Source organism: Protopterus annectens, chromosome 7.part0 (genome assembly GCF_019279795.1).
Source record: "Protopterus annectens isolate FY-2018-M chromosome 7.part0, PAN1.0, whole genome shotgun sequence".
NCBI classification, from domain to species: Eukaryota; Metazoa; Chordata; order Ceratodontiformes; family Protopteridae; genus Protopterus; species Protopterus annectens.
The window spans coordinates 1,349,117,423-1,349,189,511 of NC_056739.1; positions in this window are offsets into that span (position 1 = coordinate 1,349,117,423).

A 72,089-nucleotide genomic window follows, 5' to 3' on the forward strand; every position below is an offset into this window, starting at 1 on the left:
TAAAAAAATGGAAAAGCAGAGTCTCTGCCCATGAAGGCTGTCTTGCATATGGCTTGGAAAATCTAAATATGCATCCTAACTATTGCTGTCTGCAAAACATCCTTCCTCTTATAGAGGTCTGCAGTGCAGCGAGTTAAACTGCCAGTCTCATTCCCTAAGATGGGTAAGTTGGAGTCGGTCTGTCATTCTTATCCTTCTCTGCATGAGCGAGTATTAACTTCTCCTCTTCCAGCAGCACACCAGTGATAACAGGTGTCTGGTATATAGTGTAGAGGATTAAAGAGATGTTAATGAGCTGCTTCCTGTGGTCCAGGGGTGGAGTCCTTCAGCCTGCATTTGTTTAACTGTGTGACTTTGAGTTGTGTCTTTCGGCTTTTTCCGGTTAGGGGTCGCCACAGCGGAACTCCGGTCCGCTCATGATTGGCAGTAGATTTTTACGTGCTGGCTTGCCAGGCCTAATGCGCAACCTTCAAAGAAGGAACGCCCATTCACGCATGTCGCCACACATAAGACGCTCTAACTGAGAATCGAACGGGCAAAGTCTAGCTGTCAGGCAATAACGCTACTGCAGCACCACCACCGCAGTACACTTAATCAGACAATGCTCCTGGGCTGAGTCTATAAAAGGTCTATGGAGCTCAGTCCTCTACCCCAGTTAACAAATATAAAATAATATGTTTGTTACCATCACATTACATCCCTGCTCTGTCAGTTTTTTTCTTTTTCTGGCAAACAAGAAGCAAAGCTAACAAACTCCACTAAACATCTAAACTGGCAGTGTGCATCACAAAATGGCAGGCTCTGAAAAGTAATGCAGTATCAATAAAAACCACTGGTAAAACACAAACCATGATCTATCAGTGTAATAAAATATTGAGTTGTTTTATTTAGTTTACCACACAAAACTAAGCACTTTCATCCCTGTAGTACATAGCAAGACTTCATCAGAGTGAAAAACAAAGCTTTCAGTTCACTTATATATATATATATATATATATATATATATATATATATATATATATATGGGTCTAGGACTAGTCAATGGAAGCACATTTCACTGAAACTCAAATGACTGTGCACAAATCACTGAAAGCACAATTCACTGAAAACTTAATTCACTGAAACACATTTCACTGAAAGTTATATATGGCCTTTTCCCCACTGTAGTGCGACCCTGGAGTTAGTATATATAGTAAGGGGGGCACCGCCCATAGCATGGTACATAGTTTGGATATACGTCTGGAGCATTTCTCCCCGGGCCTCCGCTGAAAACAGGACCTGTGGAACCTAGTTGGACTTTCCCGGTCAACAAATGTTAAATAAATAATAAATAAATAAATAAAATAAAATAAAATATTAAGTTTAGAAAAAAGTAATTTATTAAAATTGCAAGTATCCATGTGTATAGTTAAAAATATTTAAAATAGTTGGAGGGCTATGCCCCTGACACCCCCCCCCTTACTATACATTCTAACTCCAGGGTCACACTACAGTTGGGAAAAGGCCATATATAACTTTCAGTGAAATGTGTCTCAGTGAATTGTGTTTTTAGTGAATTGAGATTTCAGTGATTTGTGCACAGTGAAATGTGTTTCAGTGAAATGTGCTTTCAGTGAATAGTCCTAGACCCATATATATATATATATATATATATATATATATATATATATATATATATATATGTGTGTGTGTATATATATATATATATATATATATATATATATATATATATATATATATATATATATATATATTACTTAAATCTCCACCTCCACTAAAATCTAATTAACCAATGGTTGACCGTTATCCAACAACAATTAGTCAACCAAGTAAATTAACTGTTTGAAGCTAGAATACATAAACCAAAACATAGCAAATAAATAAAAACCTGCAAGGCTTGTATACATAAAATTTGCATTACAAAACATATTGCTATAAACATAATTAATTGCACTTTCAATAGTTTAAGGCTTTCATTTTTAAAAAACAAGACAAAGAAGTAAAATCTTTCAACCCACTGGGTCCTGTGTAGTTAGTTCTTAGTTGCCATTCAAATTCCTTGCATTCATGCCTAATCTTCCAAGGTCCCCCTTGGGTCTCAATCGACTATTTCTGCAATAAAAAAATCCAAACTCATAAACCCTCATTTTTTGAATGTGTCGCCAAAGAGCATTCCTATGGTCTTGTTTTTTGATATCTCTTATATGTTCATATGGATCCCCTACACTACACCGACACGCCACAAAGCCGACACCCAAAACACCGACACCAAAAGACCGACAACTCACAAAACCAACAACTCACAAAACCGAACACCATAACACCGGCACACAAAATGTAAACTACACATTACACACAGCTATATATGCACTAACCTTAACCCAAACCCTAACCCTAAGGTCCGACACTACCGCACACTTACCCTACCCACACCCTAACTCTAACTCACTTAACCCACTCCTAAACCTAAAGTCCATCACTATCGCACACTTACCTGACCCGCACTCTAATCCTAATGTCCGTCACTATCACACACTTACCTTACCCGCACCCTAACCCTAAGTCCGACACTACCGCACACTCACCTTTCCTGCACCCTAACCCTAAATCCCTCACTATCGCACACTTATCTGTCCACACCCTAACCCTAAATCCCTCACTATCGCACACTTACCAAGTCACGCTCACACGTCGCCCATGTCGGTGTTTCGGCTGTCGGGATTTCACCTTGCCGATCATCTGTGTCATCGGTCTTCTGGTGTCGGTCTTTTGGGCGTCGGCTTTGTGGCTTGTCGGTCTAGTGTAGGGGACCCATTCATATGGATCCCCTACACTACACCGACACTTCACAAAGCTGACACCCAAAATACCAACACCAAAAGACCGACAACTCACAAAACCGACAACTCATAAAACCGAACACCATAACACCGACACACAAAATGTAAACTACACATTACACACAACTATATATGCACTAACCTTAACCAAAACCCTAACCCTAAGTCCGACACTACCGCACACTCAGCTTTCCCACACCCTAACCCTAAATCTCTCACTATCGTACACTTACAGAGTTGTGCTCACACGTTGCTCATGTTGGTGTTTTGGCTGTCGGGATTTCACCTTGTCGATCATCTGTGTCGTCGGTCTTCTGGTGTCAGTCTTTCGGGCGTCGGCTTTGTGGCATGTTGGTCTAGTGTAGGGGAACCTTTCATATGGATCCCCTACACTACACCGACACGCCACAAAGTCGACACCAAAAGACCAACAACTCACAAAACCGAACACCATAACACCGACACACAAAACATAAACTACACATTACACACAACTATATATGCACTAACCTTAACCCAAACCCTAACCCTAAGGTCCGACATTACCGCACACTTACCCTACCTGTACCCTAACTCTAACTCACTTAACCCACCCCTAAACCTAAAGTCTGTCACTATCGCACACTTACCTTATATGCACTAACCTTAACCCAAACCCTAACCCTAAGGTCCAACACTACCGCACACTTACCCTACCTGTACCCTAACTCTAACTCACTTAACCCACCCCTAAACCTAAAGTCCATCACTATCACACACTTACCTTACTCGCACCCTAACCCTAAGTCCGACACTGCCGTACACGCACCTTTCCCGCACCCTAACCCTAAATCTCTCACTATCGCACACTTACCGAGTCGCACTCACACGTTGCCCATGTCGGTGTTTTGGCTGTCGGGATTTCACCTTGTCGATCATATGTGTCGTCGGTCTTCTGGTGACAGTCTTTTGGGCGTCGGCTTTGTGGTGTGTCGGTCTAGTGTAGGGGACCCGTTCATATATCCTATCTTTTAAAGACCTCTCTGTTTTTCCAATATAAAATGAGGTGCATTTCCTACATAAAGCAACATATACTACCTTCCTTGTATCACAATTGCATCTCCTGGGACATCTTATTTTTTGAAACCCACCAATGAAAATACTGTCCAATTCTATAATAAAGGGACACTGGGAACACCTGCCACTTTTTGCTATCCCATTTTAGGGAGATATTGTATTCTTGGGTGCATCTCCTTATTCCAAATACTTTTTTATACCCCAATAGCTCCTAAATATTACTATAATTGCTCTTCCTACTTTATCTGTATCCATTACACAAATGTCAAAAATGTTCCAGTTGTTCTTCATTATTTCTATAACCCTTGCATCACTGTTGTATGTAATTATCAACCCTCTACTAAATCCTATTGTTAATATTCATGTTATAGCTCCCACCAAACAATCAGTACCCAGAATAGGTTGATAAAACCCATTCTTCCTTTTTTCATATACACCCATGAAAATTATTTCAAGGAAGTTTTGCAGGTATTTCCCCGATTAATAACATCATCCTCAGTTTTTATCTTCCTGATAAAATAAGTCCAATCCAGAGACCATTCTTGCCAATTTAATTAGCTGTCCCTTGACAAGGATTCTTTTTTGATGTAAAGGGTGACAACTATCAAAATGTAAAAGCAAATTAGAATAAGTGGGTTTCCTATATAAATTTGATGTGAAACTCTTACTAGTATAATCTGTTTTGAGTTCTACATCCAAATAATAAACCTTGTCATAGGATTTGTTTAATGTAAATCTCAAAAAGTTGGTAGAATTGCTAATATAGTAAAAAAAAAATAATCCATTAAACTCAGTTCTGTATTCGTCCAAAAAATAATATAATCCAAAAACACCCCATATAGTGTCCACCCATCTTCAAAACCAGAGTTGAAAACTAAACATTGTTCCCAATAAGCTAAAACAATATTAGAAAAGATGGAGTCACACGCTGCCCCCATCACCACTTGAGTTTTTTGTTTAAAGATGCTCCCTTCAAACCAAATAAAGTTGTTTTCTAGGACAAGTTTCATAAGAGTTCTGAACACTACAATTGTGTTGTCAAATTTGTCTTTTTGGCTCAAATATTGAGTAAACCAGTCAACCCCACATTGGCGGGAAAAGCTAAAAACAAATCTGTCACATCAATACTCACCAAAATAATGTGTTCATTGAAAAAACAGTATTATGTATTATTGTTAAGAAATCCCATAAATCTTTAAAAATGTGTCTATCATTACATGACACATCTTTAAAGATTTATGGGATTTCTAAGAATATGTGGGTGGTCAGTTATCAGGTAGTTGTATTCAGTTTCTGAAATTTGCCCCTGCATTAATTTATCATAAATTATAGTATCTATTTTAGAATAGGCTATGTTTAGTTGGTTTCTAGAAATCACGTCATATTTTTCTGGAAATAATATTTCATCCTGGAGTAGTAGTCTGTGGTGTCCATTACTACCAGGCCACCTCCTTTGTCAGGTTTCATAAACCTTAAATCTTTGTTTTCACAGATATCTTTTAATAACCTCATTTCTTCGTGACTTAAATTAGTTTTATATTTAACTTTCGCAATGAGCAAATTTGTAATGTCAAGTTCACATAATTTTTCATACAATGTAATAGTAGGTTTTAGGGGAGGAGTCACTTGACTTCCCCACAATTGCTAGATTAAAGAAGGAAAGTATGTGCATAACTTCTTTGATGATTTTCTCAAAAACCTCACCAGAGGCCTTTAGCTCTTGTTTTTCAGCAATGCATATGACAGTAACATTAATACACTTATTCATGCCTTTGAACTCATTTAGTTTCTTTCTACTGTTTACACTGAATCCTCAGGCTAAGCTATTCTTCTTTTGCCTGAGTTTTTTTCACATGAGTTATCCATCCATCCACAACCCCCTTTTTTCTCATTTTTGTACATGGGGTCAATGTGTCACTTTAACAGTGACTGTTTTGCTGTAATTTGCTAACCAGTAAGGTTATTCACACTTCTGCATCAGGAAAGTACTCATGTGGCTTAAGGGTTTTACATGACAAGCCTTTGCCTATATGATGACCAGAGAGAACTTCACAAATAACAGTTCCATTTTCCTTCTTAAGAGACACCTCTTAATTTTTCAAATAAACAAATATTTTTGAGTGATTTTTATTAATATAAAGTATCTTTAACAAAGTGGATACCTCCTTGCCATGAGAGAGCATGAGACTTAAGCAGTTGTCATGGATCCAGACTAATCAGTTGTTGGTATTTCTTCTCTGACCATGCAAGTTGATTTAGCAAGCCCTTAGGACTGGATGCTTGTATGAAATAATTTATTTTTATTTTATTTTTATTTTACATTTGTTGATGGGGATTGTCCGACTGGATGCATGTCCATTTTCAGCAGAAGCCTGGGGAGAAAAGCTCCTGGTAAACAGAAACATTAAAAACATGTTACAATTATAATTTTGACAAAGAGTACATAAGTAAACAATAATAAACATGTTCCACAGGTTAGAGTTAAACCCTGGTGAAAGCCAGGGGTAAATTAGACAGTAGCTGATTAATAGATTTTACACAATCTAGAAGAGAGTTAGCCAGGCTTGATACAATGACATAGCCAGTTTAGTGACAGATGTTGTTTGAGTCTAGTTTTAAATTAACCTAGGAGGGATAGTAAAGTAATGTCAGCTGGACGTGAGTTCCAGGATCTGCCTACAGAGTTTGCAAAGAGAGAGTCACCAGCTGCATTGTTAATTTTGCTTGTCTAAATTAGTAGTCTGTTAGAGGATCTAACCAGTCGTGGATTATGATAGGGGTGATAAGATTTTTAAGTGCAGGAGTATTATCCAGATTATAAAGGATTTTATAAGCCATGATCAGCTGGTTATACTGAATTAGACTGGGTAGTTCAAGTCACCAAAGCTGGTTAAGATTGATGCAATGATGTGTCCTAAAAGGCAGCCCAATGGCAAACCTGGCGATGTGGTTATAGCAGGTTGAGAGTTTGTTAAGTATAGTCTTGTTTATATTAAAGAGTATAGAAGATGCATACAGAAGTGTTGAGAGAAGGTGAGAGTAAGCTATGGCAATTTTAGCTAGAGGGGTTAGGAAGGCTTTTATTCTGTAAAGTGATCCTAGTGTTTTATTGATGGTTTTGATCGATTGGTTTGCATGTAGGTCAAATTTTAGATTGTTATTTATAATGACACCTAGTAGTTTTGTAGAGGGTCAGGGGAGATTAATGTGCCATCATTTGCATTTATGGTAAAGGTAAAAGCAGGAGACCTTTGTGTTGGTGAGAATAACAGCATTTTAGTTTTTTTGGGATTTGGTATCAAACGACGTTCAGAAAGCCAGTTTTCTATAGTGTTAAAGTTGGACTGGGTAGCAGACCATAAGTCTGCTGGAGATGTGGCAGAGCAGATCAGGGTGGAGTCATCAGTATATTTGATTCAGCTGACTTTTGGGATGACAGTAAACAGGTCGTTAATGAAGATGGAAAACAGCAGGGGCCCTAGTATAGAGCCTTGTGGTACTCCAAGAGTGTTGGGTAGTAGGTTAGAGAGTTTGTTCTGACAAAGAACAGCCTGCTGTCTTCCATTCAGGTGAGATGTAAACCATTGAAGGACCTTAGTATCTAGACAAAATGTTTGCAGGGTGTGTATTAGAAGTTGGTGGTCAACCATGTCGAATGCCTTGAAAATATCCAAGAATAGGGCGGAGGATATGTGATTGTTGTTGCGATTATGGTTTATGGTGTTGGTGAAAGTTAGTAGGGCTGAAGTAGTGCTGTGGTGTGGATGGAAGCCATGTTGGGTATTTGCCGTGAGGTGATTCTGGATTAGGTGGCGCACGAGTTGTCCGTGAATACATTTTTCCATAATCTTTGCAAGTGGAGAGAGTATGGCTATTGGTCTATAATTGGAGAATTCAGAAGAGCTGCCTCCTTTATGAAGTGGGATTACACAGGATATTTTCCTGATGGTGGGAATTGTAGCTTCTGTTATGGTTCGATGAATTAGTATTGATACTGGGTAGGCAATAGCATCAGCTGATTTTTGAAGGTACTCGGCGGGGATTTGATCAGCTGAGAGTGTGGTGGGTTTTAATTGATCATAGTACGGATAAGTGATGTGGCCACTGGTTGGAAGCTGAATGAGGGTAGGTTTCTAGGGGTGTTACTTTCTAGACCAGGGGACCTAGGAGGTAGTTGGCTTTCTAGGGCATGAATTGTCTCGGTAATGAATCTGTTAAAACTATCTGAAACATCCTCGGGGGGTTTATCAATAGTAGCAGCTGGGATGGGGGTAGAAGTTTGTCCAGGATGAAGTAGATTATTCAATCCTGCCCAAATCTTCTGAGGGTTGTTTTGATGTACTGTCTGTAAGTTGCAGTAGTATTATTTTTTGTCTTGTAAAATAAATTTTTTGGTTTCACTCCTAGATTGCCTATATTTAATTTGATCTTGGGGGTCTTTAGTAGAATGCCATAAAGCCCATAATTTGTTTCTACATGTAATTTTGCGTCTAGACTCTTTAGAAAGCCATGGTGCAGTTTTTGCTTTTGTTCTCTTTGAACGAGCAGGTGCATGCAAATCTAGGATATCAAGAAATTTGTTATTAAAGTAAACAACTGCCTCCTTTAAGGGGAGGTGTTTTAGAATAGACCAGTTACATGAGTTGAGTTCCTGTTGGAATTTGGCAGGATCAAAGTCTTTTTTGTTTCTAACTTTTCTGAGTAAGGGTTGTTGGGGATTAATGGCTTTGTGCTTAACTATATAAGTGAGAATATGATCGCTTAGGTCGTTGGGGGGGTACCAGCAGTGTTCAGCTGGGGGTGACTATTTATGAGTACCCAATCGAGTATGCTTTCTTTTTGGTTGGGTTTACCTAGCCTGGTAGGGGTGGATATGATTTGATTAAAAGCATGCAGGTTAATATGGGTCGATGGGGATTCTGAGGAACAGGTGCTCCAGTCTATGTTGAAATCCCCGAATAGTAGGGTTTCTTGTGGGTAATGACATGATAGCCAGTGCAGGGTGTCTTCAGGTGTAGTTATATTGTTACTTGGGGGAATATACATGCAGATGATATTAATGCATTTACTTTTGTTTAGTTGCAATTTAGTTGCAAGAATTTCGGAGTTATTAATCTGCGGTGGTTGTGTTTTAAATCTATGGTCACATTTAACTCAGATTTGCAGAGTATAGCTACCCCTCCCCTCTTCTTGGAAACACAATCCAGCCTGGGTATGTTATAACCTTGTTATTAATGCTTCTAATATTGAGATGACAGACTAGGAGATAGTTAATTGGTCTATTGATTATAGGATTGTAGCTTAGGTTGCTAGTAGAGGGAGTGTATATATCAGAAGTGGATGGGCCAGGGTTGGGGTGAATGTCACCACCAAGTATTAGGCTAGGTCTGTACTTAGCGATAAGCTTCAGGAATTTATTTATATGTTTGTAGTAGTGTCTGCAACTAGGGCTAATGTGCCAGGGGTAGGTGTGTTGATAGAGTGAACAAGACGTTGAGCAGGACCCAGTATTATATGTATGGTTGAGGGTGGGAAGATTTACAGCTGGGGTGATAGTATGCCCCTTTGGGATTTGAATTCCCATGTGAAACTGGTTTTCATACAAGGTAAGGAGGTATGGGACTAGCAGGAGGGGTAGTAGAGGGGAATAAATCATTGTTAGGGATACAGCTATTGCATTAAGGAATTGTATTTCCTGGTGATACAACACCAGAAGAATGGGTGGAGGTAACTATACTGGTAGGGGATGGGAGAATGCCAGATAAAAGCTGATAGGTGCTAGTAGAATGTACATAGAAGAAGGGGGGGGTGAAATAACCTAGATGAAAGCTGATTGGATGTAGTAAGTGGGAGAGTGGCTATTTTACTATAACTGTATCGGTAGTGGGGGGCGGGTGAGAATAGGGGACAGGGAGGAGAGTGAACAGAGCGCGGCTATTGCAATCAACAAGGTTTACAAGGGCTTCCTAGAGCTGTAAGGTAAGTATTTTAACTCTTAAATTTTAGCTCTTAAATTACACCAGTTTTAGCACTTAATTTTGCTAGCTATAGATTTACTATTTTGTAATACAATTTTTTAGTAAGAGTCCTATAGTTAATGTATTTCTACAGAAATTTTAAGGTTAGGAATACAATAGCTGGAGGGGGCAGGGGTAAACTACACTTTAGCTAGTGTTGTGAGTTAGCCAATTTGTAATGGGGACAAACTGGGGATACTGCTCAACTTACTTGCTGTGCAGGCACAATGAACAGAGAGGTAGGGAAGGTACAACAGCTAAGGGATGAAATGAATGTGAGTCAGGTAGTAGAGAGTTTGATTAAAGATGGCACCCTAGGAGGGGGCTGACTAATGAAGATAATCAGGGGGTGGGGGTGGGAGTAGCAGATAGGGAGAATGGAGTAGAGAGCAGCCAGAACAGGATTAACCAGGAACTTATGGATCCCTCCCCCACAGGGAGAAGGGCTGAAAAACTGTCAGTGTAAGGTGAGGAATAAGCTTAAAAATATCAGTATATAACAAAAGACTGATCCGAGTAGCTGTGGAATACTTTAAATAATTATCACTGCAAGAACACAAACAGGGTTGTTTGGTAGTTATGGAGAGAGTTGTGATTAGTATAGAAACTATAATGAAAATAAAAGCAAAACTTTATCAAATTAAAAAGTAAATGATTAGGACTGGAACACTGTGTGAGTGTAAGGCTGATTCAAGGTATTATAGCCCATTCTAGTGGCAACTGGCTGGATTCCTTCACTGTTGTTGTGCATACACCTTTAAGCCTCAATAGTTTACAAAAACTAAATTGTAATTTACCTATTACAATAGAAAAGCTGGAAGGAGTCAGGTTCCTGCTTTCCAGAGGTTTTACTTAGTTAAGATAGCCAGCCTCAGTGGAAAAGGCAGATATTGCTTTATGCAGTTAATCCCAGTTGGGGGTGGGGGGTCCTGCAGGAAAGAAACCCGTGCAAACTATTACAGAAGAAAAGCCGGAGGGAGTCAGGTTCTTGCTTCCCAGAGGTTTTACTTAGTTGAGATAGCCAGCCTCAGTGGAGACTGCTTTATGCAGTTAGTCCCAGGTGGGAGTGGGGGGGGGGGGAGTCACGCAGGAAAGAAACCCATGCAAACTATTACAATAGAAAAGCTGGAGGGGGTCAGGTTCTTGCTTCCCAGAGGTTTTACTTAGTTAAGATAGCCAGACTCAGTGGAGAAGGTAGATATTGCTTTATGCAGTTAATCACAGGTGGGAGTGGGGGGTCACACAGGAAAGAAACCCGTGCAGACTATTACAATAGAAAAGCTGGAGGTAGTCAGGTTCTTGCTTCCCAGAGGTTTTACTTAGTTAAGACAGCCAGCCTCAGTGGAGAAGGTAGATATTGCTTAATGCAGTTAATCCCTGGTGGGGGTGTGTGTGTGGGGGGGGGTCACGCAGGAAAGAAACCAGTGAAGACTATTGCAATAGAAAAGCTGGAGGGAGTCAGGTTCTTGCTTCCCAGAGGTTTTACTTAGTTAAGATAGCCAGCCTCAGTGGAGAAGTTAGACATTGCTTTATGCAGTTAATCCCAGGTGGGGGTGGGTGGGTCACGCAGGAAAGAAACCCGTGCAAATTATTACAGTATACTTTATTGTCAACTTCAGAATATAGACATGAGTAAACATTTTAACTCTTAATAATTCAACTATCTAAACCAGTTATGCTTTACTGTTATTGTTCATAATTCCTAGCCATTTGCACCATTATGTTCTTAAATATATTTAAATCATGTAACATTTTACTCTTTTTCTGCTGAGAAACAATTGCCTAAAACAGTTTATTTCAGTTACTTCCCTACCCTTTCTTCCTGCTTCATAGGACCATAGGATCATAGGAATCATGGGAATCCAAATTTCTTGATTGGAAACTTAAAATGCTGTGGGGAAGACAAGTATACACGTTAAAAGACTCCTGGGAATTTTTGAGTAAAGTGAAAAGAGAACACTGTTCACCAGACTTGAAATTTGTTACGGTCGATGTTATAGACCTTTTTCCAGTGATTCTGCATGATATTGGACTCACTTGGTTAGAGGAGGCACTGAGGACTAATCCAGATACAACACAAGATTAGATATTTTTATGTATGGAATTGGCTGAACTATTTATTTATTTATTTTATTTTACATTTGTTTACCGGGCTAGTCTAACTGGATATATGTCAATTTTCAGTAGAGGCCCAGGGAGAAAAGCTCCACATAAGCAAATATTAGCAACTTCAGGTACAGATAAGTAAATTTGTAACAAATTAAGGTACAGTACAATTTTAAGCTGAAGAATACAAATGTTATATAGACAAATATTACTATTAAAGTGTCAGAAGATAAGAAACAGATAGAGCAACAAACAATTTTAAAGTGGCACACAATAAGAAAGAGAGGTGAAGAAAAAAATACACAAACAAATATAGCTGCTCCAGGAGCAGTATTTAGCAGTGAGTCATACCATTTATCCTATAGTAGCATAGCAACTTTAGGGTAGCATGTAATGAGAAATATAAACAAAGTCTATATAGAGTTCTTAAAATAACTAGTTCTTAAAAACAGCTATATGTACTTTGAAGGAGAGTTTTACAGGCAAAAGACAGGAGTTGGTACTGGGGCCAGTTGTGCCCCCATTTTGCAGATATAGTTGTATCAGTCTGGGAAAAGAAATTTGTACATAACAGTATATATCATAAATACTGGAATTTGTACACCAGATTTTTGGATGACATCTGTATCTTTTGGGTGTGAGGTTTACAACTTTTTGAGGAGTTTATTCAATATCTTAACTCAACCACCCATTTCTTTAAGTTTACTTACTTGGTTGGCCATGACAGTCTAAACTACCTTGATGTCTCCTTAAGTAAATTTGATCAAGGTTTCAAGTCCACCATATACAGAAAGACTACTTTTTCTAATACATACATCCATTTTTCAAGTGCCCACCCTTTTTTTCAAAAGAAGGAAATTGTGAAAGGACAGTATGTAAGGGCCAGTCGTATAACATCAATGGATGCTGATTATGAACAGGAATGTAGAAAATTGAAATGTATGTTCATGGAACGTGGTTACCCCAGTGATTTAATATTTAATATCTATACTGAAGTTACACAGGGTACAAATGATAAATACAAGCCCATTTTGAGTGGGGGATTAGAGTTCACAACCAACATGGTTAAACAATAACACGGGATACAATAGAGCATTCACAACCAATTTTAGTAGCAGTGCATACTTGATAAAAAAAATAGTAGAAAAGGAGTATAAAAAATTCTCAAAATTCACAGATTTTCAAATTTAAAGAACAAACCTGTAAAAGTAGTATTTAGAAAAGGACAAAACATTGAAAATTTGTTAGAAAAGGCTAATTATGGGAATGTTTTTTTCGCACAGAAGGAAAGGGACATACAAGTGTGGAGCTTGTAACCAGTGCCCTAACATTATACAAAAAGAACAAGTACTGGTTGCCTAGAGGCATAAAGTTCTATATTCCCACGGTTATTCCAAATGCAACAGTTCAGGGTTAGTTTACCTGTTTTTTTTTGTAATGGTTGTGAAAGTTTCTACGTGGGTAAAACTGAGAGGCAACTCAAGCGCAGAATATATGAACACATGAATAGTATAAGTAATAAGAATAATTACAATGCTTTATGCAGACATTCCCTGATATGGCTCAATGCAAGTTTTTGTTTCTTTGCATTTGAGACAGTCCAAAAAGACCCCGGGGTGGACCTTGGGAATCGAAGTTGACATACAGAGAAACTTATTGGCAAATCTTCCTGGAGGCTAACAAACCTCCAGGTTTAAATGACAGCATTTCCCTTACACTGCTTACTTAGACTAGCTAAATTGTAACAATTATTATTGGTTATAATATCAGTTTAGTAATTGTCTTTAATATGTATGAGTTTAGAAATTGTCTTGTATTTTAACTTTAAATAATCATGCAATAAGTTAATATTTACATTTTTATATGAACTTTTAACTTTCATTTTACTGTTTTTAAGTTATATGTCCATTAAAATCTGTTATCATTATTTATTCAATTACCATAGTTAATTGTTTAATTACACAGAGGGGAGATCTTATAATTTGTATATATACTGGTTAATGATTGAACATAAGATGTATCTGAAGAAGTCTGATGTTTTTTCGGACAAAAACGCTATTTTTTCATTCTGTTTGCATTAATACCATTAACGTAAGGAGTCTGTTTTCACCAGTCATGAGTAGTTTGGTATTCCTTCCTCTGTCCAGTACTGGGTTTATAGGAATCATGGGAAGTTACTAGGCTATTGGCCCTGAGGCTCTTATAAGCTTAGCCAAGAATTTAGCCCATGTTCCAACAAGTCAGTACCCTATGCCACTGTCCAGCAGGGACACATGGAATTTCAGGAGTGTATTTTCTGTTCCCCATCCAGTGATCCAGGTTGCACTTAAAAAGGTTTAATGAGATACTCTGCTTAACGTGGAGACTATTACACAAAGGAGGAGTCTCTGGGACACATATTTGTCCCGCCAACGAGTCCTATTGATATCACAGACCAGGTTGAAGTTGGTGTGCGGATTATTCAAGTGGAGCTTGACTTGTGGATATGCAGCAGTCCCATCAGGGCAGGGTCTGAAATTGTTTTGTATGCCAGCCAGAGGTCACCTCTGAGGAGTCTGTAGGAGACTGAGTAGAGGGACAGGGCTTTTAGCCTATCTCTGTAGGGTAGATGTTTGAGGCCCTGGATTCTCCGGGTGGTCTCTCCAGCTGCTGCATCTGCTTTGTGAGGTACATGCCGAAAGGGGCATTGCACTCAATAATGGGTCTTATAAGGGAAGAATACAGGGATGTTATGACTACCTTGTCCCTGGATGGGATACCCCTACTAATGAGGTGGGCCATGTAGAAAGCTTTCTGTACAATGGAGGCAATGTGGTGGTCAAAAGTCAGCTTACTCTCAACCTGGGTGCCCAAGTCCCTCACGACTGACTGCGTGCTTAGTACCTTATTATCAATGTGATAATTTGTGGGGACATCACTCTCCCCAAAAGGGATGATGATGTATTTTTTGGCATTCAGTTTGAGGCCATGTTTCTGGCACCTGTCATTTGTTTGGGTGACACCCTCTTGGAGGATGTCCACATCATTAGGGGAACTGATGACAGTACCCAGCTTGCAGTCATCTGCAAACTCAGTCAGCCATAGCCCACTAGATTTGGCCTGCACCGCTGAGAAGTTTTGCCCAAACAGCAGAGGCCCCAAGACCAATCCCTAGGGTACACCACTTGTTACAGGTCTACTACTTCAGGTGGCTTCCCCTATTTTGACTAGGTGGGTTCTATCAGTGAGCCAGTTTGCTGCCCATCTGGCAACATATGGATTTATGCCTAATTGAGAGAGTTTATCTATTATAGCTGAGTGAGGAATAGTATCGAAGGCTTTGTCTTCCCTCGCCAATGGCCTTGGTGACTGTCTCAAAGAAGTTGACCAAATTTAATGGGAATGAAGTCCCCTTGACGAAACCAAACTGTGTGGGATCAAGTGGCTGGAGGTTGCCAATGTCCTTGTTAATGAGGTCCATGATAATCCGCTCTTATGCTGATGGGTCTATAATTTCCTGGATCGCTGGACACTCCATCTTTGTGCAAAGGGATGGCAGTAGCTGTCCTCCACTTGGCTGGGATGAAGCTGGTACTCAGACTTTGGTTGAATAGGGTGCCTAATGGTGCTGCAAGTTCCTACTTGAGTTCATGTAGGATGCAACCTGGGATGTTATCGAGTCCCATGGAGGCTCTATTTTTTGCCTTTGAGAGGGCAGTGATGACTTGCTCCCTAGAGATAAGGCGAGGGGGGCAGGTCCTGGGGATGTTCTGTTTTAATGATGGGGAGAGAGGAGTGAAGTTTTCACTAAACCTGTCTACTAGCAGGTTGACTATATCTACAGCATTTGTGCATGTGGTGTCCTTGACCACTGGTTCTGAGCAGATCTGTGTGCTTCCCTTGAGATTGCAGACATATGTGAAGAAGGCCTTATGATTGTCTTTAGTAGATGTGGGCAGTTTGGACTTGAAGTTTGCTTTGGAGGATTTCACTAGTGCTCTTATTTGCTTGTTCAGGTTAAGGAGAGATTTCCTCCAATTAGGCACCTGCTCCTTGTTGGTCCTGGGCAGCAATTTATTCCTTTTATTATAGAGTTTATTTATTGTAGATGTCCACCAGACAGGTTTGCTCTTCCTTGTGGAGGATGATTTCATCCTGTCTGGTATTCCTGATTCCATGCAGCTATATAAATGCTCATATAGTACATTGGTGTAGGTTTGGAAGTATGTGCCAGTTCCTATGGAGGGGAAGGGAGCTGTGAAGCTATTTATACCTTCCCTCAGGAGGTTGTAATCAGCTTTGGAAAAGTTTTTTTGTTTGACCCTAGCTAGGGGGAGGTCGGGGGAGATGGTGACTTCGAAAGTGACTGCTTTGTGGTCAGATCTTACAAGGGATGATGACACTGTAGGGGATGCTGCAGTGGTCACTCATGTTGGTTAATACCAAGTCCAAGATATTTTCATCTCTTGTGGGCATGTCATCCAACTGGTCCAAGGCATTTGCATTGACAAAATCAAGGAATCTCTGGGCATTTGTGTTTTTGCATGAGTATTTCTTCCACTCTATGGTTGGATAGTTGAAGTTGCCTAGGATCAGGGTAAAGGGTTGAATCTTGATAGATTTGAAGAGGTCCAGATAGGTGGAGTGGGCATTTTGAGTCGGAGTTGAAGGCCTATAACTAGCTACGATTTGAATAGGAATTGTCAATTGTTAACTGCACCTGGAGTGCTTTCTGTACATAATACTGTTTGACCAGCCTAGAGGTGTGTATGTTTTTATATATATATATATATATATAGATATAGATATATATATATATATATATATATATATATATATATATATATATAGATAGATAGCAACTCCACCTCCTTTTGTTTTGTACCCACAGTTTGGGGTCTGAATGAATGATAGGATGAGTAACCTGGTATGGCTGGGGTGATCTCTGCAGCTTTGAACCAGGTTTCTGTGACTGCACAAATGTCAGCTTCTTCCAGGGTTAAGAATGCTTGCAATGAGAGCAGTTTCATGTTTAGACTCCTAGTGTTTAGCAGCATGACCTTTAATTTACGTTTTGATGAAATTTTCATGTTGGTAGTTTTGACCTCATGGCATTGCCTAAAAAAGGCATTATGGGGGAGGCAAGAGCCTTTTCCAGGAGCCCGAAGGCCAAGGGAGACAGCTGCTGGCCATCTCTGGCAAAGCATTGTGGTTTGTCAATCATGTCATCCCAGGCTGTCAGGCACTGGATTCTCTTGGAATGACACCAGAAACTAAGCCAATTGTTTGTATTGAGGCATCATTCTGGATGGCAGTAGAATGCTGCTTAAGACTAGGAACATACCTGCCAGGGACACATACTCAGCGAGCTCGATCATGTCTCTCTTCATATACTCCAGGGAGGTATGTCTCAAGTCATTCACTCCAACATTGACTATGACAGAGTTATAACAGTACGACTTGAGTGCATTGGTGATATGGCAGATTCTGGCACCCGACAAACAACTAACCATGACTTTCTCCTTATCTGGCCTGGTGAGGGGCACATTTGTGTGTCTCACAATGGTGTCTCCTATGACTAAAATTTTGGGTTTATGTTTAGGCCTTAGTGGCTGTGAGACACAAGTGTGACGAGTATGTGTGGTGTATGATGTGGTGGGCAGTGGAGGTTGCATGCTTTTATGCCTCGGAGGTCTCTTTTGTTTGGGTATGCTTTTGCTGAGGACCTCCGCACATGTGGGGGTGTGCTGTGTAGGTATGGGTGGTGTTTGAGGTGTGGTGTTTGTGTTGCCAACCTTCTCAGTGCCAGATATAGTGGTTTGTGGGGGAAAGAGCAATCACACTAGGTTTTTGATGTAATTGCATCTCTCACAAATTGTGTTCCTAGGTGGTAGTAGTAGAGGGTTGTCCATGTACATGAGGCAGTTGCTATACTGTCTCAGGATGCCCATATCAACCAGACTGGCAGGAGAAAATGTAGGAAATTGTTTGTCCATATTTGTCAGAAAGTGAAAGAGCTAAGAGGGTAAATGGAGGTATACAAGTGCTAAAAGGGAAAATCTGTAGCTGGAATACCTTAAAAGGGTTAAACACCATGCAGCTGAGTCATAAATTATAAATGTCCTCACTTTTCCATACCTTGACATTAGTCAACAAAGTTTCTGTATCCATTATTTGAAAGTTTATTCTTCCTGAAATGGAAGCATCTGATGGCAAGTATCTTGTCTGCAGTTTCACTCCTCCTGGCTTGTAATGGTTTTGAAGCAGACGCCATTTTTATTCATGTGCACATTCATTGTGTTTATTGGGAACCTCACATTGGGCCTATGGCTGGTTTCCAGGCAAACTGATACTTATAATATAACAAAAAGAGGTAGGTGATCACATAAATATTAACCAAACTGCTTATTTGGTAAGCTTTCATGCTATATTCAACTTCAGACTATAAAAGTCAATCATGTTGGCTAACATTGTGCAGTACTAAATAATCACTGTAGTAAAAGGTTTAATGCAATCAAAAATCCATCATGACACACATAAATCTAATTATTTTGTTGCTATTGAGTTTCCTATCCCTTAATTTTACTTTATTGAGAAGCTTTCATTTATTCCTGGTTCATTGCAGACATTCAGTCAAAATTTCTACTCAAGTAACTTCAGAATGATCATAATAACAGCCCTTCTTTCATTGTGGTTTGGTGATTATCATGATTTCTTGTGACAGAAAGAATCTGAGTGGAAAATTAGTCATAATGCCTATAAATAATCTGGAATAAATGAAAGATACTGTAAAAAAGGGCCAGATGGCTCAAATCAGCTGCAGTTAAAGTCCAGCATGGTTATTTGGTAAGTGGCTTTTCAGAAGCAATGAATACTTGCAGTGTTACAATAAACAAGGAATATAAAACTGTGTGATCCAAGCTTATAGAACATAAGATTTCATTTTATTTTGCTTGTTAGGAGGTCCCACAGCAGTTTGGATGCTTTGGCAACTGATTATCAAAAGGAATGTGTGGGAGTCTGAAGGAAGTTAATAATCCAACAGGAGAAAAAGCTTGTGGCAAGGAGAATTGAAGCATCTGATGTCTGCTTTTGCTCATTAAGGCTTGTAAGGTATGTTATCAAACGAAATTGTTTCCTTGTTTTCATTCAAATTCTGAGACAGATAGTGTTCTGGAGATGGAAAATGAAGCTTATGAAAACAAGGTTATGAGAATCAAATAAAATCATTTCTGAATCTATATGAAGATGACTGAATACACCATGCAGACTCGGGTCTGTTTATCTTTAACTAGGCATGAGATTAGGTTGAAATTTTGTGGGGGTATCCCTCAAATATTCTTTGAAGTGTTTCTAACTAGAAATTTTATTCCTCCATTTGTAATGCCCTGGAATGGCAATATAATATAAAGTTAAAGATATCAAAAACACTGAAATGGTTGCAATGGTGTAAATGACATATGTCCTTTTAATAACTCTTCACTCTACTACAGACATGCTCAGATTACAAACTACTATATAAACAAGATCTATCAATTCACTCCTCACTGCCAGCTTTTCCAGTGCTCCAAGTGGCTGCCTGTGAGTGAAAGAGCACCCTCCCTACTAAGTTCACAGATATACCAGTTATTAAAAATGGGACATTGTCTAACTAATCCCTCAGAGACAATCAAGAAGATAACTTAACAATCATTAGATCCCATTTCAAGACAGTAACAGGAGAACATGCATTCTCAAAGCTGAGTCCAGCAATCTGGAATAAACTCCCAGGAGCAGCAAGGGAGTAAACCCCACGGGAAGCATTTAAAACAAAAGTAACAGAACAAGTGTTGCAGGATACCAAATGCCTGTGCTTTAGAGATAATGACTAACCAGAGCTCAATAGCTAATCATTTAGCACCATGCCTATGTCAAAAGCACCCGCACTTACATGATTCTCCATCTCAAATACTAGAATAATATGTAGAATGATGTCCAATATACCTCTCATGACTTTCTTCATTTTGCCTATAGTCTTATGTATTTCTCTCTGCCCTCCTTATATGTACTACTGTTCCGGTTTGTATGAACCATTGTATTATTAACCACTGCCCTTTGCTTTATGCCATTTGGCCTAGATCTTGGCTGAAAATAGTCTGCTGACTAGCCCATGTAACTGGTTAACAAACTGAAAAAAAATTACAACAAAGAGAAGAAAATTTTTTGCTATAATTTGTATCATCAGGTTGTTCCACATGTTAGTCATGTGTAAGCTTGAAAATGTGAGTAATTATTTTCCAGATAAGATGTGAGATGGTATACCCAGTCCTTACTCTAATTATTGTTGGGTGAGGTTTTTTGGTTATGATGAGGATCTGTAAGTGTATAATTCCTGGTTATGGTTTAGAACTGCATCACTTTCTGACTAGGTTCTTGAAGGACCATCTTTTATCTAGGATAGCTGAAAATTTGTTTTATATACAGTTAGTTCATAATAATCTTGATCTTTTATATCAGGTGTAAAATGTCTGTGGGCCAGTTGTGTTCATGGTTGCAAAGTTTTGCAGTCACATGTATGCAGAAAGCTCATTTCTTGTTTCTTCATCATATATGGAAGAGGATGATGCATGTTAAGAGGTAGCTGTCTTTGCAAATCCGGTAGAGGGTGTGACGGAATATATCTCAGTGACAGGCCATCTTTTGTTGGATGAGTACTTACCTTTCAAGTACATGAGGTGGGGATGCCATATTTTATCCAACTATCTGCAAATGACCTCCATCCCAAGCAGGTTGTGGTTAGGAGAAAATCACAAAGTTTGACACTGAGAACCAGGATAAGCAAGAACAGATTTAATAAGTTTTTATTAGCTGGATGGTTTTCTTTATTTAGATGGCTGGTAATTAGACTGAAAATGCTTCAATACTTGAGGAAATAGACATTGGGGCAGATACTACTCCTAATGTTCAGAAATCCTACTTCCCTAGTTGCAGCTCAGGTCAAAAATAGACAATGTCATAACAACCACACACAAACCAAATTTGCCAGTGCAGCATCCTTCAGATATATAGAGGAAGCACACAGGTTAAACCAGCAGTGATCAGAAACAAAAGGGGTCAACATCAAAACAGAAATGGATTAGGTGTAGTGTCTCTGGTGCAACCAAAAAAAAACTGAAATGATAGTTGCAAACACTAATTTAGGGTTGTGTCCTTAACATCATTGTATCATTAAGGGATTTCTGAATGCAACAGTAGAGGAGTGCAACATATGAAACTCCACATCCCTGTCTTTTGGCAGGCTAGAAATAAAATATCGTAAATAGTCTTGCATTTACTGACTATACTGTATATATGCATATATATATATATATATATATATATATATATATATATATATATATATATATATATATATATATATATATATATATATATATATATATATATATATTAGGTCAGAAGCTGTCTAGTTGACTAGGCAGTTGATCGACAGGTGTTTGAAATTTCACAAATTCAGGGGTTGGGAAATTTGCCTTTACTCTGTGTTTGTGCAATCTCAGAGTTAGTATTTATAATTAGCAGGAGTGGGAGGGGTGCAGACCCCCATATGGGGGGTTCTTGCCCCCCCTTTAAAAATGATGTTTTTGTTTATATGTTTGAAGTTAGGATTTGTATGCACAGAAGCTGTTTCTCGGTACAGGTATACTACTATGTCGGTTATGTTGTTTTTGATCTTTTGTGGTCAGTATTATAGCAGTCAGCATTGGGTGTTTTGCGGTACACCCATCTCTCCCTCTCTCTCTCTGTATGTATATATAGGTTTACTATTGAAATGTCACCGTGCACTTGCATGGCTATGAAGTATTCGAACTACAGATGTTTGAATACTTCATATGTGTGCAGGTTACATAAGCGAATGTTATATTTTTGAAAGGACTATGCATTTGCAAATATAACGTTCGATTATGTACAGGGATCGTGGTACAGTGCGGTTAGGGAAATACATCCCTTTCCTCACTGTAGTGCGAACTTGCAGTTGGAATACTAAGTTGGGGGGTGTGGGGGTGCAGGGGGGCTTGCCCCCCTGCATAAACGGGATGTTAGGTGTAGGGATTAGGGAGTTACGGCAAGGGTGCATTGCTGTTTATCCAAATGAAAAAAAGAGCCAGCACAAATTCTGTTCTGAAAATAAGTGTATTTAAAAGATGCACATTATATGGGCAATGAAAACAAACTGCACAAACTGGTTTTGGCTTAACAGCCTTCCTCAGTGTGACAAAAAATAAACAAGTACCATTACATTCAAATACAGCCCATTAATATATAAGGTAGTGAATAGGACAGAGGCCAATCAGAACAATAAACAAATAAAGCAATCAAAAATGCTCATTTAGACTGGGAGGAAAAAGCCCTCCCAGTTTAAGAATCCATTTTACTGGTGCAACGGTAGCATTGTTGCCTCACAGCAAAAGGTTTTCCCGTTCGATTCTCGGCTTGGGTTGGGAGTGCCTTCTGTGTGGAGTCTGCATGTCCTTCCCGCGGTCGAGTGGGCATTCGAAAGACATGCGTTGAATGGGTGTGCCTTCGTTGAATGTTGGGCATCGGGCTGGCAACTCAACACCATAAAAGACAATCATTAGCGGACCAGAGTTCCACTGTGACGACCCCTAACTGGGAAAAGCCGAAAGACAAACAACAACATTCAAAACCTGATTTAATCCAGCTAAATCATTATTTTTCTGCACAATGCAATCAACAACAGTAAATCTAAAAAAACCTGTCTGATGATTACAGATATGCTTGCATAGGACACTGGTTTGTTTGTGTGTCCTAATATCGCTCAAGTGTTCACTAATTCTAAGCCTAAAAGGCCTAGAAGTTTGTCCCACATAAAAAGCTTGACAGAAGCAGCTAGCTAGATAAATCACCCATGTTGAGTTGCAATTGCCAAAAAAATTTCTAATGTTCACACTGAGGAAGGCTGTTAAGCTGAAACCAGTTTGTGCAGTTTGTTTTCATTGCCCATATAATGTGTATCTTTTAAATACACTTATTTTCAGAACAGGATTTGTGCTGGTTCTTTTGTTCATTTGGTTGAACTGTTTTGAGCTGTGCACTTGCCGTATGTGTGGGTGTTTTTGTGTTTGCATTGTTGTTTATGCCGCAAAATGTCATTGTCGACATTTTCGGCATTAACAGCTGTTTTTCAACAGTAGGGCCGTTAGGTTATTTGTACTTTTGGCGAAACAATTAAATGCTGAGTACCATTTTTTTTTTTTAATTTTCGATATTTCGATAGCAAACCATGTGTGTGTGTGTGTGTGTGTGTGTGTGTGTATATATATATATATATATATATATATATATATATATATATATATATATATATATATATATATATATATATATATATATATATATATATATATATATATATATTAGAATGGTAGCATCAACATTCTATCTGCAGCCATCCCTTCCCTTTTCATTCTCACTTTGCTGCTAAGGCTGACTGTATACCTTGACTTTATCCCACTGCTAGAATGACCTCTGCCCTTTCTCTACATTTCTGATGACCGGTACCATTATGACCTTTGCAGTGTCTTTGGCACATGTTATCCCTTTCCTTGAGCAAACTCTTCACAGAGTACAGAGTCAGGACCATTTGTCATTCATAAGCTTTGTCATTCTAACTGGAAAGTCCTGTCCTTGATTCTTGCAAGAATAATAAAAAAAAAGTCAGATGCAGTTATAACATTATCCTGAACCATTTTTATTTCCTAGTCTCCAAATAATACTTCTTACATTACATTAGAAACTGACATCCATTTTATATAAACTGGTTTATTTCTTACTCTCTTAAATGAACAGAATGAGGAGAAAGGGTAATAGTTAGTCAGGTAGATTTGGATGGACTCTGCTTTGTACACACATCTTATGAGGTATAAAGTAACATCCAGTAAAAATTACTACCTAAGGATGTTTGGTCTGTTAGTTTCCTCAACTTACTGTGCCAAATTCTGCAAGGCACTAATTCTCCTGAGATGATCTATACTGCAACCTCTCCAGTTTAGGGTGAAGCCCCCTTGCAGTATGAAATTGCTCCTTAGCCTGACATTGCATATAAGTGCAAGAACCTGCATGAAGGCTTTGACTAATCTATAAGAAGAATATTTGCAATTAGTTTTATAAAACCGGCTAACAAAATCTGTGTGCTCAGCCAATTGGGTGCATCCTATTATATGGTCATAGGAGGTTACTAGGCTAACGGCCCTACAAGCCTAGCCATATTTATCCCGAGTTTCCCCAATTCTCAGTGGTTAGTTAGTGATATTTGCAGAGGTATGGGTCTATGGTAGTTAATATTGACTTCCTCTGTCCAGATGGGTGCCACCCCAGGAGTGAATTTGGGGTCACCCATCCATTGATCTAGGTTACGTTTGGAGAGGGTCAGAGGGGTTGTGTTTTATGTAAATTGGAAGCTTGCTCCAGAGAAGTGACAGACTTTGGGAGATGTATCTTTCTCTCTCACCAGCATGACCTGTTCATGTCAGAGGCTAGGTTAAGATCCCTGGAGTGAGTGACTCTCCTGCAGTTTGATTTACGAATATGTAGCATTTCTGTCAGCCCTTTAAGCCAGGCACAAGTCACCCCTTAGCAACCTGTAAATAGTGACAGGGCTTTCTGTCTCTCCACATAAGACTTGTTTTGTTTACCCTCTAATTTCTTGGTGAGAAACCTCTGTGGTCTGTCGAATTGGTGTAGGTTTCTGGTGAGGTACATGCAAAAGGGAGCATTGTACTCAATTATTGGGCTAATGAGGGCTGAGTATAATGGAATTATAACATCCTTAGATCTAGATGTGATGCCTTTACATATAAGATATGCCACATAGAAGGATTTACTTATTACTGTGGATACATGGTAGTCAAAGTTCAGATTGCTATCAACCTGAGTACCCAGGCCATGTACCACAGGGTCTGCAATTAGGGGGGGTGCTGTCTATAATGTAATTAGCAGGGATGTCAGCTTTCCCAAATGGAATAATAATGCATTTTTTGCATTTAGCTTTAATCTATGTCTTTGGCACTAATCATTTGTCTGCATTAATCCTGTCTGCAATATATTAACATCAATGGGGGACTCAATGATTGCTCCCAATTTGCAATTGTCAGCTAACCTGGCCAGCCACAGGCTGTACAACTTTGCCTGGACTTCTGCAAAATAAATTCTGAACAGTAAGGGGACCAGCAGGGAACCCTGTGGTATGCCACTGGTGGCTGGTCTTTTGCTAGAGGTGAAGTCATAGGTTCATAGGTTCATAGGTCGGTACTAGGTTATCGGCCCTAGGGCCTATACAAGCCTAGCCAAACAATTCCCCGGATATTTCTTCCCACAATATTTACTTCCCTGGACCCCTGTCTAGCAGGGGACTGACATGATACCCGGGGTGAATTTCCAATCTCCCATCCAATCATCAAGGTTCCTCTTGAAGAAGGCGGGCCAAGGAGGCGCTCTGCTTGACATGTATGGGCAGTCTATTCCAGAGTATGGGGAGTCTCTGGGCCAGGAACCTATCCCTCCAGCATGTTTTGTTCATTGTGATGACAAGGTTTAGATCCCTGGAGCGTGTGCCTCTGAGGGAATCGGATTTCTTTAAGTGGAGCATGTCCAACAGCTCAGGGTTTGACATGGCCTTGTATGTTAAGCAGAGATCACCTCTGAGTAGATGATATGCAACAGAGTATAGCTGGAGTTTTTTTTATATGGTCAGCATAGGGCATCTGCTTTAGGTCTGTGATTCTTTTAGTGAGGTATTTCTGTGGCCTTTCCAGCTGTTGCAGATGTCTTGTGAGGTACATACCAAATGGGGCATTGTACTCTATAATGGGTCTAATGAGGGATGAGTACAGTGGGACAATTACCTCCTTTTTTCTGGATGAAAAGCCCTTAGTGATGAGGTGTGCAACATAGAAGGATTTCCTGACTGTTGTGGTGATGTGGTTACCAAAGGTGAGACCACTGTCCATCTGTGTCCCTATGTTTCTCATCACACTTTCATTGTTTAGTGTACTGCCACCTATGTGGTAATTCATGGGTACATGTTTTTTGCCAAAGGGGATAACTATACATTCTTGGCATTACGCTAGAGCCCATGGCTCTGGCACCAAGCATCTGTTTCTGTAAGACCCTTTTGTAGAGTATCCACATTATTTGGGGATTCAGTAATGGCTCCCAGTTTGCAGTCATCTGCTTACTTTGTTAGCCAGAGTTCCTTAGTGCTGGCCTGTACTTCAGAGAAGTAGATGACAAACAAGAGCGGTCCCAGGACTGAACCCTGAGGTACTCCACTTGTCACTTGTCTGCAGCTGGATTTGGAGTCAGCTACTTTTACAGTCTGGGTTCTGTCAGTAAGCCAGTTGGCAACCCATCGAGTGACATAGGGATTTATGCCCAGCTTAGTAAGTTTATCTATGATTCCAGAGTGGGGGATGGTGTTGAAGGCCTTGGCAAGGTCCAGATAGGCTGTGTGGACCACCTTACCCTCATCCACAGCTCTGGAGACTGATTTGAAGAAGTCAGTCAGGTTCAGGAAACAAGATCGGCCCTTCACAAACCCAAACTGGGTGGGGTCCAAAATTTGAAGGTTGCCAATGTCTTTGTTTATAAGTTCCATGATGCATTCCATGCCCTTGCAGATCAGGCTCATCAGACTGATGGGACGGTAGTTCCCGGGATCCAAGGTGGATCCCCCCTTGTGGAGTGGGATAACTGTAGCTGTGTGCCACTCAGTGGGCACGAAGCCTGAGGTGAGGCTGTGATTAAACATTACACTTAGGTGAGGTACCAGTTCATTTTGTAGTTCATGTAGTACACAGCCCGGGATGTCATCTGGTCCCATGGATGCTGTATTCTTAGCTTTGGAAAGTGCGGTTTCTACCTGTGTGGCCGTGATTACTGGAATTTGGCAATCTTTTTGTATTGAGATGGGCCCTTTAGGGGGTGAGAGGTGGGTGAAGTTGGCACTAAATCGAACTTCCAGGATATTGGCAATATCCTTGGGATTAGTATATTTAATGCCATTCTGTTGTAGCTTAGAGCACATCTGAGCATTGCCATTTAGATTCTTGATATAACCATGTTTAACAGGCATAATCTACCTTTAACAAATCCAAACTGGGTTGGGTACAGAGTTTGGAGGTTACCTATGTCCTCATTAATAAGGTCCATAATAATTCTTTCAATGGCCTTGCAGATGAGGCTAGTCAAGTTTATGTGTATAATTCCCAAAGTTAGTTTGTGCAGAGGGATTACTGTTGCTGTACTCCATTTCACCGGAACATAGCCAGTTCACAAGCTGTGGTTAAACAGGGATCCAAGTGGGTCTGCTAGGTCATGTTTTAAGTTGTTTAAAAGGCAACCTGGGATGTTATCTGGTCCCATTGATGCCTTGTTTTTGGTTTTGGAGAGCATCAAGATGACATCCTCTCTTGAGATAATAGAGTGAGGAATGATGGCAGGTATATTTTGGGAGATGACTGGATTAGACAAGGGGGTGAAGTTTTCTCCAAATCTGTCAGCTAGCAGGATGGCTGTTACCTCCAGTTGAGTATGGGTCTGCTAGGTCATGTTTTATGCTGTTTAAAAGGCAACCTGGGATGTTGTCTAGTCCCATTGATGTCATGTTTTGTCCATGGAGAGTGCTGAGAAAACCTGCTGTCTTGAGATATTAGGATAGGACTGGAGGCAGATATACTTTAGGGGATGACTGGAGGGGACAGGGGGGTGAAGTATGCTCCAAATCTGTCAGCTAACAGTTTGGCTATTACCTCCAGTTGAGTATGGGTGGTGTCATCCACAACCAGTTCCACACATAGCTGGGTATTCCCTTTTAGATTTTGGATGTAGTTAAAGAAAGCCTTGTCATTATACTTAGCTAGGGAGGCTATTTTTGCTTTGTAATTAGCTTTGGAGGACTTGACAAGATCTCTAATTTGTTTGCTTAAGCTAAAGAGTGGTTTCATCCTCTGCTGAGCCAGTTCCCTATTGTTCTTGGACATTACATTCTTTCTGTTATTGTATAGCCTGTTTGTACTAAGGGTCCACCAAGGTGACTTTTTTTTGGCAAGGCCTGGTTTTAATCAGGTCAGGTACAGCCGATTCTATACAACTGCTTAAGTGGTTATATGGGGAACTGGTATACACCTCTGCATAACAGTCCATGTTATCTGCATACAAAGGGGCTTTGAAACTTCTTATACCATCACTTAGTAGGAAGTAATTTGTCTTTGAAAAATTCTTAAGCATTTTTGAGCTTGATGGGGTATCTGGTCTTATAATTACATCGAACAAGACTGATTTATGGTCCTATCTTAACAGGGAGCACATCACAAAGGCTGGGGTGCAATGCTCTCTCATGTTAGTGAGCACTATGCCCAGGACATCTGATTATCTTGTGGGTGTGCTTACTAGCTGTTCCAGAGCATTTGCAATGACAAAGTCCAAGAACCGCTGAGTCAGCATGTTTGTAGTCATGTGTGTTTCCCAGTCGGTAGGATAATTAAAATCTCCCATGAGTAAGGTGTGTCCTGTGATCTACTTTCTAAGTCATTGTCACTTAGATAGCTTATAGCCTCCCTTCTGTATCCCACAAAGTATTTTGTAGCAGTATATTCTCCCTTTACCTTTTATCAAGGAGGCACTTGATAACATATACTAAATGAGTAATTAGGAATGGCAAACTAGCAGAACTGAAAGAGAAGTCTACACTGGAAGTCCCCATTAAGGGACAGTACTTTCCACAATGTGACACCACATTTAATTGAACGTCAGGGCAGATTCAGGTTCACTTTATAGATGTTTCCCATATAACTAAAAGACACAGACATCCAAGAGACAGAAATTAACAATTAAAAGTTTAACTATAATGGTGACAAATGAAAGGAGCAAACAGGTCACGTGACATTCCACATGCATGTTAGCCTTATGGAATATTTAAAGGCACACTGCATTCTACATTACAGCCTTCATTTTATGCTCTGTTTATAAAAATGATCTGTATAGCAATGTACTACAGTATGGTAGATTATGGATGTCACATGACAGAATCAAAACAAACTCTCCCTAAATCCTGTACAGGCATCCTTAGAAACTAGTAAAAATATCACCACCACTAAAGGTACCCAAAAGAATAACAATTAATTAAAAATGTTAAGAGCTTTCATCCAGTGAATATATCTGGACTTCTTCAGAAAAAATAATATGAAATTTCATCAGTTTAAATACACTTGGTACTAAACCATGTGATCAATTTAAGAAACCTAATTAATATTAATTAATCTAAATATTTAAAGAACATACGCTTAATACTATAAAAAACAAACACATAGAACTAGAACAAGACAGTCATAATCAAAATAAGAACTTATTTTTATAAATTTAAAATATTAATTTTAATTTTAATATCGTAATATAATATAATAAAATACCATAAAGCTTGGCCACCCAAAGTTTCAACACACTACTAATTTATTTATTTATTGATTGATTGACATTTGTTTACTGGGACAGTCCACTGAGCCAAGCAGAGCCCATTTTCAGTGGAGGCCCGGGGAGAAAAGCTCCACGAAAAACACATTTGGAATATACAAAGCACCACAAAAAAGAGTATAAAAATCACAGACTGAAAAATTATTACAAAGTAGCACATTTTGAATATATAAATCACACTTGATAAACTTAATTACAATATACTACAACTACTGTTGACATTGTAGTATGGGTAAATATCAAATGCTTAGCATTCATATTATAACTGAAGTTTGAAGCTTGAAAATACATTAAGAGACTGTTAGCAGCCATGTTACAGGAGTTATAGTATATAAGAGGAAAACCGGAGAAGATACAGGAAAGCACTGGTAAGAAATTGATAGTAATTACAGTAAAGATGAAGGGATGAAAGTAATAAAGAACTACAAATAGAGGACAGGAGAGAAAGGATAATAGTAAAGGGCAAAGAGAGAGACAGTCTGCAGTAAAGTAGTGTATTTGAAATGGACATAGAGAAGAATGTGAGTTGAAATAAGAGATTATGGGAATAATAGGAGGGCACTAAGAGCTAAGTTATGGAAGGAGGAGGTTTAGTGAAATTACAGATCTAATTAGAGTTGAGATGAGTGTGCAGAGCTGCTTGTGCAAATGGCTGGAGGAAGGTTGTTCCAGGTTTTAGCTATTACCCAGGAGTATAGTAGTTGTCCAGTGGATAGTTTAGTTTTCTGAATTTGGAGGAATTGTTGGTTTTCTGATATTAGGGATCTATTAGCATTATAGTGGGAGAATAAGGAATTTACGGCAGGACAATCCTGTGGTTTAGTAAGTAATGTGTGTGTGGTAGTTGGAGATAAGTGAGACAGAGGCAGAATTTGAGCCAGTTTAGTGTTTTAGAGGTATGCAGTGCTGGATGGAATGGTGGCCGTTTGTTGCAAATTTGACTATTTTGTTATAGCATATTTCTAGTTTAGGTTCATAGGTTCATAGGCTGGTACTAGGCTATCAGCCCTAGGGCCTATACAAGCCTAGCCATAACAATTCCCTGGCTATTTCTTCCCACACTATTTACTTCCCTGGACCCCTGTCTAGCAGGGTGACTGATGTGATCCCTGGGGTGAATTTCCTTTCTCCCATCCAATCGTCAAGGTTCCTTTTGAAGAGGGCTAAAGAGGCACTCTGCTTCACATGTATGGGCAATCTATTCCAGAGTCTGGGGAGTCTCTGGGTCAGGAACCTATCCCTCCAGCATGTTTTGTTTATTGTGATGACAAGGTTTAGCTCCATGGAGCATGTGGCCCTGAGGGATTGGGATTTCTTTAAGTGTAGCATGTCCAAAAGCTCTGGGTTTGACATGGTGTTGCATGTTAAGCAGAGATTGCCTCTGAGTAGACGATATGCAACAGAGTATAGCTGGAGTTTTTTAAGGCGGTCAGCATAGGGCATCTGCTTTAGGCCTGTGATTCTTTTAGTGAGGTATTTCTGTGGCCTTTCCAGTTGTTGTAGATGACTTGAGAGATACATACAAAACAGGGCATTGTATTCTATAATGGGTCTAATGAGGGATGAGTACAGTGAGACAATGACTTCCTTTTTTCTGGATGAAAAGCCCTTAGTGATGAGGTGTGCCACATAGAAGGATTTCCTGACTGTTGTGGCAATGTGGTTATCGAAGGTGAGACCACTGTCCAACTGTGTCCCTAAGTTTCTTATCACACTTTCGGTGTTTAGTGTACTGCTACCTATATGGTAATTCATGGATACATGTTTTTTCCCAAAGGGGATAACTATACATTTCTTGGCATTGAGCTTGAGCCTATGGCTCTGGCACCAAGCATCTGTTTCTGTAAGGCCCTTTTGTAGAGTATCCACATCATTTGGGGATTCAATAATGGCTCCCAGTTTGCAGTCATCTGCAAACTTTGTTAGCCAGAGTCCCTTAGTGTTGGCCTGTACTTCAGAGACGTAGATGCCAAACAAGAGCGGTCCCAGGAGTGAACCCTGAGGTACTCCACTTGTCACTTGGAGCTGGATTTGGAGTCAGCTACTTTTACAGTGTGGGTTCTATCAGTAAGCAACCCATTGGGTGAGGTAGGGATTAATGCCCAGCTTAGTAAGTTTATCTATGATTCCAGAGTAGGGGATGGTGTCAAAGGCCTTGGCAAGGACTAGATAGGCTAAGCTAAGTGGGCCACCTTACCCTTGTCCATGCCATGGAGACTGATTCGAAGAAGTCAATCAGGTTCAGGAGACAAGATCGGCCCTTCACAAACCCAAACTGGGTGGAGTCCAGTGTTTGAAGATTGCCAATGTCTTTGTTTATAAGTTCCATGATAATACGCTCCATGGCCTTGCAGATAAGGATGATCAGACTGATGGGATGGTAGGATATCTTCATATCTGTAAAGCTCTTTTCAGGGGTGAGAATCAAACCTTGCACCTTGTGGTTGAAAGGCATACACCTTAACCACTGTACCATTTGGCCTTTCAGTTTTGAGAGAGGATTGGAGGTTGCTTAGAAATGGGGCACCATACACAACAGAAGGAAGTAGATAGGTTGAAGCAAGTACTTGTTTTGTAGGGTGTGAGAGGAAATGTTTATGTCTGTAAAGAAGTCCCAGTTTTTGTGAGTCTTGCTGATGTTATTTTGTATGTGTAGGTAAAATTTTAAGTTTTCATCGATTATGACACCTAGCAGTTTGGTATGGGTAGCTAATTCGATTTTTGTGTGGTTCAGGGTGTGTATGTTAAATTTAGATTTATTGAAGGGAATATTTTTCTTTGGAATGAATATTGTGAGCTTTGTTTTATTGGGATTTAAAGACAGGTTGTTATTGTGGAGCCATATCTCTTACGGCGGTAAATGCAGATTGAGTGATCCATTGTACCTGTGTTGAATTTTCAGTAGAGAAGATTATAGTAGAGTTATCTACGTACTGAACAAGAGACCATTGTTGAAATGATAAGTGGAGGTTGTTGATGAAAATATTAAACAGCAGAGGTCCTAATATGGAGTTTTGAGGGACACCGGTGGGGTTGTGAATATATAGGGATATAGAGTGTTCCCATTTTACAGCATGTTCTTTGTCAGATAGATAGCTTTTGAACCAGCTGAGAGATGGAGTAGATAGTCTGATGGTAGAAAGCTGGGAAAGGAGGACAGAGTAAGAGAATCCAGAAATAAAGTGGAGACAATCTTCCCAGAGTCATGGGCTTTACTGACTAAGTTCATAAAGAATATTAGGGCAGTTGAAGTACTATGGCCAGGTTTAAAACCATGTTGATAGAAACAACTCTGATCCAAAACAATACCAAAACAGCAAAATCTTCAGAAGTCAGGAATCGAAAAACAGGAACCAAAGTCAAATCCAAAAGCAAATTCTTTATTCTCCAGCGCCTCGGTGTAACCACCTTTCAAGAGTATACATTCTCACTGAAAGAAATTACAAATGTCTTTGTAATGATGAAAATGCTTTGAAATATAACTTACAATATAAGGAAAGTATTTTTATTTTGAAATACAATACGACACCCTGTGGACTAAATAATGAAATAAACTGGAGGTGTCTGCTTTAAAACTTTTTTGAACATAATTGTTTAATTAATTGCTTAATTAATTGCTATGAGTGTATATATATATATATATATATATATATATATATCCATTCTTTCAGTGAGAATGTATACTCTTGAAAGGTGGTTACACCCGAGGTGCTGGAGAATAAAGAATTTGCTTTTGGATTTGACTTTGGTTCCTGTTTTTCGATTCCTGACTTCTGACGATTTTGCTGTTTTGGTATTGTTTTGGATCAGAGTTGTTTCTATCTGAAGGTGTGTGGAGTGGAGTTGGTGTAATTAAAACCATGTTGAGTTTGAGGAAGTATTTGGTTGTTGAGAAGGAATTGTAGAAATTGAGTGTGTACACATTTTTCTAAGAGTTTGGAGATGGGGATAGAATAGCTCTAGGTCAGAAGTTGGAAATATCGGTTGAAGTACCCCTTTTGTGGAGAGGTAGGATGTATGCTTTTTTCAGAGGTTGGTAACATAGTATTCTTGGATGGATCTATTAATGAGTATGCTAATGGGGTAAGCAATAGCTTCTGCAGTGATTTTTAGGTATTCTATGGGTAAGCCATCTACTGCATTTGAGATGAGATTAAGTTTTAGAAGTAGTCTTTTTATGGTTGTTGGGACAATAGTGAGTTTGAATTCAGGCAAGGAATTAGATTTTAGCTAAGTGTGTAAGGCTTAATAAGGGGGGTTGGAAGTGGGTGTGAGTACAGGAAGTGGTTTGACCTAATGTGTTTGTAGTAGAGAGTGGAGACTGGGGCTGTGTATGCTGAGAGAGAGGAGTAAAGCTTAAGATGTTAGTTGTGGGGTGAGGTTGAGAGAATAAAAATATTATCATTCAAACTGTTAAACACAGCAGCATTAAGTCTTAATTGCCATAAAATTTCCTTGTATTCAATAATAGTCTTCCAAGGTCCACCTCTTGGGTTCTGTGGAACATTGTTAAGTACAGCAAATAAAAACAGCTCATGATTAAGACAATTTTGATTATGCTTAAAGACACCATTGTTTTCTGAATACCTTTTAATACCATAGTAGTGCTCGGAAACATTTCACAATGCCGAATTTCCAAAAGATCGAATTTCATATGGCCAAGACCATGTGATCGAACATTTGGAATCTCGACTTTGTGAACGGAGATCTGCATACAGAGCAGAATGGGAGATTTCCCCTTTCCTCACTGTAGTCCGATTTTGGAGTTGGAATATTTAAGTAGAGGGGTGTGGGGGGTGCAGGGGGGCTTGTCCCCTGCAATAATGGTGAGAAAGCTTTTTCTTTTTTTTTTGGGATTTATTTTACGATGTTGAGGCTCCAAAAGTTTGATCATATGGTCTTGGCCATATGAAATTCGATCTTTCGGAATTTCAGCATTGTAAAGTGAATCCATAGTGCTCATATTCATTTATATAAACCCCACTCAGTTTTGCCCACATAGAACAATTCACATTTGGAACAAAGAGCAATATAAACAACACCACTGGTATTACAATTATAACCATGGGGTAATAAGACCATCTGGCCACTTATATATAAGCTACTTCCCACAAATTATACTAGCAATTTTGAGGTTCAGTCTTCAATATGGTCAGAAGACTGAACCTCAAAAGAAAAAAATTTAGATTCAAATGTATTCTTAAAGTTTTGTCCGCTTTCATATACAAAACATGGATGTTCACCTAAAGTAGCTAAACATCATCTTCAAATTTAAAGATACACCAATTTCTTTTAACAATTTCCTTCAAAAATCAAGAGTCAGGTTGAAATATTAACTCCAAAGCACTATCAAAGTCATCTGTCGTGGTACATGAAGGAGTACTATTATAACCCACATAACTAATTGGATTTCCTTTGATTGTTCTACATAGCTCTCTCCTCAATAAAGTAGAGTATATAGTATGCCTCCTCTTAGAGCCTCCCATTCTTAGTTTAAAAATTAATTAAGTTGGGTAGCCTCCAAGTCAAAATATTTCAGACAGTTTGTCACATACCATCTCCAGGTGTTGGCATTGGAAAAATTCTAATCAGTCAAACAAACTGCCCTTTAATTAAGCTTTTTTCTGCAACAAAGGACATTAACTCTCAAAGTGGAGATAAGAATTGGAGAAACTTCCTATAAATATTAGAGGCAAACTTCATCACTCCTTCTCTTAAAGTCTCAACATCCAAAAAGTTTGCCCAGTCAATAGAATAATGGAGTGTAAAACTCAGAAAAGGAGTGGCATTATTGATGTAAACAAAAACCCCTTATAGTGTTTCCATAGTATTTTCCCACAAAATAAAGATGTCATCCAGAAATCCTAGCTATAGTTTATAATAGGGATACATTTAGAATCAAAAATAAATTTTCATTCCCAGCTTAACCTGACCAGTTTAGCATAAATTGGGGCACATGCTGCACCCATAGCCACAGCCCTGACCTGTTTGAAGCACTCCCCTTCAAAAAACCCCCCAGATTCAAGAAACTCCATGCATGAATAAGACTATTCTTGCAGGGAGTGGTTCATGTCCCTTTAGAACAGCAGAGCACCTTTCATATTCATGAAGGCGTGCTGCTGTTTAATCTACATGGACACAAACCATGAGCGAGTGCAGGGGACATGTCCAAGTAGTGCACAGACACTAAACACACCCCCTGCACTCAGAAAGTGCCGTATAGCACTTTCTAAGCTGAACTGGTATAATATTAGAGCTTTGCTCTAAATTTACGCCAGTATTTCAGTGTCCGCGGATACTGAAATGAAAAAAAATGATCATTTTGGTGTCCGTGGACACTGAAATATAGCTCAGCAACAAGAAAGCAATGCAGGGGGTGTGTGACAGGTTCTGTGACACCCCCCTGCATTGCTAAAATGCTGTATGATACTTTTGCAACCTGCTAAATCAGGAAATGTGTGCAAATGCACACATAATGGGGAATAAATCTCCAAAAAGTGAAAAAGTACAAATATATCCTCACAAACATAGAAAGTTGATAGAAAACAGGTAATGCATCAGCATGAATCACATAAGGGTAGAAGTCTGAAAGTAAATGTGTGTCAATATTCCCTCACAGCAGTGGATGTAAACAAAGGAACAAATGATGGGGGAATAAATACTACATTAGGGACACTCCTGAAAAATTGCCCTCACACAATTAGAAAGTTGAAAGATAACAGGATTTATATTAGCAGGAGTCCCTGAAGGATAGAAGCCTGAAAGCCAAATCAGTGCCAGTATTTCACGATTGCAGTCCCAAGTCATTGTCAGAACACCACAATACACACCCATATAACCTAAAAATATAATAATAATATATACTTTTTTTAATAGCCTAAGGAATGTTTAAGTGTAGCTAAGTGGGTGTGCACATTATGGCTTTCTGCTTAGCATAGCTTAAACATCCAATAGGAGCTAAATGCAAATAGACAGGTGATATGTCTAAGCTGAGATACTGTAGTGGTTAGAGCTGCAGCGTTACATGTAGGTGTTCACAGTTTGAGTCCTAAAACAGGCAACTTATTTTCCTATGTGAAAGTAGTGTTAAAATTATTTTAGTAAACTTAAATTATATAGCAACTTTTTTAGCAGCCAGGGTAGTGTAGCAGTTCCAAAAGTGAGATGTCTGTGTAGAAAAGATGTGAAACCCCCATATAAACACAAGTGCCCCATACAGTATAGTCACACAAGAATATAATTTAATGAAAGCACATAGGGGAATGTTATGGAACGTAAATGTAAAACTATAATGTGTATATAAATATTATTTTATAATATAAAATTATAAGCATAATATGCCTAACCATGCCTTAATCACTCTGTATCCATCAGATTTTGTTCTTCCCAGCAACAAAATAGTCAGCCCTGCCAAGTCTCGAATTTGGGATGCTGTCCACTACTATCACAGCAAAATACCACAACACCATCTGAGCTGTCAAACCACATAATGCTTTAACAAACATATCATGGATTCTGGTCATTTAACATTAATGAAAAAAAAACAGCACTCCCAAGTGTCAGACCCATGACCCTGAACACTACAGTCAGGGAATGTACCACTACACTATCCAAACTGTAGGAATTAATGTTGCTTTTTCAAACATATCATGCAACAGAGGCATACAACATTAGGGAGAAAGCTTTGTGGAACCATTTATGTGTTGTATATAGACATACACACACACATTATATATATATATATATATATATATATATATATATATATATATATATATGTGTGTGTGTGTCTGATGAAAGATATATATGAAAAAGTAGAGTCATAATATAGATATACGTATATAAATATAAATATATATACATATATATATATATTTATATACGTATATCTATATTATGACTTTACTTTTTCATATATATCTTTCATCAGACACACACGCACACATATATATATATATATATATATATATATATATATATATAAAACATGCAGTGCAGTTATACCTCAGAACCATCCCTATCAATCTGTTAGTGCAAGAAACCTGTAAAAGGGGAGGATGGGCCACATATAGAGACATATTTCAAATATTGCTGTTACAAATGAAGACATTTGCTACAGCAACAGGGTGGGTTTCAGCAGACAATTACTGAAAGATATGAGGATGGAAACTGAAATGTTTTGTCATTATTTACTGACTTAAATCCTTGGAATAAACATCAGTTTTTTAGACATCACAATGCATATGAATGCAGATGGCACTTTCTATACTCAGTTATACAGGAAAGAATGTTATAGGCCCACCTATGTACATCGAAAGAGTATGCATCTACGACATATTTTTAAAAACACATTCAAAGGCCAAGGCCTGCGTAGTAGCTGTTTGCACAATAGGAGTGAGGACTTTGAGAGAGGGCTCTTGAAAATGAAGATTGATTTTATTTCTAGGGGCTACAATGCCAAAGAGATTGATAGAATACATGATACTGTAAGGGTTGATAGGGTAAATACCAGGAGACCATACTTTTCGACAGCACTTGGATGTGATGACATCACATCCAAATATAATAGGAATGACCAAGGAAGTATGATCTTCTTTGGGTTAACATACTCTAGTGATGACAAGAAAATTAGAGATATTATTTATAAACATTGGACACTACTACACACAGATCAGGACATACATAGGATTGTTGGTGATAAACCATCTTTTGGATACAAGAATAAGAAATCATTAAAACATAAGTTATGTTATCCCAAATCAACTAATCAACTAAATAGGATTACATCTGGTTATGGGATGAGGAGATGTAACAACTGCTCCTATTGTATGTATATTGACTTGTCTGGGTCCTTTATACATCCCAACAATAACATGGAGTTTTCACATCTGCCCTTAGCTGACTTTAATTCCAAGGATCTAGTTTATCTTGCATTATGTAATGGTTGTTGTTCATTCTATGTAGGCAAAATGAATAGGCGCCTACGAGAGCGCATTTTTGACCACTTTTACTGTGCACGTAGGGGTATGAGCTACAGTGCACGGGCAAAACATATGATAAACACAGGCATGGAACATTCTTTTAGGTTTGTAGCACTAGAATTAATTTATGATAAAATCAACAAGGGAGACCTTGTGAACAGAACTTATCAGGCAGAACTTAAGTGGATTTTTTTATTGCAAGCACACTATTACCCTGGGTTGAATGACAGTATAGCTAGACAACCTACTGTAAGAGCAAGACCTTGAAAAATAAGTAAGCTGTATGTACATTTCCCTGCTATGTTATTTTTAGATATATTTTATTCAGTATTTATGCATTTTCTACACATATATATATATATATATATATATATATATATATATATATGTTCTTTGAGATGTTTATACTTACATCTATTTTGATTTTGTACACCATATATGGTTTTATGTGATATAGAGTGTTTGTAGTTTTAAACATACATGTGTGCGGTTACTATGGCAGCTAATTATACCGGATGCACTTTGTTCTGATTTGTTAATTGTGACTGTTTCTGCACTTTTAAGATTTTAGCTTTGAAATTCATTTTAGATCTGATGAAGCTTATTGCGAAAGCGCTTATCTGTATTTTATTCTGTCATTAAAACTTGTGTTTTACATCTGCTCTGGACTGCTTGGAGAAGAATTTGTTTGTTCATTTTCACTTGTTGCACTCCAGTGGTTTACTTTCTTCAGGCATCGCCCTCCTGTTTTGCTATCTATCTATCTATCTATCTATCTATATATATATATATATATATCTGATGAAACATATATATATGAAAAAGTACAGTCATAATATAGATATACGTATATAAATATATATATATATATATATATATATATATATATATATATATATATACATATACATATAAAAAACATGCAGTGCAGTTATACCTCAGAACCATCCCTCTCAACCTGTAAAAGGGGGGGGGCACATATAGAGACATATTTCAAATATTGCTGTTACAAATGAAGACATTTGCTACAGCAACAGGGTGGGTTTCAGCAGACAATTACTGAAAGATATGAGGATGGAAACTGAAATGTTTTGTCATTATTTACTGACTTAAATCCTTGGATCATCACTGTGATTTACCAGACAAATATAAATAAATTGTGGAACTGAACAAAAGTATCGCCCAAACATCCGGACATTCTGTGAAAATCCTGGCAGTGGAGAGGTATGCTCAGAACCCCTTAGTGCAATGAATCCAGATCAACCCTGACAAATTGGGGGGACAAAGGCCTGAAAATAGGGACATATCCAAAACACGTCAGTAGATAAGCTGAGAAAGTTGATGCAGTAACACTGTATGTCCTGACATATATTGACCGAACTATCACAATTCCAGGACTCAATTGCTTCTCATTAGTTAGTGACCTCAATCCCCACATCATCCCACTGATCTGTCAGGAATACACAACAGTTATGGGGACCAGACCAAAGATATCTGTCAGATAACTGGACATCCTATGAATATGTGGACATGACACAACATTAGGGAAATTACACTGAGCTACTGAGCAATGTCCAAACTACAATCAGACTGACATAACATTACTCAAGTCCAGCTCTGGGGCTGTACACATGCATTAGCAAATATATAACAGGCACTACAGGGATGTAACACTAGTGGAAAACAAACACTGGCATGAAAGTGCATAACCCCAAACAATTGCATCACAGTCACAGCGACATACCAGTAACCAAACTGAACACTACGGTATAATTACTGTGTGAGCAACAAAATCCCGTTTGCCACTCACACATTACCCCTACATATACTGCCCCAAGTCACAGTGTAGTGGGAATCTTGAGGTGTTATGGGACATGTCACGGTTTGCATATACAAACATATACAGGCAATAGGGAACCAGAAACTTGAGCAGCATGCACAGTCAGATAGAAAGGGCCCATGAAACTCACATGTAGCCCCTCCCTACACAGCCAAAAATAACATGTACACACTACACTGCCACACAGTCCTGACAGTCTTTTAACAATGGGCAGACATAGACAGACCTCTCAAATGTACAGTTTCCCACAGAATGTATAGGCACAGGACTCATATCTATGGCTACTTCCTTGTTACATGTCTGGGGGGGATTATGACATCACTGGGATGGTAGCAGGAATGAATGCAATAAATAATGATACTACATACCTCTGAACCTCTTAGTGCATGACATCTGGACAAAGTCTGAAATAATTGAGGGACAGAGGCCCAAACACAGGGCTATATTGATAAACAGCTCACAAATACACACTCCACAAAAACATAATAAACTTCACTCGATTGAACATTAAAAGTTGTTAAACATTGAAAGTTTAGCGCTTTCTGATGAAGCCTATATGAAATTGTAAATGACAGAGGCAACAAGGTAGAACCCTGGGGTACACTGCTTATTATGGGTCTACTGCTTGAGGTGGCTTTCCCTATTTGGACTACGTAGGTTCTATCAGTGCACTAAGTTTGCTACCCATCTGGTAACATATGGATTGCTGTCTAGTTCAGAGAGTTTATCTCTTATGGATGAGTGTGAAACAGTGTTGAAGGCTTGGGCGAGGTCAAGACATGTGGTGTGCACTGTCTTCCCCTTGTCCATGGTTTTGGTGTCTGTCTCAAAGAAGTCGACCAAATTTAACGGACATGATTTCCCCTTGACAAAGCCAAACTGTGTGGGATTGAGTGTGTGGAGGTTGCCACTGTCCTTGTTAATGAGGTCCATGATAATCTGTTCCATGGCCTTGCAGATCAAGCTAGTTAGGCTGATGGGACTATAATTTTCTGGATCAGTGGAGGCCCCAACTTTGTGCAAAGGGATGACAGTGGCTGTCCTCTTCTCAGCTGGGACAAAGCCAGTACTCAGCCTTTGGTTAAATAGGATGCCTGATGGTGCTGCAAGTTCTTGCCTGAGTTCATGTAGGATGCAGCCTGTGATGTTATCAGGTCCCATGGAGGCTGTATGTTTTGCCTTTGAGAGAGAGCAGTGATAACCTGTTTCCTAGATATTAGGGGAAGGGGGAAGGTACTGGGGATGTCTTGATCTACTGATTGTCATTTCAATGTTTAACAACTTTTAATGTTCAATCGAGTGAAGTTTATTATGTTTTTGTGGAGTGTGTATTTGTGAGCTGTTTATCGTTAAACTTCAAGTTTTTTGTCGTACACACTGCGTTTCCTCTTCAATTGTTGTAAGAGAAGATAGCGCAAGTGAGTACTTTTTTGTTCCTTCCTACAACTACCCATTTTTCTACAGGGCTATATTGGACATATTGCTGTTATAAATGCAGACAGTTGCTGGTGTTACCAGTTTTGTTTTAACATATCTTTTCTGGAGATATGGTCAGTAACACCAATGGATGTTAACATTTACTGAATGCATTCCTCAGAGTATCCTAGTCATTACCCAAGGACAACAACTGTCTGAGGAACAAACCAAACATACGAGCTACGCATCTAGACAGTGTCTAGGCCTCTGGACAGTGTAGAGATATGACCGCAGTGATGTAACAGAATGGAAATCCCCTGACAGCTGCCAAACATGTCACCCAGTACCTTATGAAGTCAAGTAAGACCAACATGACATTCCCCCACATCACAGCTGGGCAATTGCCCATCTATATTCAAATATAACATGCACTACATTGATGGAACTGTAGTGAAAAGCAGAGAGTGGTGCAAAAATGTCCACACAAAAACATTTGCACCACAGTCACAGCAACATACCAGTACCCAAAATGAACTCTAGAGAAGAACAACTGTCTGAACAAACATATCCTGATTGCCAGTCACACACTACACCAACATATACTGGCCCAATTCACAGTGTACAGGAAATCCTGAGGTGTTACAGGACATTTCACAGTCAGCCCCTACAATCATACAGACCTGACAGACTGCCAGCAGTTGTAGCAGCATGCAGAGTCAGATAGGTAAAGGATGTATGTCACTCATATCTGCTACCCTCCCTATCAAGCCCAACAAGCATCTACAGACAACACTGCTGCATAATCTTGGCAGTCTGTTCACAATGGCCAGACTGACGTAAATATCATATGTACAGATTTCCACAGAATTACCAGGTTGTGGAACCATAATATTGGCCACTGCTGCATTCCATGGACAGGAGTCTGCCAGGTCATTGTCATGATAACTGGAGTGCAGTTGTTAATTAATGACATACCATACTTCTGCACCTTGTAGTGCAGGACATCTGGACAATGCATGATGTACTTGTGGGACAGGGGGCTGGAAAGAGGGACATATCACACATAATGGTGTTACAAACTGAAACAGTAGCTGGTGTTACACGTTATTGTAACATAACATCCCAGAAGGATACGATATCTGGTACACCTATGGATGTCAACAGTTACTGACAACAATCCTCACATTATCCTACCAACCCCACAAAAACAGACGTTGTTTGAGGACCAGACCAAGCATAACAAGCAAACATCTGGCCAGTCTGTGGAAAAAATGCCATTTGAGAGGTATGTCAGAGGCATATCACTGTCAGATGTCAAGTCACCCAGTAAATGCATGTCCATACGAACCCTGTCAATCTAGCAACCCTCAATGTGTTTAACAGCACTAACGATATACAGTCTGTACCGAATTCTGGAGCTTTGTCCCCCATGTTGTTGGGCTGTCTCCACATGTCCTGTCCTGTGAGGTATTTCCACCTACTGTCTGTGAAGTTGTAGCCCCCACACCTCCATAATGTCCCCTGCACCAGGAAGGGAAATGGGCAAGACCGACATGAAGGGTGTCCCGTATGTTGGAACTAGCAGCTGTGTCCAGGCCCACACCACAATACTATCTGGGCACCTAAATAGCTTTATGACCTCAGCAATACCTGACAGGACAACATCAACACCCCTCAAGGTAGGCTGAATGCTTGTGGTGGACAGCAGCAATATACAACTACCACCATAGGTGGAAATAATCACAGGACAGGCCAAGAAGGAACAGGTGCCTCATTGGAAGCCATGTCACCTTGTTCTGCACAAGCAAATAATGTCACAGGTGATGTACCCTAAGGCTGTCTTTGAGTGCAAACTGGAGACATCCACCAAGGCCAATCACTAGGCCTTCCAGGCATGTGTCTGCAATTCCAGAGGCAACACACATATCTGCTCTGTAGTGGTGGTCAATAACACCACATATACATATGCCCTGGATATAGGCAACCGGCTGCAGACAGGTGAAGTGTAAACAATACCCCCAAGTCCCCGGATAGGTACACATGTGCATGTTCAGGACCTGCCCCCCTCCCCTTATGATCAGGAAGCAGGTCTGTAATGCCCTCTCAAAGGCAACACATAGAGGTTTCCATAGGCCTGATACCATTCCTGGCTGCATCCAACATGAACTCAGGCATGGGCTCTCAGACCCATTCTGCAGTGTAGTCAACCACAGCCAGAGCACCAGTGTCATCCCATTTGCACAGAGGACAGACAGAAAGTTGATAGAAAACAGGTTATGCATTAGCATTAATGTTCAGAAGGATACAAGTTTGAAACTGAAATGTATGCCATTATGTCATGACAGCAGTCCTCAATGACATGACCGAAAACCTCAATACTCTCCATTTATATATATTATCCATAATATAGTAATATAATATTAATATCCAATAGGTGATAAATAAAAATATACAACTCAAATCCCCAAACCAAGATAGTGTAGTGGTCAGAGACCCAGCTTTGCATGCAGGTGTACACAGTTCGAGTAATACAACAGGCAATCCAAATTTACATGGGAAAGCAGTGTTAAAGTTATATGTTCATATTAAAATGTGTTGCAATTTATTTTTGCCACCCAAGGTACAGTAGCTGGTGTAAAATGGATGTGTGAGTGCATATAACATGTGAAAGCACCCATGTATACACGTGTCCCATACAGTATAGTTGCATCCCTTGCTACTGTAATGAAAGCACATACAGGCATGCCATGTAATGGAAATCATATACATTTACTAAATGAACTCATTAGTGTGTTGGGAGGGTGGCCTAATGGTTAAGGTGTTTGCCTTCAAACACAAGGTGAAGGGTTTGAGTCTCACAAGGGATAATTGGCTAGGCTTAAAATGGCTCACAAGGGCAGTTAGCTTAGTACTAAACTATGAACTATGAACTATAATTATGAGAATAAACTGTGAGCAATTGTTAGCAATGCTTAGCTATGCTTAGCAGGTTTAACAACACATTTCTGTTGTCCTCATCCCTCTCTCTGGGGTTTGAGTTCCAAATTCACCTCTAAATTCTGTACAAATGCACAGATGTTGCTGTATAAGAAATGACAGCTATGGACCTTCTGTACACCTATCCTGCACATCCGTCGCTATCTTTCATATTGTTCTTCCCTCTGCGTGCCCCTTTTCCACCACTTTCCTCTCACCCCTTTATCTTTTCTTTTAAAGAATTAGTGCAGGTGTAAGTGTGAGTAAGTGGTTGTAAGAGCAACAAAATTATCAGACCTTCCAGGTCTTGAACCTAGGGCACTGTACACCCTAGTGAGAGGAATGTACAACTACACCATTTGAACTGCAGTGACTGCTGATGATTTTTCCAACATATGCTCATTCAACAGTAGGGGAAAAGATAGCACAGAATCAGTCAGGTTTTGTATTTATACATATACACGTATATATGTATGGAGATGCATATATATGGACAGATATATACATAATATAAATAGTGATATCCATATAAAATATACATACACACACACGCACACATGCACACACACACACACACACACACACACACACACACACATATATATATATATATATATATATATATATATATATACACTCGTAACATGTAGTGGAGTCATACCTCAGAACCATGCCTACCAACCCATTACTGCAATAAATCCAGCCCAAGGCTGTCCAAATTGGGGGACAATGGGACAAAACTAGGGACATATTTCGAATATCGCTCTTATAAATGTAGATTGTTGCCAGAGTGGCAGGGCTTGTTTCAGCATACATGTTCTGAAGGATGTGAGTTCTGAAACTGAAAAGTATGTCATCATTTACTGTCAGAAATCCTCAGATCATCACAGTGATTTACCAGGAATATAAAAATAATACATCTGTGGAACAGACCAGAAATATGAGCAATAAACCTGGACATACTGCAACAATCCAGACAGTCCCAAGATAGGTTCAGAACCCCTTAGTGCAATGAACCTGGGCCAAGCCTGACAAAGTGAGGGGAGAAAGCCATGGAAATAAAAATATATCTGAAATACTGGAGTAGATAAGCTGACACAGTTGCTGCAGTAACACCCTCATGTCTGTCCTAACATATATTGACTGAAATAGCACAAGTCCAACAATCAATTACTTCCCACTAGTGACTGAAATCCTCACATCAGCCCACTGATGTGTCAGAAATACGCAGCACATATGGGGGTCAGGCAACACTATGTCCTACAAATATCAGGACATAACATCACATTAGGGAAACTACACTCAGCTGCTAAGCATGTCACAAAGCACTGTCCAAACTACAGTCAGACTGACACAACACTAACCCAAATCTGTTAGGGGGAATTACACATGTATTGGCAAATATATCATGCACTACAGGGATGTCACAGCACTGGAAAACAGACACCAGTGTGAAAGTGCATACCCACAACCAATTCAACCACAGTCACAGTGACATACCAGTAAGCCAAAGGAACAGTACAGTATAAGGACTGTGTGAACAAAAAACATCTCAGCATGTTTGCCACTCACACACTACCTCCGCATATACTGGGCCAATTCACAGTATACTATGATGCCTGACTGTGGTATGGGACATGTTTCAGTCTGCCCCTACAAACATAGACAGCAGATAGACCACCTGAAACAGGAGCAGCATGCACAGGCAGATAGAAAAGGAGCCATAAAACATACATTCTCACTCTTCCCTACACAGGCCAAATAACATTGACACAATAAACTGCTACACAATCCTGACAGTCTGTCAAGTTTTGCCAGAAATACACATACCTCTCAACTGTACAGAGTCCCACAGAATGTCCAGGCTTTACCCTCACATATAAGGCCTCTTACACATAACATGTCTGGCAGTCAGATACATCACTGGGATAATGTCAGGAATGTAAGCACTAAATAATCATATACCATAACTATCAACCTCTTACTGCATGACATCTGGACAAAGCCTGGCATAATTGTGGAACAGTGACCCAAAAATAGGGGCATATTTGAAATACTGCTGTTATAAACTGAGAATGTTGCTGTTCTAACAGGGTTAGTTGTAACATGTCTTTTCTGAGAGATATGAGGTCAGAAACACAAATGAATATTAGTAGTTACTGACTGCAATTACCAGAGTATGCTACTGATTTCCTGAAGACAAAATAATGTCTGAGGAACATACCAAGTATAGCAGTCCAAATTCTGGCCATTCTGTGGATAGCCCTACAGGTGAGAGTTATGTCAAACACATAACACTGTTTAAATTACCCAGGAACACTATGTCCACACAAACCCTGTTAGACTAGCATTAATCCAAATGTATAACAGCAATACTGACATTTTATCCCTATGTCTGGAACATTCTCCCCATTCTGTTGGCCTGTCTCCACAATTTTGGTTGTAAGAGGTATTTTCAAATACCCCCTGTGATGCTGTTGTTCACACACCTCCATGAAGTTCTCCTCACTGGCAAGGAAAAGGGCCAATGCTCACATGATGTACTCAGTGATGCATGTGTTGCCATGCCATTGGCTATATGAATAACACAAAGCTGTCATGTATGCAATTATCAAGTGAGGGACACCAACTGGTGCACAGGCCATCAGCTGCTCATGAGCATTACCTACAAAAGGCAAGCTGCTGGCTATGCAAAACAGATGTACACCCTACATCCTTGAGAGAGAGAGAGAGGGAGAAACAGTGAAAAGAAAAAGAAAAACCAAGCAGGACATAACCACCTACATTTGAGGTGTATGTCAAACAAGTAAGCATGTAATGGACTGCAGTAGGGGGTATGTAAGAATGGGGGAATAGGAACTGTAACATATAGTCTGAACAAGACTTGCTGTACTGATATATTGCTCATCAGAACCTATGGCCATAGCATGTGGGTCTGTCTGCAGTGACATAGATCATAGGTCAGGCCCCTAAGTCACCCCAGGAAAGTATGGCTCACATATGACTACTACTGCAATGTGTGTTGAACAATACTGACTGTGACAATGCTAGGCCAGCTACTGAGATGTTGTACATCTCCATATCTTACTTGTGAATACAACTATAATATACGTGGTTGTCTCAGAAATGTGAGAGACCTATACATGGTATTTGCATAGTGAAGTGCAAATCCTAACATCTGTAACTCTGCCATGTCCAACTCTGACTCCTGCCTTTTTGTCAACGACACTGTCTCCGACCAGTAATAACATAGCTAGTCTTACTACCCTGTTGTAGACCTTCCCTTTCACTTTTACTCATACTCATCTGTCATAAATCAGTACTGACACTCTTCTCCACCCTCTCCATCCTGCCTGTACTCTCTTCTTCACCTGTCCTCCACAGTCGTCCTTACTCTAAAATGTTGATCCCAATCATTTATACTAATCCACATTTGCCAACTCTACTCCCTACTCAGTCTAGACCACAATGTCATCTGCAAACATCATAGTCAATGGGGACTCTTGTTTGATCATGTCTGTCAACCTGTCAATCACCATTGCAAATAAGAAAGGGCTCACAGCTGATCCCTGATGTCATCCCACCTCCACCTTAAATGCATCTGTCACTCCTGCCCCAGACCTCACCACTGTCACACCACCCTTGTACATATCCTGTACCAGACTTACATATATTTCTGCCACTCATGACTTCCTCATAGTATACAACAACTCCCCTCTAAGCACCCTGTCATATGTTTTCTCTACATCCAGAAAGACTCAAAGCAACTAGTGACCTTCTCTGTACTACTCCATCAACACTCTCAGACCACACATCACATCTGTAGTGCCTTTACCTTGCATGAAAACATACTGATGACCACTACTCATCACCGCTCTTCTTAACCTAGCTTCTGCTACTCTTTCCCATGATTTCATGATGTGACTGATTAATGTTATCCCTCTGTAGTTACTACAGCTCTGCACATCAACCTTATTCTTAAAATGGTACACAAACACTTTCTCTCCACTCCACATGCTACCTCTCACTTTCCAAGATATCATTAAACAATCTGGTGAAAAACACCACTGCCATTTCCCCTAAACACATCCATGCTACCACAGGTATGTCATGTTGACCAACAGACTTTCCAGTATTCATCCTCTTCATAGCTATCCTTACTTCCTCCTTGGTAAGCTGCTCCACTTCCTGATTCACCATACCCACATCATCCAACCATCTATCTTTCATTCTCTTCATTCGTCATCCTCTCAAAGTACTCTTTCCATCTGCTCTACACACTCTCCTCACTTGTGAGTACGTTTTCCTCATTATCCTTCATCACCCTTATCTGCTGCACATCTTTCCTAGCTCAGTCCATCTGTCTAGCCAACTGGTACAAGTCCTTTCATCCGCCCTTAGTGTCCAACCTGTCATGCAAGTCTTCATATGCCTCATCCTTAGCCTTTGCCACCTCTCTCTTTGCCATGCACCTCATCTCCTTATACTCCTGTCTACTTTTCTCATCTCTCCGACAATCCTACTCCTTCACCCTCATCCTTTTTCTCTGTATACTGTTCTGTACTTCCTCTGTCCACCACTAGGTGCCCTTGTACTCCTTCCTCCATCCACATGTCACACCAAGCACCTTTCTAGCCGTCCATTACTAGCTCTGTTGTACTTACCCAGATATTTGGTAAATCGTCACTACCACCCAGTGCCTGCCTTAACTCTTCCCTGAACTCCACCTCATAATCACCCTTTTCCAGTTCCCACCATTTGATCCTTGGTGCTGCCCCCACACTTCTCCTCTTCTTGATCATCAATGTCATCTTACAGACCAACAGTCTCTGCTGCCTAACTACACTTTCACCTGTCACCACTTTACAGTCTTGACTCTCCTTCAAACTGGCCCTCCTACATTGGATATATTCCACCTGTGTGCATCTCCCTCCACTCTTGTATGTCACCCTATGCTCCTCCCTCTTGTTATAGTATGTATTCACCACAGCCATGTCCATCCTTTTTGCAAAATCCACTACCATCTCACCATCTACATTCCTTTGCTTAACACCATACATACCCATCCCTTCCTCATCCCCTCTGTTCCCTTCACCAACATGGCCATTGAAATCTGCTGCAATCACCACTCTCTCACCCTTGGGTACAGTCATCACCATGTTATCCAACTGACTTCACATTCCTCTTACTCATCCATCGCACAAGCAACTTGCGTAGCATATGCACAAATAACATTCATCATCACACCATCAATTTCCAGATTCATAAACATCACTCTATCAGACACTCATGTTATCCTCCAAAAACATTCTTGGCATACTGTTCCTTCAGTATAAACCCTACCCCCTTCTCCTCCCATCCACACCCTGATAGCACAATTGTGACCTGCCTCCGATATACCTAGCTGTACTCCCCTTCCATCTGGTCTCTTTCACACACAATATAGCCACCTTCCTCTGGCCATCATATTAGCTAGCTCTGTCCCTATTCCAGTCATACTGCTAACATTGAATGTTCTTACCCTCACTACCACACTCCTAGCCTTTCTCCTCTCTTCCTGTCATATGAGTGTTGGACATCCTCCAGGGTATGTCTGTCAATGCAAAGGCTACTGTGCTATTGAATGACTCAAGTGTGTTACAGCAATATTAAGACAGTGTCACTAATTTTGCCCCATTGCCCCCTATGTATGTGTGGCGTCCTACAGATGTCCTGCTGTAACAGGTTGAGAGGGATGACTGGGCAGCAAGAGTGTGAATACAGTGTGCCATACTGACATAGAACAGAAATGTATATCAGGTATTACCTGTGCACATGTCAGTATGAGTAGGTGTATCTGGCTGCCTCATAACAACAGACATGGGATGCAAAATGTCAGTTAAATAAGCTGTACATGTTGTACACTTGTGTAATCTTTGTTACTGTGCATCCAACAGAGTGACATTTCTACAGCTACTGGTTGTTGCATTGCCCTGACACAGCCATGGGTACTACAATAAGCATGATTATCTGTTTGAAATTGGAGAGATGTCCAACTATGTTATGACTGTGTGTCCATGTCTACTACAAACAGCTATATGAACACCAATGTAGCTGTATGGACTCAGCAATACCTTACTTGTAAAACCTGTCTCCACCAAAGTAGAGTAATCCCCTTTGCTGGACAGCAGCAATACACAGACCACAGACTTGATCCCTATACTGGCTGTACAGGGCAAATCAGGAGCAGGCACCAACTTGGCATCAAGTCAGCCTTTGTCCAATCAAGCATATAAGGTCACAGGTGAAGTAATGTAAGGCTAACTATGAGTACACATTGGACATATCCACCAAGGCCAATCACAAGGCCATCTTCACATATGTCTGCAATCTCAGAGGCAACAAAACAATCTACCCTGTAATGGTGGTCAGTCAGACCACATACACACACAAAACCTGCTGCAGATAGGTTTAGGGCAAACATCACTCCCTGGCTCAGCATCACTATAGGTGGATATGCACAGCACCCACACCTCTCCTCTTATCACCAGTGAGCAGGTACATATTGCCTACTGAAAGGCAAAAAGGTAAGTATCCATGGGACCTGATAACATCCCTGTCAGTATCCTACATGAACTCAGGCATGTGCTCCCATTCCATTACACAATGTAGTCACACCAAGCCTTGGCACCATCCACACCCCATCCACATGGAAGATAGCCAATGTCATCCCTCTACACAGACATGAATGAGGCATAGAGGATTATGAAATTAAAAAGCCCTCATTAGGGGGAATATGACACATCAGGACCAGCAGTGCAATGCAAGCATATACAGTGCTGATAGATTGCAGGGGTATGTTGTGATTGTGAGTGGTGGCTACTGGCATTCAATGTAGCTGTGCAGGTTCCATACATACTGTTGCCAAATGTATGAGGTCCAATGATGTGTTTCCCTTTTTATGTCTTCCAGGTGCAATGTCACATTAGTAAAGGTCAACTTTCTCAGCGGCTGAGACAAATATAATCATAGGACCCATACTACAGAACCATGCCATAATGTTTGGCTGAAGCCAGCAGCATCTGCAGGAGAGGACCAGCCTGCGGGATGACCTTGTCCACAGGGTAAACGATGTTGGCTTGCATGCACATACATACGAGCAGGTCCAGTATTGTGCAAATGACCTCATATGCCATGCCCGGCAAAGGGCTGCTGCAGTGGACAGCGACCACACAGCAGCAGCCCTTTGCTGGGTATGGTAAAGGCAAAGGGCTGCTGCTGTGTGGTCCCTGGCCACTGCAGCAGTCCTTCAAAGGGCTGCCGCAGTGGCCAGGGACCACACAGCAGCAGCCCTTTGCCTTTGCCATGCCCGGCAAAGGGCTACTGCAGTGGCCAGGGACCACACAGCCACAGGTGAGGGCCCAGCCATGCAGCCCCCACTGACCTCCACTGAGGATCTCCTCAGCAAGGGGCACCCATCCCAGTACAACATCAGGGCACAGACCCCCCACATGATAGAGGTGGGTGGCACCCAGACAATGGACGAGGAGAGTGCAGGTAAGGCCCCAGTGGAGATTACTAGACTAGTGTAGCAGACATACTTGTATTTGTAGAGTATCTGCGTGCATGTGTCAGGTCAGATTGCAGTTGTGGATGGGGTTTTCTAATGCACAGAAGTGCACCTCTATGGTGAAGGACAGCAAATTGTGTAGTATTGGGGGATGTACTGTAAATGTGCAGACATGCTGCATCCATCCTGTACCAATGCCACATGTGAGTCTGCTGACAATACTTCTCTCTCACAACTACCTTGGTCCTGCCGGTCTGCATGTGGGATGGAAGCCTGAAGCTGGTGAGTATGGAATTGTTCTGTTGTGGTTTGTCAATACCCCAGGTATATGAAGGCCATGCAATGTACCATGCACACATCTGTCACTCATAGCTATACTGCTTTATGTGCATGTTCACTTGTGGTGGGGTAAACTGCATTGCATCACAGTGGTCACCACAGGGGCCTATCTGAAGAGAATGTAACATCCTGTAGCATACCTCACAACCTGTCAGTGCAAGACTTCTGGACAGAGACCAACAAAATGGGAGGACAAACAGCCTAAGGTAGGGACATGTGTGAAACATTACTCTCATACAGTGAATATAAACAGTGTACACACCCCTGTTAAGATGCCAGATGTTTGTGATATATATATATATATATATATACAAATTGAGACCACAATATGTCAGTCCACACTTTTTCCAACCTGTAATGTGACCTATGACATGAACAATTCACTTGTAAAACCAATCAATCTGCTGGGCTCCAAATATGGAGTATACAGACCTTACAATAAGCTGGATGCATATGTGTGCACACCTTTCAAATAATATTTTATTGCAGCAGCTTGTGATTTACTGACAGCATTCAGTCTGCTTTGGTAGACACCTGCCATCAAGTAAAGGCACTCTGAGTAACACTAAATAACAGTCTGCTGTCCAAGTAGGATATTCATAACATTTGCTCAGTTGCCTGCAACAGCAACAACCATGGCTTGCAGACAGCTTACAAAGCAACAAAGGGATCTCTTATTTGAAAGGTATCAGTCAAGAGTAGGGTACAAAAACAGCATTGCATACACCATGGAACACAGTGGAGACAGTTGTCAAAAGGTGGATTGAATATGGGACAACAGTGCTGTTAAAAAGAGGATGGCCATGGTGGTACAGCGGTTAGCATTGTCATCTCACAGCAAGAGGCTCTCTGGTTCAATCTTCGGCTGGGATGTCTTCTGTGAGGAGTCCGCATGTCCTCACTGCGGTCGTGTGGGTTTCCTCTCCGTGCTCCGGTTTCCTCCCATATTCCCAAAGACATGCTGCAAGTGGATTGGACACACTAAAATTGGCCCTAGGCATGAGTGCGTGCATGTATGTGCCTTCCGTGGAAGGTTGGGCACCGGGCTGGCAACTCAACATCGTAAAACTCCACTGCCAATCATGAGCGGACAAGGTGATCCACAGTGGCAACCCCTAACCAGGAAAAGCCGAAAGCAAGAGAGAGAGTGCTGTTAAAAAGAACCTGACATCCCTCCAAAAATGATGACAAGACATGTCCAAACCTGGTCAGGGAGGCTGCCAGGAGACATACAGCAACACTGAGGGAATTGCAGGAATCTCTTGAAAGTATTGGTGTTGTGTACTACATGTGACAACACTCTCCCATATTCCCAGGGTCAGAAGATGGAAGCATTTCCCCATACCAAAAAACATCCAGGGGTGGATACAGTTTGCAATACAGCACATCAGGTCTCCCAACGGCATGTGTGAAAATGTGTTATGGTGTAATGAGACTATGGATTAACCTCACAGCCACAATACCAAAAGGTATGTGTGGTGCACAAGCAACAACTCTCTTAACCTGAAGACCAACATCCCCATGCTGAATCATGCTGGTGGTAGTGGCCTGCTGTGGAGATGCTGTTCCAAAGCCAGACCTGGGCCTGTAGTCATGGTGGTGAGAATTCTGAACAGTTCCAAATAACACTCACATCTGGTCCAAATCCATCAGGCATCTGCAAGAATGCTGAGGATGGGGAGGTATGTCAGCCTTCAACATGACAAAGACCCAAAGCATACATCCAAAACTACCTAAGAATGGAGCCACCTGAACACACTCATGGTTATGGATTGGCCCAGCCAGACCCTAGACCTACACCAGATAGAAACCCCCCAGTGTGACCTGATGAGGGCTGTGTACATGAGCTGCCCTTGCAATCTGACAGAGTTGGGTGACCTTTGCATGGAAGAGTGGCCAAATAATTGCAAGTCAAGATGTGTCATGCTGATAGACACCTTTACAAAAAGAGCAAATGCTGTAAGTCACTTACAAGGTACTTCAACAAAGTATCGTTTTAAGGGTGTGCACACTTATGCAACCACCATATTGTACATATTGCAGTCATTATATTTTACATGTAACACATTTGTTTGTTTATCGATTGGATTGCACAGGTCATATGTCACATGAAAGGTGGGTAACATATTTGAATGCATTAGTGTGGTCTCATCTTATATATTACAAGAACATGGCATGTTAACAGGGTTGTGTACACTTACCATATCCACTGTAAGCTTAGACGGTTGGTGGTGCAACAGGAATTGTGTGACCATACATTTACTGCTGGTTTGGAGGTCTGACACTCAAATGTATGTCATTAATAAGTGATGTCACTCATCAGATCATCCACGTTATGTATCATAGAAACACACCAGTTATGAGAAACAGAGCAAACATATGAGCCAGACATCTACACATCCTGTGAGGATCTGTACAGTTGTGACGTATGTTCTGTAGTACTTGCCACTGTGCTATACAGGTGAACAGCAATGATGTGTCCATGGGTGCAGTCTGTGCTGGGGAAGGGCCATCACCTAGTAACACTAATCACGTATCCCAGAGTTCTATATTGTTAGTTACATGTATTAAAACTGGCTGCAATGCATGATGTCAAGGGCATGTGTCATGCATTACACCATTTGGGTAATGTATGGTCTAACAGATTTGTGCCACCTCACCTCACCGCACACAGACACCTGGAACACAAACACAATACAGCATACCAGACTACATTCAGTCAGTGGTACTAACAGCAATAATGCATCCTGGTTAATAAGGTACATACATCTGTATGTGTACCCATAACAAATGCAAGCAGACAGTATTTTACATAGTATTACATACCTGCACTGTACTATATTCACCCTGTGCATCAAACCCATATTAGCATGTCCCTGCATCGATGTTATGGATGACATGGATGCGGCACAGGTGTCATCATATGTACAAGGTGTGGTGTGGGTTTGCCAGAGGCCTAGGCTGGGCCATACGATTGACATCATGTGTGTGTGTTTGGAGGGGTATCCAATAGATGAGCTCTACAGAGGTGCTGTGTGTTTCTGGAGGTGACCTGTCTGTGATACAGATGTGCATGTAAATGTATGCACACAATCATGCCATGTGTGTGTGTTTGGAGGGTATCCAATAGATGAGTTCTACAGAGGTGCTGTGTGTGTCTGGAGGTGACCTGTCTGTGATACAGATGTGTATGTGGATGTATGCACACAATCATGCCATGTGGCTGCCCTACACAGGGGTATGTTGGACAGCTGTGGACCATACATGGTAAGGTGTCCAGTTCAGTGTCTCCAGCCATGGACATGGGAACTGGTCCTGCCAGGGGTATTACGGGCAACACCAGGTCCAAGGCCAGATGTACTGCTTCCTGATGGTGACTGCTGTCTGCTGGATCCATGCCCCTGATGGGACTGGACAGGATCATGTACCCATGGCCTGCTCCAATGTGATGTGGACAGCAACCCCCCTTCGGTAGTGCTGGTGTCACTTCCACTACGGGAGTGTGAAGGTGCATGGCTCTGTAGAATCTCAGCTGTTGTTGGTGCTGACCTATGTCCACATGGCTGATGCCCATCTCCCACCTCACACTCTAGCAAAGACATGCCATGATCGAGGATTGCCAAGGTCTCACCCCACCATCTATTCATGACCTCAGTATTTTGATGTGTGGCCTCATCAAGGTCATGTATGTCACCATGTAAATTAGGAAGAGTTGCATCCACCATCTTGAATATTTGTCTGGTGTGGTATTCATTATGTGCCTGTGCATCCATGACAGCCCAAAATATGCATCTAGTAACTCCTGCTGTGGCACTTGCAACAGCGGCTTGATGAGCAGCGATCCTCCTGTGAGCACCCCTGTCCATCCACCTGTGTGGGACCTCGCCTGCACTCTGACTATGGCCAGTGTCTACACTCACACCTGCCATAGTCACCACACTAGCCTGTTCAATGCCACCACCTGCCAACTGTCGATCATCTGTGGCCACTGGTGATGGGGTATGTTTGGGCATTGTCACTTTGTGCAGGGATGGTGTGGACAAGAGTGGGATGCCAACCAATGGCTCAGATTCAGCCCCTGGCAACCCCACCTGTACCTCATTATTCCTATCATCATTGTCAGATATCAGTTTCCAAGTGGGAGGGACCCCGAACCCCATCGCCACCTGTGAGGGGAAGATATCATATGTACATTAATACCTGCATTTTGAGGTTGACTGGTACGCGTGCACACACACACACACACACACACACACACACACACACACACACATACACACAGGCAAGGGATGTGATATAAACTCAACCTCAGTACTGTTACACATAGGGCTCACCTTTTATGCTGGCATATGCAACTGTTCACAACTGGTGTGCCACTGTCCACAGCAGGACATCACTGTATGCCATTCAAGGTATCCGTGTGTGTGACTCATTCTGTCTGTGTCCCCCTGTGTCTCTCTCTGTATCACTGTCTGTCTCTCAGTTCCCCACATCTATGTGTGTGTATGCTTGACATATGTTATCTGTTGCCCATATATATGTGTGTGTATCTCATGCAACAGATGCATATATATCACATATGGGCCACCTAAAACTAGCTGAGGGTAATCTTGTCTGATGTGTGTGTTGGGATAGTTGAGGTGTACATAGCTGTCTGTATGCTTGGACATATATACACAATACAGTCATATATTCCGATGTGGGTTCCAACATGTCTTGTGATTCTCTAAGTGTAGGAGCATGACCAGTGTGACCTTGTATAGTTAGGGTGAGACTCCATTCCACAGATAGGTGTACTCCAGTCCAGGGTTTTGTGTGCTGCAGCTATACCTCTCAGGATTACACAGGACTTTCCTCAGGGTACTTGCTTTGTTTAACAGACATTCTCTGACATATCTGTAGTCTGAAACTACAATATATTGTGTCATTACCTAGTGCCAGACATCCTCAGATCATCACAGTGCTTTACCAGAGGAATACAAGTTGTATGATGCATAGACCAATATTATGAGGGCAGCTATGTAAATTCTTGCCCAACAAGGCCATTTGTGAGGTGTGGCTACAGCCAGTGTAATAATGACACACAGCTGTGTAAACAGTCCAGCAACCTGGTGATATACTGCCTGGGGATCTCCTGCTTATGTGGTATCTTTCTAACCTGAGATGTCATATCCTTGTGTGTGCATACCTTTGACCTGTACATTTTTGGCATGTTGTCCAGGTGTTTGGCTAGCGGTTTCATCCTTTCTACATAAACTTGTGTTTTTATGGCAAGTTAGTTACATATAACTGAAGTGTGATGTTACAAAATAATACAGACATTACTGTTTCAGAATACATAACCATCAGACCATTCCTGCTACTGCAAACCCCTAACACCACCAACTTTCTCAGTATGTAAGGGCGATATTTACAACACATGCCTAAAGTTGTGCCTTTGTTCCACTTTTATTTCTGCCCTTGTCCAGACATCTTGCTGTCAGAGGTTGGGAGTTATGGGTGTGGGTACAGAGTGCATTCAACTGTGCAGGCATACCCATTATTTGTAAAAGCAAACATAAGAAAAAGGATTATTGAGAATGACCACTAGCAACAGTACCACAAAGCACTTATATTCACAAAAGCCTTGGCACCTCTGCTACACACCCTTCAAGATGTCACTAATATGTGTAGTATATTCCACATAGCACTGTGACTTCCAGGTATGTCAGTGGCAGAGCAGTGGGTGTCACTGACTTGCATAACAGTTGGCACTGCAGTTATCTGCAAATGGCCCTATCAAAGGCAGCACTGTACCTAGGGCAGTACAAGACGACTGCCAGGAGAATGTGCTGGCCAGATCCAGACAGTATTAACCACACATACGCATAGCTCATTGACCCCTGCATATTGAGGACAGGCAACATGATTTCATGTGTATTGGTACAGCCCTGCCAATGTGTGCTATGCTGCTATTTTCATGCAAACATATATGTTACTGCATTTGTGTGGGTACATGGGGGGGGCAAACCTGTCCACTGTAAACATTTGCACAGTCTGTGCTGATACATTTTGGTTCCATTTACCATACTATTGTGCCCTGTCTTGGGGACTGGAGGCATATCAGTAAAGAGCCCAGGTCAGATTGTACTGGCATACATTTGAGTTTCAGACTTCTTACCCTTCATATCCTTACTGCAACCGGGGGTCCTGCTGTGCTATCAATGTGTGAGTCTGTAGGGGGATAATTCAACATTTGTGTGCCTTTACCAGACATGTCTCTGTGGTTTTCTACAGCAGACTTGCTGTGTGGGTGTGAGGGGTGGTTATGGGACCCCCACCCTGACATCCATGCCTATGACCTATGACTCTCCAGTTAGTTGTCCCTACCCATATACTGCAATGGGATTTGCCACCTTGGGTACTACTGCATAGTGTGTGGAGGCCAGTTTTGGCCAGACATTTTCTAGTGTCCCACATAGCTGTCAATTGTGTGCTGCTATCCCAGTAGGCCACCCCATTCCCTTGCATGCATGCAGCATTACCACAGATATGCTAGCAGAACATACTATTCCACTCATTTATTGCCAAAATGACTGACTTACCTTGTGCTTGCAGCAGATGTGAGGATGGTACTTGAGGGCCACCTATGTTGGATGCACACAGTACACTTGCCTATACATGGTAAGTTACAGGTAATGTGATGTGTGTGTCATCCATTTTACTGGGTGTGCCAGTCAGAGAATGATGTCAGTCCCTAGAGTGTCAGTGTGTGTGTGCTATGCATTTCCTCTTTGCCAAAGCATGAGCATACCGGCCATGCCTCTATCTGCCTACGGGAGAAGGCTCAAGGGCCTCCTCCTGTGAGTCCCTCTGTGCCTGTGGAGACCTTGGCAATGGTAAAATAAAACTCCCTGGATACACACGGCACATAACTATTTAGAAAAAAAAACGTGAGCGCTTTTGCAGAGTCCTCTCTGCTTCATCAGACAAATTACAGCAGTTAAAACTTCATTTAAATAGTGATGCATCATGGTGTCAACCAATCAATTCCATGTTAAAATCAATACACCAAATAATAATACTTAAGGTATACAAATATATATATATATATATATATATATATATATATATATATATATATATATATATATACATATAAAATAAAAAAAACATATAAAAAACACATAGAGGCTGTATAGAATGTGGGGTATATTTCTAAAATTTTCTAGTTACAATATTAAAAGCTATATAAAAAAGCATAAAGCATAAAAAATACTAAATACATCAGTGCTTCAGGGCTCTGTTTCTAAGAAATGGTTTTAAAGAAACCTTGGAGTTTAGGCCAGGTGGTCTGTCTACTTGGAACTTAATAATCCATTCTTGTTCCAAAGCTTCAGTATTGTTAGCAATATTTCCACCTCTTTTATTTCTATGGACAATATGAAGAACCAGGAACTTAAAAGTGAGTGTGTTCCCTTCTTTCATCACGTGCATTGCTAATGCATTGCTTTCTTTTTGGTTTCTGATATCTCTCATATGTTCTAAAATTCTGTCCTTCAATAATCGATTAATTTTACCCATATAAAAGGCAGGACACTTTGTGCAGAAATTAAAGTATACTATGTTTGCTGTGTGACAGTCAGCATAGAAGTGTGTATCAATGGAGAAACCTCTGATAGGGTGTTTATACTGTCTCCCACCAAAAATGAATGGGCATGCTGTGCATCTCCTGCAAGCAAACGTACCCATCCTATCAGACTTTACATACTTTAGCTCATCTATTTTTTTGTAGCATAACTGTCTTTTAAGGGACTTATTATTTTTAAAGGACAAGGATGGTGTTTCTCCTATTATTCTATCGAGTTCTTTCACACTCGATAGGATATCCCAGTTGTTTCTGACTATGTCACAAACTATATTAATGTTACTCACAAAAGTCAGTGGTACTCGCAGCATATTATTCTCTACATTTCTTGCTGTGCCTGAAGTTATAGTATTCACATTTTCCATGGGTAAAACATTTGCATGTTTTCTTCTAGCATTATAATAAGGTTGGCATTTCCCTTCCCTTTCTTTCCATGCTAAATCAATCTGCCTCTCAAAAATCTTTCATTTTGTATCCCCTTTCACGAAATTCATGCTTAAGAAGAGTCAGTGCTTCACATAAAGTTGCATCATCATTGTGTAGCCGCATACAACAAACTATCTGTCCTTTCAAAACATTTGATTTTATAAAACCAGGATGCATACTACTGTTATGTAAAACATTATTTTTCCTGATAGGCTTCCTATACAATGAAGTAGAAATTAGTTCAGGGGTATCTCTTTTAACTTTCACATCTAAGAAGTCAATCCCTTTGTCAAAATACTTAAAGGTAAATTTTAAGAATGGAGTAATAGTGTTAATGTACTCCAAGAATTGTTTAAGATGAAACTCATCATCATGCCACAGCAAAAAAATATCATCCACAAAGCGTTTATACCAAATAATAGATTTAGCAAAAACATTTCCTGTGAGGATGTTATCAGTTTCCCACTGCACCAGAGATAGGTTGGCCTACCTATTTGCACAAGCTATGCCCATAACCACGCCAACTTTCTGTATGAAATAACTATCTGCAAACATAAATATGTTGTTTTCTAGGACTATCTCCAGTAATGCACAAATTAGTCTTATCTTATTGCCTTCAGTACCTCGCAATGAAACTTCTGCACTTAATGATTTTAAGAAACTTAGTGCTTTTATACCTCCCAGTAACTCTGGTATTGACTTGTTTGTTGACATCTGTGAAAAGCAACTGAGGAATAAATTAACTGAAGGAAGTAATAATGTCTTTCACAATTTGTCTAGCTCTGAACAGCAAGCACTTGCAGACCTTAAACACTTGAACAGTATTGAAATTCGTCCTGCCAACAAAGGCGGAGGGGTTGTTATTCTAGATAGAGAAGTTTATGTTGATAATATGCAAACACACCTAAATAATGCTACTATTTACTGTGAGATTTCTCATACCTATGTGAAAGCTTTGATGGACAGGCTACAAGTACTATTGTTTGATCTGTTAATAACAGGAATGATCTCTGAGCAACTTTTTGAGTACTTTAAAACAGATTTTCCAGTAGTGCCAATAATTTATGGTTTGCCTAAAATACATAAAGATTTAATGAACCCACCTATGCGGCCTATAGTATCTAGCCGTGGATGGGCGACTGAGCCACTATCGATTTATATTGAAAAAAACTTGCATCCTATTTTAAATGAATGTACAACTGTTTTATTAGATACTAAGGAATTTTTATATGACTTAAGTATACACCTTGAAGTGCTAGATGACCCATGTTGGTTAGTGACACTTGATATAGAGTCATTGTTCACAGTGATCCCCCATACATGGGGGATAGAAAATGTTAGAGAATTACTTGTCAGGAGAGGTACTGAAGGCAATAAGATAAGACTAATTGGTGCATCATTGGAGATAGTCCTAGAAAACAACATATTTATGTTTGCAGATAGTTATTACATACAGAAAGTTGGCGTGGCTATGGGCATAGCTTGTGCAAATAGGTAGGCCAACCTATCTCTGTTGCAGTGGGAAACTGATAACATCCTCACAGGAAATGTTTTTGCTAAATCTATTATTTGGTATAAACGCTTTGTGGATGATATTTTTTTGCTGTGGCATGATGATGAGTTTCATCTTAAACAATTCTTGGAGTACATTAACACTATTACTCCATTCTTAAAATTTACCTTTAAGTATTCTGACAAAGGGATTGACTTCTTAGATGTGAAAGTTAAAAGAGACACCCCTGAACTAATTTCTACTTCATTGTATAGGAAGCCTGTCAGGAAAAATCATGTTTTACATAACAGTAGTATGCATCCTGGTTTTACAAAAGCAAATGTTTGAAAGGACAGATAGTTTGTTGTATGCGGCTACCCAATGATGATGCAACTTTATGTGAAGCACTGACTCTTTTTAAGCATGAATTTCGTGAAAGGGGATACAAAATGAAAGATTTTTGAGAGGCAGATTGATTTAGCATGGAAAGAAAGGGAAGGGAAATGCCAACCTTATTATAATGCTAGAAGAAAACATGCAAATGTTTTACCCATGGAAAATGTGAATACTATAACTTCAGGCACAGCAAGAAATGTAGAGAATAATACGTTGCGAGTACCACTGACTTTTGTGAGTAACATTAATATAGTTTGTGACATAGTCAGAAACAACTGGGATATCCTATCGAGTGTGAAAGAACTCGATGGAATAATAGGAGAAACACCATCCTTGTCCTTTAAAAATAATAAGTCCCTTAAAAGACAATTATGCTACAAAAAATAGATGAGCCAAAGTATGTAAAGTCTGATAGGATGGGTACGTTTGCCTGCAGGAGATGCACAGCATGACCATTCATTTTTGGTGGGGGACAGTATAAACACCCCATCAGAGGTTTCTCCATTGATACACACTTCTATGCTGACTGTCACACTGCAAACATAGTATACTTTAGTTTCTGCCCAAAGTATCCTGCCTTTTACATGGGTAAAATGAATCAATTATTGAAGGACAGAATTTCAGAACATATGAGAGAGATCAGAAACCAAAAACAAAGCAATGCATTAGCAATGCATGTGATGCAAGAAGGGAACACACACACTTTTAAGTTCCTGGCTCTCCTTATTGTCCATAGAAATAAAAGAGGTGAAAATATTACTAACAATACTGAAGCTTTGGAACAAGAATAGATTATTAAGTTCCAAGCAGACAGACCACCTGGCCTAAACTCCAAGGTTTCTTTAAAACCATTTCTTAGAAACAGAGCCCTGAAGCACTGATGCTCTAGTTATTTAGTGTTTTTTATGCTTTTTTATATAGCTTTTAATATTGTAACTAGAAAATTTTAGAAATGTACCCCACATTCTATACAGCCTCTATGTGTTTTTATATGTGTTTTTTTATTATATATATATATATATATTTTTTTTTTTTTTTTTATACCTTAAGTATTATTATTTGGTGTATTGATTTTAACATGGAATTGATTGGTTGCCACGATGATGCATCACTATTTAAATGAAGTTTTAACTGCTATAATTTGCCTGCTAAAGCAGAGAGGACTCTGCGAAAGCGCTCACATTTTTTTCTAAATAAAGAGTTACATGCCGTGTGTATCCAGCGAGTTTTATTTTACTCATTGCTTCTTCTTTATTATCGCTGGTTACTTCATCCAGAGTCGAGGACTTTGTTTCTGTACCTTGGCAATGGTGGTTGGCTGTGTGGCCCTTCATCATGCTGTTCCTGCTGCAGCTGTTTCCACAAGATCATATTATGTAGCATGGCACATACTATGAACATGTGTACACATGTGGTTGGAGAGTATTGCAAGGCTCCACCAGATATGTCAAGGCAGTGGAACCATGACTTGATCATCTTAAATACATACTCTATAATGATCCTGGTTTGTGCGTGTCTCATTATGGCATTCTTGTGTCGGTGTGTGTGCATTTCTGATAGGTGTCATCATCCACAGCTCCAGTGCATTGCCAGCATCCCCTGCCAGATGGCCATACAGGATGCCCTCACTGGCAAGTACCTGGTACAGCTGTGATGAATGCCAGATGTGGGAGTTGTGGTAGCTTCCAGGGCTGCCAGCACACACATTCATGATAATGCCTTGGTCATTGCACATGATCTGGCAGTTGATGGAGGAGAAGCCCTTGTGGTTTATGTAGACCCTACCCTGTTCACCGGGTGGTGCTTTGATGTGGATGTGCATGCAGTCTATGGCACCCAGTACCTCCAGGTATTCTGCTACATGATGAAAGAGACACATATTGCTGGTCATCTCCTCACAGGTGTTGGGGAAGTAAATGTGCTCACTGGCATGTGGTAGCATGGCATCCAGGAACTGGTGGAGTACCCTGGATGCAGATGCCTGTGACACCCCCACGATGTCCTCAGTAGGCCTTTGGAAAGTACCTGTAGCTAGAATTCTTAAGGCTACATATATCTTGGTATCCACTGGGATGAGTTCCCTTCTGTCGATTCTAGCTCTGAGTTGAGCCCGGCACAGCTTGGTGATTTGCTGAAGTATGTCTCTGTCCACCCTGTAGAGCTCTACTATCTCCAGATCATGTAGACCCTGGTAGGTTACCCTGGGTCTGAACACTCTTCTCCTCCTCTTTGGTCTGTGGCAGTTATAAGCATTATCCTTCTCTCTGCCGTCAGCCTCTAGCACATACAGATGGGTCAAAGCAATGGCAGCCCCTAACATTTTTCCAGTTAAAATTCCCCCACATGTATACACCAATGGTGCAGAGTTTGTGGGAAAAAACAGACTGTAAGGTGTTTCCATACTTTATACTGATGTGCTGCAGATGCTGCCTGTATGATTGGCTGACTATCAATCATTCCAGCAGCCACCTATATTACTCATGGCTTTGCTTTGGCCACTGTGAGTGTTAGAGGCATTAGTGGTAATTTGTGCATGATTGCCTTTATTCTGCTCTTGCCCCTTTTTAATTATTTTTTACTTGCATCTCGTCCCACTTTCAGCTACGCAGCCACCTGCCAGCTGTATTATTATGTGCTTTGCATGACCCATTGTAAGTTGCAAGAGTCCCATATTAGTGATTTGTACTTCATTTCTCCTTCTTTGTGCTGTTGCCCTTTATTTCTTTTTTTTTTACATCTCCTCCGATTTCAGCTATGCAGCCACCTGATAGCTGTATTATTGTGTGCTTTGCATGGCCCATTGTGAGTTGCAAGAGTCCCATATTAGTGATTTCTAGTTCATTTCTCCTTTATTGTGCTTTTACCCTTTACTTCTTTTTTATATTAAGGCCCAATGCCATATATCTACAATAAGGACAATTACTACACTGCCCCATACCAGGATTCCTTACAAGGGGTCTATTATTTCCTTTATGTAAGCTCCGGTTAATAAATGTCAATAATGTATTTATTAAGGGGATTGTAAGAATAAATTTTATAGAAAAGTGTATCATTTATGATAGGGAGTTTCAGAATTTTGCTAGACTGCTGTCAGTATAGTAGTACAATATATCTTTGGTTACATTTTGTACTTTTATAATGTTTTTATTATGTTTATTATTTTGAGTATTGCACTTTATTTTTTTTTAAGAAGAATGTCATGTGACCTCTAATGAGGGATATTTAAATGTGTTGGAAAGTATAGTTATTTTATCTGATGAAGTTCAATGATAGTTTGGATGAAAAGCACTTCATTAAATTGTCTTATTTGGATCCGGACATTGTGCCTGATTTTCTTTTTGGAGTTTGTGGAATAAGATTATACAGCCTCAGACACATCCCCTCGCTTAGCTGTGCTTAGCTAAGCACAAACCCTGGCAACGGTGCTCCAATATGCTTACAGCAAGCATGACACACCCCGTTTTCATGTTAGTTGCTCCTCCTGCCTACACGATAGTGTTAGAGCACCTACACAGTTAAGTGCAGTGTGACACTTAGAAGAATTTTGTGATTCAGTATAAGTTTCCTCATTAGCATACCCCACTGCCTTAATCTGTAGTTACTGCACTACACAAGAGCCTTCCCCCTTAGCAACCACTGTTCCCTGCCATTGTTTTGATTCTGCTTGCCATATAGTATAATGGCAAAATGCAGGTTTCCCTTAAAATTGACTTTTCCCTTATTTTTTTCTCCATGATCCCATTTGCACAGCGCTGTCCTATTCTTCAATGACTGAGATCAGCCATAAAAATAAACTTTTATTTTTAGGTAAATGAAAGAGTTTTCAATGCCAATGGACATATATTTGGCCATTGGCATGCCTACAGATTAGGGTACATGCTTTTATTGGAGCTGCCATGGCTCCGTTTTCATTTTTGTAGAAATGTATTTAGCTAGTAGCTGAATACATTTCTGCACCTTACACTGTTCCTGCATGGTTACCTGCCTGCTTCCTGGATCACTACTTAACCTCATTTGCATGGTTTTCAACAGCAAATGAGATAATTAGCATCCTGCATGGGTTTCCATGCAGGAACAGTGTCAGCTCCCTCGTGCACATCAAAACGGCAAGTTCCTGGATCGTTCGGCGGCCATATTCCATACAGGAGTGGCTATACTGCTCCTGCATGGAAAAATGCATTTGTGAATCCAGGAGAATATGTAAATGTGAAGATCTGTATAGCTATTAGATCAGCGATAATGTGCATATCTTTGGTCAAAAAATCAAATGGCATAATTGCTTCACTGAAGAGATCAATGCCTTCACTATGGAGAATAGAGGTGAACAGATCTACCACGTCAGTAGTGACAAAGATTAAATTGTCACCCAAAAAATCATTCCAAAAGTATCCAAGAAAATCCTGAGTCCTTTGCTAAATGAAGAAACCCATCCATGTAACCCTTAAGATTGTGTCCATAAAATGATCGGGTGGGTTTTGGACCCTTGAGCTGTCACAATTGGCCTTATGTACCTTCAGTATTCTGAAAATATTTGGAATAAGGGGTTTACTACAGGAGACATAATGCCAGTCTCCAGGAGACAAAATATCCTGTCAAAAACAAATTTTGTAAATATAAATCTATATTCCTATATGCTAAATTAATTTCTTCTGTAGAACCCAATATAGATTATATATATTGGGTAATTGGCTAGGCCTAAAATGTACTTTTAGGGTAGTTAGCCTCATAGTCACCTATGAATCTATGAACCTAAAGGTGATGGAAAGGGATGTTATTATTGATAAACCAATGAGAATGGAACCGGACTTTGCAGTGTATGCCAGCAAAATTGATAATGTTTTAAGGTTGGGTGGTGGGCATAGTGGTTAAGGTATTCACCTTATAGGCAAAAGATGCAGGGTTTGATTCTCACAGGAGGTAGTTGGCTGAGCTTGGAATGGCACACAAACACAGTTAACCTGGTACTAATTTAACCTGCTGAAGAGACAGATATGTATCCCAGAGACTATTCTGTCTCTGAGACAGGCTCCCCATCCATGTAAAGCAGAGTTCCTCCCTAACCCAATTCAAGTTAAACTTAGATAATTGGATGGGGAGCAAGAAATCTATCCCTGCTTTGGCACCTATGTCTCTAATGGACATAGGCAACCTGTAAATGTTTCATCTTTCAATCCCCTGATTAAACTTATCAAGGGTACCAGAACTTGTCAGAGATTTGGGATACACGGCCAGGCTTAAAAAGGCCCTTGTGGTCATTAGTCTAATAAACACCTATGAACCTTTTATGAAGAATGTCAAACATCCTGCTCTCAGAGCCAATGGAATTCTTAAAAACAATTCCTTCCTCTTTATCTGTTTTATAACTCATATTGTTTTGTCAGAGATTAAACCACAAACTTTTTTCATCCATAGTATGATTATTAGCTAAAAGCTCTTCTTATTCTTATTTAAGTTATAAATATCCCTCTCACATTTATCATCTTATCCATTTGCACAAAGGAGGAAATTCAATAGACATTATTAACTTTAGACCTATAGCAATTTTATCTCCCCTCACCAAAACACTTTGAAAAACATATTCAAAAACAATTGTTAGACTATCTCCTGCCAGAAGAACTCCTACCCCCTACACAACATGGCTTCCATCCTTCCCACAGTACTAGCACTGCCCTTCTAACCAATATAGATAATTTCAGTAAAGTTAGAGATAATAATTAGTCTCTTCCCTATTTCTAGACTTGTCCAAAGCCTACAACACAGTTTGTCAAAGCAAAACTTCTGCCTCTTCAAATGTCCTCACTAGGTCTCTCTCAGCCCACCCTTCAGTGGTTCAAAAGCTTCCTGGCCAACAGATATCAGTCAGTAAAATCACACTCTACACTCTCTCCTTACCTCCCAGTGACCATCAGTGTCCCACAAGGCTCTATCCTTGGTCTCCTCCTCTTTAACATTTTCATAAACACCCTGTAAACATCCATACAACAGGCTACCCTAATGCAATACACAGATTATTCCACTCTCATTTACACATCTGACTGAGGAAGCTTTAACAATCACTGAAACATGGCTTCATAATTTACAACTAATGCTCAAACTAAAAGTGACCAAACTGCTACTTTTTCCCCAAATCCCTCTCTCATGAAAAAAGAAAATTTAAAGTCCTCTCTCTTGATAATACAACTAATGAAGTCACATCTCATAGCAAATTATTAGGGGTGATAGTGCACGACAGTCTTACATTCGAAATGCATATATAAAATTGCATAAGAAACACATTAAAAACTAGCGCTTCTTTAGAGAGCCTAAAACGTTCTCATAGACACAACTAAAACTACACTTGCCTCTACTTATCTCCTTCCCAATCTTCTTTATGGCATCATAAAAAACAGAATAAGTGTCAAATAATAAATCATCATGAATAGTGATATTATAAATAGGTACTGATATAATAAATGGGTACTTGTATCTAATCCTTCCAAATATCATAACCCTGAAACCCTACCAAACACCCTGAGCAATCATTCCTCTATAAAAGTGCTTAGGTTCACTCCCCACTTCTCAAAACCTCCTAGATTTATTACCTGTCACAAACTCTCTAACTTCCATCCAGAAACCTTTAATGTCCTCCTCTCTAAAGTAAACTGGAAATTCCTTACCAAACTCCCACTAGAAGAAGCAGTCCTAGCTTACAACTCCACCTTCCTTAGCATCTTAGACTCACTTGCTCCCCCTCGCAAAGTCTGAATTAAGTCCACCATATCTTTATGGCTATCAAAAGCCACTGTTACCCTTATGATAACTAGAGACAGATTATGGAAAAAATGGTCACAAACTAAGCTCCCTGCAGACTTGCAAAAATATAAAGAAGTCAGAAATCTGACAAAAATAAACACATAAACAAAGATAAAAAGGACTTCTATAACAAACCTCCCACAGCCCTAAGATCTAATCCTAAACAATTCTGGAACTCTATTAACCAAATATTACATCCTGGTAATCTTAGCTCCCCCAATCCATGCCCAGACAAGACATCTGAAGAAACTGCCACTATCTTCAATACCTATTTTATCGATTCAATATCTAAGCTACTCAACCCTAACCCAAACTCCTATACTACTAACATCTCCAACTTTTCTGTACCTACTCCTAATGCTATCTCCTCAAACACCTTCTCCCTCAAACCTGTACCTACTAGCTACATCAAAACTCTACTCTCTAAATTAAAACCATGCTCAGCATCAGCTAACAATATTCCTTCCACTTTTCTTCTACTAGCAGCTGACTCTCTTGCTCTCCCTGTATCTATCCTAATTAATCGCACTATCTCTGAATCTAAAGTCCCTTCCATCTGGAAACAATGCTATACGCTACCTATACACAAAGGATGTAACTCCTCTGATATCTCCAACTTTAAATCTATTGCTATCCACTCCACTCTCTCTAAAGTACTAGAAAAATGTATTCATAAACAAGTTATGCAGTATCTAATACAGGAAAATCTGCTTGCATCCACTCAACACAGCTTCAGACCCAAACATAGCGCAACTACAGCTCTATTATCCTTTCTCAACACTGTCTCTATAGCCATGGATGACCATAAACTTATTTCTTGCCTATTCTTGGACCTCTTAAAAGCTTTTGACACCATCTCATACTCTCTTCTGCTGCACATACTACATAACCTCAACTTCTCCTCTGATACTGCTGCATGGTTCTCCAGCTACCTCACTGATAGATCTCATTCAGTGAGATGGCACTCTGCACTCTCCCTGTAAAAATGGGTGTACCTCAAGGGTCTATCCTAGGGCTTTTACTTTTTAATATCTTTACTAATCAGCTTTATATCTCCTGTCCTCAGTCATCTTTAGTGCAGTACGCAGATGACTACAGTCATCTCCATAGCCAACTTTTCCTCTAAGCACTTCTCAGCTACTCAGGCATCTTTTAACTTAGTGAAAACATGGCTCTCCAACAGCCAGCTCATCCTTAATACTAAAAAATCAAAGCTGTTACTCTTCCTACCTAAAAAATTCAACAACATTAAACCCTCTTTCTCCATTCAGTCCCTTAATAACATTCCCATTCAGGTAGAATCCACCACTAAGCTCTTAGGCGTCACCATCGATGATCAGCTTAAATCTGACTTGCATTTTAATAACTGTATTAAAAACACTCATTCAAAACTAGGGCTCCTTTACCATAACAAGAAATTCCTTACCCCTGAAGCCAGGATTACTCTCTCTCTTACCTACATTCCACCAAGTCTAATGTACAATTCTCAAATTTTCACAAATCTTAACTCAACATTCCTGACCAAACTCAAATCTACCTACAACAAGGTAGCTAGATTTGCTGCCCAACAAACCTACAAATCCCATCACTGTCTCTCTCTAAAACAACTAAACTGGCTTGAATTACCCCACCAGCTTCTTCTCTCTCAGCTCCAGATCATTCATTCTATCCTATACCAGCCTTCCTACTGCCCAACACTATCCCCTTTCATCTCCCATTATTCTCCCTCTAGACCTCTCCAAAGCTCTAACCAAGACCTACTACAAATCTACAAGCCCAAGTCTAAATTTGGGGTCTATATTAGATAATCTAACTTTCAAAAAAAGTCGAATGTCATATGGTCGACACCATATGATCGAACTTTTAAAAGTTCAAACATCTAATAAAAAAAAAAAAACTACGCAAATAAACTACCTGAATGTTTTAAGCATAGGGGGGCAAGCCCCCTTGCACCCCCATGTGAGGGGCTGTACCCCCCCCACACTCCCCACTCTTTAAATATACCAACTCCAAGATCATACTACAGTGCAGAAAAGGGAAATCTTCCCATTCCATGCTGTACGGAAATCTCTGTTAAAACATTTGAACTTTCAAAAATTCGATCATATGGTGTCGACTATATGGCACTTGAACTTTTGAAAGTTCGATTATCTAATATAGACCCTAAATTTGGACATAACATGTACAGCTGTCACCCCACTATTGCCTGGAATAGGGTCCCACTAGAAATCAGAACCACAGTGGATATTACTTTGTGACTGTTGCTGGGATTAGGCATAGCACGAGCTTTTTTTTTTTTTTTTTTTTCTCTTTTTTTCTCTTTTTAGAAATCAGAACCCTTACACATTCTAAACAATTTAAGACAGCCACCAAAGAGCACTTTAAAAGTCATTGTCCTGCCACTGCACTCTCCCTCCTTAAACATCCCCTACTTTCCATACCTTAATTTACTTTCTGCCCTTAACTCACTATTCTCACTTGGTCTCTCTAATCTTCCTTGACTACTCTTTCTACTGTCTTCTAAAACCTATTAAGCTAATCATCTCAGAGAAACATTCTATAGTAACTGTCTTGCCTTCATGCAACTACATTATAATAAAACTGGGTTTTTGTAACCACTTACTCCCAAAAACTATATTCATCTTAATGACATATTATCTCTTTTTATACATCTTGAAAGAGCTATGCTATACTCCTGATTATTGACATAGTATAGCATTGTATTGCT